Source organism: Erinaceus europaeus, chromosome 3 (assembly GCF_950295315.1).
Source record: "Erinaceus europaeus chromosome 3, mEriEur2.1, whole genome shotgun sequence".
NCBI lineage: Eukaryota > Metazoa > Chordata > Mammalia > Eulipotyphla > Erinaceidae > Erinaceus > Erinaceus europaeus.
In genome coordinates, this window is record NC_080164.1 from 48,237,070 (window position 1) to 48,301,418 (window position 64,349).

The following is a 64,349-nucleotide window of genomic DNA, read 5'->3' on the forward strand; positions in this document are numbered from 1 at the left end:
CACTCATGAAACTTTCCCTCTGCAAGTGGGGACCAGGGGCTTGAACCTGGATTCTTGTGAACTGTAATGTGAGCAGTTAACCAGGTACGCCACTGCCTGGCCTCTAAGTTAACTTTATGCAACCCCAGCATTTTGTAAGTTGTAAGATGCATGATGTGTGTGTAACATCCAGTTTTTCAAAATGTTTTATGAACTACTGTGGTGGAGCAGCAAACTAAAGATTGTTAAATTCTGGGAGTCAGGTGGTAGCACAATGGGTTAAGCACAGGTGGTGCAAAGCGCAAAGACTGGCATAAGGATCCCAGTTCGAGCCCCCAGCTCCCCACCTGCAGGGGAGTCGCTTCATAGGCAGTGAAGCAAGTCTGTAGGTGTCTGTCTTCCCCTCCTCTCTCCATTTCTCTCTGTCCTATCCAACAACAATGACATCAATAACTACAACAACAATGAAAAACAAGGGCAACAAAAGGGAAAATAATATAAAAAATTTTTTTAAAGATTGTTGAGTTCTGGCTGCACACGTTTATTTATTTATTTTTTTTCATGAGAGATAAAAGACCAAAAACACTGCTCAGCTGTGGCTTACAGTGGTACAGGGGAATTGAGCTGGGGACTTTTGGAATCCCAGACATGAAAGTTTTTTTTTTTTCCTCCAGGGTTTTTGCTGGGGCTCGGTGGAGGCATATGAATCCACTGCTCTTGGAGGCCATTTTTTCCCACTTTATTGGATAGGACATAGAGAAATTGAGAGAGGAGGGGGAGAGAAAGACACCTGCAGACCTGCTTCACCACTTGTGAAGCAACCCCCCTGCAGGTGGGAAGCCAGAGGCTTGAACCGGGATCCTCGTATGCGTCCTTGAGCTTCGTGCTATGTGCACTTAACCTGGTGCACTGGAGGCCACCACATCCGTCTTTGAAGCTCTTAATATAATTATTATGCTATCTCCCTGCCCCACATTATATATACTGTTACTGACTCAGTAATAACATTACACATGCTATCCCAACCTTAAATTAGGCTCTGGGAAAATGAAGATTCACTTTTGTCATTTCTTCTATTGGGTTGTTGGAAAAGGCATGATGTATTTTCCTAACCTGTAATACAGCTTTTCCATTTACCGTCACCGGTGTAGGTTGTTGGGGAAGGGGGAGGGGATGAAGCAGTTATGAAACCAGGATAGAAGCGTATAATTACATACAATTCCCTCCCAGGTAATATGCGCTTAACTAGCCCCCTTATCCATGTTTGTGTATCTCTAGACCCTTCCTTCATCGTTCCCATTCCAACAATTAGTTGTTTCCTTTTTTTTAAATCTGAGGGCTGTTTGGACTGGGAAGGCAATGAAGATCTAGCTATAAAAGGATCTGTAGGAAAGTTTTTTTTTTTTTAATATTTATCTATTTTCCCTTTTGTTGCCCTTGTAGTGATTATTGTTGTTACTGATGTCATTGTTGGATAGGACAGAGAAATGGAGGGGAAGACGGAGAGAGACACCTGCAGACCTGCTTACCACCTGTGAAGCGACTCTCCTGCAGGTGGGGAGCCGGGGGCTGGAACCACCCGTCCTTGTGCTTTGCGCCACGTGTGCTTAATCTGCTGCGCTACTTGCCCAACTCCCGAGTTTCCACTTAACATCAGTCTTCCAAATTCCAGTGCACAGCTACATGCTTGACCCAAGACCTAAACATTTGCTAAAAGTTCCACATTCTAAATTCTGTAAGCTGCCAGAATAATATATTTTCTCTCATTTTTACTGTGGATCTAGCTACGTAAGAAATGTTCCTCTGCAGCCAGTTAAGGTGAAGGTGCTTTGTTCCCCATGGGCCTGGTGTGCAATGGCTGCAAACAGCAGCCTCCACCTTGGCCAGGTCATCATGTTCATATGCAGTAAGCTGCAGAACAAGGAGCATATGATTGAGGCCCTGCACAGGGCCAAGTTGAAGTTCCTTATACACCAGAAGATCCACATCTCCAAGAAGTGGGGCTTCTATTGCACCAAAAGTAAAAGACTCTGGGGTGGGTGGGAGGGAGAATAGTTCTTAGAAAAGGATGACAGAGGACCTAGTGAGGGTTGTACTGTTATATGGAAAACTGAGAAATGGTATGCATGTACAGACTATTGTGTTCACTGTCAAATGTAAAACACTTATCCCCCAATAAAGGGAAAAAAATAATTAAAAAAAAAAAAGCTAACCTTGAGTAAGAAAAGAGGAAAAAAAAAAAGTGGGGCTTCACCAAGTTTAAAACATGAATTTGAAGACATGATGGCTGTGGAGTCAAATACATCCCCAGCCAAGGTCCTCTGGACAAGTGGCGGGCCCTTCATTTATGAGATCCTCAGAGATGTCCCTTAATCAGCCATAATAAATCAATACCTGGGAGTCGGGAGGTAGTGCAGCGGGTTAAGCGCAGGTGGCGCTAAGCACAAGGACCAGCGGAAGGATCCTGGTTCGAGCCCTCAGCTCCCCACCTGCAGGGGAGTCACTTCACAGGCGGTGAAGCAGGTCTGCAGGTGTCTCTCTCCGTCTTCCCCTCCTCTCTCCATTTCTCTCTGTCCTATCCAACAACAACAACATCAATAATAACTACAACAAGGGCAACAAAAGGAATAAATAAAAACAAATAAATATATTTTTAAAAATACTAAAAAAAAATAAATCAATACCTTGCCTTCTACTCCCCCCCAAAATGTAAGAAATGTTCAGAGGCTGAGGAGACAGTAAAATGCTTCTATAAAAAGACTTTCAGGCCTAAAACTTTAAGGCTCTACATTCAGTCCTCAGCACCACCTAATGGTGCTGAGCATGCTCTGGGCTCTCTCTGTAACTCTCTCACTAAAACAAATGTTTTGCGGCTGGATGGTAGCGCTCTGGGTTAAGCGCACATAGTAGAAAGTGCCAAGGACCTACACAAGGGTCCAAGTTCAAGCCCCCAGCTCCCCACCTGCAGGGGGATTCCTACTACTTACTGTGTGTGCACTTTTGCCCTGTAGGGGGAAGGCTTCATGAGTGGTGAAGTAGAGCTGCAGGTGTCTCTATCTCTCCCTCCCCTCTCAATTTATCCCTATCTTTATCCAATAATAAAATTAAAATTTTAAAAAATATGCAAAATATATATATATAATAGTTAACTTGAGAGCTTGGGACAACCACTACAGTTTCTAATGAAATGAATGGGGACACAGAACTCTGGTGGTGGGAACGGTGTGGAATTATACCCTTGCTGTTTTGTAATTTTGTAAATCACTAATAAAAAAAAGAGGGAAAAAAAAAGCTCTTTGCATAAATATCAATCTAACAAATTTATGGTTATTTAACATTGGCTCATGTTAGTCCAAGTGCTTGGACACCCTGAAAACTGAACACATACCCTAGAAAAGTATACTCCAAGTATATGGATCAACCTGCCAACAACCATGATCAGCAGAGAAGCAATTATAGAAGTCAGAACTCTGACCTTCACTCCAAAACTTTTGGTCTATACTCCCAGAGGGGTAAACGACAGAGGAAGTAAACCAGAGGGCTCTGTAGCCCCATTCCACCAAGACCAGAAGTATTTGTCACCAGGAATCTTGTTTTTACACCACCAATAAAAGGGAAATGAATCTAGAAAACACCAAAAGAAGCCAGGAACTATTTCTCTTATCTGAGAGAGAAGAGGAAAAAAGAAAGACACCCAGCAATAGTAATAGGTGCTAGGATAACTTAGAAAGTAGTCAAAGGGGAGTCAGGCGGTAGCGCAGTGGGTTAAGCACACGTGGCGCCAAGCTCAAGGACCAGCTTAAGGATTCCGGTCGGAGACTCTGGCTCCCCACCTGCACGGGTGGGTAGTTTCCAGTGACGGGGTAGGACTGCAGTTTCCAGTGACGGGGTAGGGACACAGAACTCTGGTCATGGGAATCATATGGAATTATACCCCTATTCTCATACAATTTTGTAAATCACTATTAAATCACTAATAAAAATACCTTAAAAAAGTATACCCCAAGTATACTTGATTTTTTTTTTCTACATTTATTGAATAGAGACAGTCAGAAATCAAGATGGAAGGGGGAGAGAGAGAAGAGAGACACCTGCAGCACTGCTTCACTACTGCAAAGCTTTCCCTTGCTGGTGGGAAACAGGGGCTCAAACCCAGGTCCTTGAGCGTGGTGTTACGTGCATTTAACCGGTGCACCACTGCCTGACCCCCTGACATAAGTCTTTAATTACAATTCAGAATTGTTTATAAATGTATATTTGTCAATTCAAACAAAACTCTGTAGAAATATACCTCCAAATAATTGTTACAAAATATGCAAATTTGCTCTATTTATAATTATCTTTGAGCTGGGGAGAGAAAATAATGGTTATACAAAAAGATATTCATTCTAGGTCGGGCGGTAGTGAAACGGGTTAAGCGCACATGGCAAGTGCAAAGACTGGTGTAAGGATCTCGGTTTGAGCCCCGTTCCCCACCTACATGGGAGTCGCTTTACAAGCAGTGAAGCAGGTCTGCAGGTGTGTTTCTCTCTCCGTCTTCCCCATCTCTCTCAATTTCTCTCTTTCTTACCCAATAACAATGACATCAATAACAACAATAATAATAACCACAACAATGATAAAACAACAAGGGCAACAAAAGGAAAAAAATAGCTTCCAGGAGCAGTGGATTCATGGTGCAGGCACCAAGTCCCAGCAATAACCCTGGAGGCAAAAAAAAAAAAAAAAAAAAAGGAAAGACGGTCATGTCTGAGGCACCAAAAGCCCTACGTTCAATCTCCAGCATCACAAGCCAGAGCTGAGCAATGCTCTCTGGTGAAGAAGAAAAAAAAAAACAAACGAAACAAACATTAAGTATAAAGTAGCCTTTAATGTGAAATTGTGATTAAATATGAAAAAAGTATACTTAATGTGCAAGTACCTTAATAATGGTACTAAAATGTTGATATTTAAATTATCCTCGAAGCTGTTGAGTGTGAACACCATCAACCCTTTCCTTTCTGTGTATTCTTCTTGCTGAGACTAAAAGAAGGGACCCAGGCTTAAAGTGACTGAAAATTCTTCTTGTGGTTTCTTGTGGCCACTTGTAAAGGGTAAGGTCTTTTGCTTTAGAGTCCAAAGTCAAAATAGAAAGTCTCTTTGTGAAATCAGAAACGATCTGCTGCTCTGCTAGCCACGGCTCGAATATTACCATAAACTTTTGATGGAGGATTTCCTGGAAAAAAAAAAGGGGGGGTGGGGTGGGGTAGGGGAAAATCAGTATATACAATATATTCACATAGAAAAGTTACATAGAAAATGGTCCACACCGACCAGTCAACGCCCATGTTCAGCGGGGAAGCAATTACAGAAGCCAGACCTTCTACCTTCTGCAACCCACAATGACCCTGAGTCCATGCTCCCAGAGGGATAGAGAATGGGAAAGCTATCAGGGGAGGGGGTGGGATATGGAGATTGGGTGGTGGTAATTGTGTGGAGTTGTGTATCCCTCCTACCCTATGGTTTTGTTAATTAATCCTTTCTTAAATAAAAAAAATTAAAAAAAAAAAAAAAAGAAAATGGTCCACAAACCTAAAAAGAGCAGGGAAATTTTCCATTAGATCTTTTCATTTGTTTCTCTGATGCCAGTGACTGGAGCCAGGACTTCCTAAATGCAAAGCACTCACCCTACCACAGAGCTACATTCTTGGCTGCATTTGAACTATCTAAAAATCAATAAAAGAACCATACAATAAAACATATTCTAAAAACTAAAAAGGAAAGAAAAAAAAAAAGTGGTCTGGGAGGTGGTGCAGTGAATAAGGCATTGGACTCTCAAGCATGAGGTCCCAAGTTCAATCCCTAGCAGCACATGTACCAGGTGGTGTCTGGTTCTTTCTCCTCCTACCCTTCTCATTAGTAAATAAATAAAATCTTAAATATGTATATATATAAACAAGATTAAGTCTCAGGAGTAAAGGATACTGAGCTGTTCGAGTATATATATATATATATATATATAATTTATTTATTTACTTTGCCTCCAGGGTTATTGCTGGGGGTTCAGTGCCTACACCATGAACCCACTGCTCCTAGAGGCCACTGTTCCAAGTATTTTTAAAAGATGCTGGTCAGTCAGAACCTGAGCACCAAAGTAGAACCTCAAGTAATTTCTGAGCAAACTACTTATCTTGAAACTTTTTCAAGGCTGTTGACTTTGCTGCAGGTTTACAAATGCAACTAACTGGATCAATTCAGTTTACTGAAGTGAATCTGCATTTCCCTTTTGCTGAACATAGAAGAACTCTGTCATTTTGGAGTGGCTTTTCTGTCACCTCATCAGGGGAAAGCAACAAAGAAACATATCCTTCTCCAGCAGACAGATGGAATCCAAGCAGAATTTTTTTCTATTTTTCTCGAGGGCCCCATCTGCAACGCCCCAAAGGTCCCTATGTGCAAATAAGAGTCTGAGTTCCTAAATTCCCTCTTCTTTTCTTTCCAGAAAAGTAACAAAACAAACTGCCATTACCCAGGATGAGGTTGCAAATGGCAGTTCTTGCCATCTTGATGTTTTGGAAAGAGCCAAGGATGTGAACTTTTCTGCAATAGACACAGAGAGACAAGTTAGCAGTAAAGAAGCATTTCCTTCTAAATTCTGTAATCAAACTCTAGAAAATCACAAATATATATAAAAAGAGAAGAACAGTAGTGATGGTTGCACAACTTTATGTATACTAAAAACCACTTTGAAAGGAGGGGTTTATCTTATGAACTATATATTAAATCCTGTTGGGCATTATGCCCTGCTCCATCCTTGATACTATGGTCTATTTACATAATCACTGTTTTGCCTGAGACCCGCCCTGCCTGCAGGGTATTGGTTTATCCCATTGGTTAGAACCTTCCAAACAGCTGCTATGGAAGCTTTCTACCTTCTTGCTCTTTTCTTTTCTCCACCCCCTCCTAGCCATTTCCTTTTCCCACTTGCCACTTCCAGTTAAAGATACATATAAAGGCATTGTCTCTGATCAATAAAGGCATTGTATTGCGTTCCCGCTCAGCCACGAGTTCCTGGTTCCTCTCCTGCATCGCTGAGTAAGCAGCAGCCCAGGTTGGCTCCAGTCGAGTTCTCTCCAACCCAGAGAGCATGTGCCCGGGAAGAAACACCCTCACACTAGCCCGGCAAAATCTGAATAAAAATTATTAGAAAAATAAAAAATTAATGGCCTAGGAGGTGGTGCAAGGGATAATCCACAATGAGAGTACAGCAATCTGAAATAATCAGAGATCAAAGTGACTTTCGATTCTCAATAGCAACAGTGAATGTGAGATGATGGAGAAATGCTTCCAGAGTTCAGCTCAGGAAGTGGCATGGCAAGCAGTGCTGTACAAGACTTTCAAATATGAGAGGTCCAGTATTCAAGCTCCAGCACTACATATACCACTGATGCTCTGGTTTTCTCTCTAGTAAGCAATTAAATACTTTTTAAATGCCTTTAGATTTCTGAATGAAAATTATTCATAACGTAGAACTGTAATGAATCTAACACAATAGAAGACATTTTTAGAAAAAGGTCTCACAGATCTTACTTCCTATGCTAAGCTAGCTCTTAGATTACTTACGATAACATCAGAAAACAAGCTGTTTTTTTTTTTTCACTAGGTTTTCATTGGGGCTTGGTGCCTGCACAACAAATCTACTGCTCCCCCCCCCCTTTTTTTAACTTTTCTTTTTTTCCTCTCTTTCACTTTGATATAAATACAAAGATAGAAATTGAGAGGGGAGGGGGGAAATGGGAGAAGAGACTTTCAGCACTACTTCACTACTTGTGAAGCTTCCCCTCTGCAGGTGGAAACTAGAGCCTTGAATCCAGGTCCTCGGGCTTGGCAAATGGGTATACCACTTCTTGGCCTCAAAAACAAATATTAAAAAAAAAAAAAAGTCTAGAAACAAGCATTCAACAGTAAAGGGGTAAAGGTGAACATTAATTATAGCAGGGAAAGCAGTTTTCTTTTTGGTATATCTAATATACCAAAACAATACACAAATGTTAGGTTTTTATTGGATTAGTTGAAAATTAAGAAAGCACTTAGACACTAAAGAATTATTTGAGAGAGAGAGAGAGAGAGAGAATGAATATGTGTGTTTTGGTCCATACTTCCAAAGGGATAAAGAATAGGGAAGTTTCCAATGGAGGGAATGAGACAGAGAACTATGGTGGTAGAAACTGCGTGGAACTGTACCCATGTTATCTTATAATCTTATTAATCACTATTAAAAAAGGGGGGGAGAGCATAATGGTTATGTAAACAACTTTCATGCTTGAGGGTCTGAGGTCCAGCACTACCAGAGCGGAACAGTGGCCTGATAATAGGGGAAAGAAGAAAATAATAATAATACACTGAGCCCTGATTTTTGTGCACTAGTAATAATGAACACTGGCCTAATAAAAACAACAATGTATGGGGAGGGGAGGGAAGGGGGAGGGAGGAGAGGGGGAAGGGAAGGGAGGGGAGGGGAGGGGAGAGTAAGTTGGTGGGCTTGTTACAAGATGAGAGTGTGGCAGATGAGCAGAAAAAAGACCAAAGAAAGTTAACAAAGTCTTTATTTTTCATGCTAGAAAGTCAACAGTGGGTCTGGAAAAAGAGCCTGGTACTATGTAAACATGGTATTTGGTAGTGTAGAAATAATTTTTAAAAATAAGATCAAAAGTTCAGTGTTTCCCCTCAGAAAGAAGTCTGGAAGTAGGCAGTAGGAAAGTATGTATATATTCAACTTTGATAAAAATAAAATTCCTTAAAAGATGAGGAAGCAAAGACAGCAAGAAAATGTGAGAATAGTTTTGCTATTTAAAAAACAAGAGCAGGAGTTGAAAGGTGGTGCACCTAGCAGAACATACATGTTACAGTTCCCAAGTGCCTGGTTTCAAGCCCCTGGCCCCCACCTACAGGGGTAAGCTTTAGGGGCGGTGAAATAGAACCGTAGGTATCTCTCCCGCTCCCTGTCTCCCCCTTCTCTCAACTTCTCTTTATCTCTATCCATAGTAAATGAATAAAAAGGACAGTAATAGTGTTATAGATGGAATGGGATAGAGGTCTCCGGTCATGTAGGCAACATTATCTCCCATCTGACATATAGAAATAGCTGAAGCAAGGGAGTCAGGCTGTAGCGCAGTGGGTTTAAGCGCAGGTGGCGCAAAGCACAAGGACCGGCATAAGGATCCCGGTTTGAACCCCGGCTCCCCAACTGCAGGGGAGTCGCTTCACAGGCAGTGAAGCAGGTCTGCAGGTGTCTATCTTTCTCTCCTCCTCTCTGTCTTCCCCATCTCTCTCCATTTCTCTCTGTCCTATCCAACAACGACAACAATAAAACAACAAGGGCAAAAAAAAAAAAAAAAAAAAAAACAAGGGCAACAAAAGGGAATAAATAAATAAAATAAATATTTAAAAAATTTAAAAAATAAAAAAAGATAGCTGAAGCAGAAGAACTGAATCTTGCAGCTTGAGAGGTTGGTGGAACATTGGGTGGAGTAAATGACTTAGAAGCATGAGATCCGAGTTCTGTGCGTGTGCCAGAGAATCCTCTGATTCGTCTTCCCTTTCTTGCTCACAGTAATCTTTTTTTTTTTTATTTTAAAATTTAGATTCTACATAAAGGTGAGTCCTTTGTTGAGAACAAAGAAAAAATGACTTTCATATGTCACTTCTGGATTTAGTAGGAAGCAGAGCCATCATCTTCTCAGTCAACTGTTTTGTTTCCCAACTTCATGATATTTTATATAATCTCTGAGCCATCTGCCAATCATCCCAAGCTAGCAATGAAGCCATTCTGATCTCAAAGTAGGCGATCCCAGCATGACTTCCAAGCACTCTTATTTTAAGCACGTACCTTGTTTATATTCACATATAACTATTCTCGAGCTTTTCACCCAACAAGCAACATTAGCCTTTCTTTTATGAAATATATATGTATGCATCACAATGGTATTTTAAACAGCCACTACTTGCTCACCCTGATTTAATATCCCCTGAAATGCTATTTATATCTTCACCTATCATGTCATCTTTCAATTATGATGCTACACATTTTCTTCATCAGCTGAGCAAAGACTATACTATCTGAGGCTTTTCTCACTTAAACTGCTTTTAATGTAGGTTACTAATTCATCTAGAACAATCTACTGAAAATATTTAGTGACAATGATGCCAATTTATGAGTTTCTGAAACCAGCAAGAAGTCAAATATGAATTTGGACAATAATTCTCCCCAAAATCAGATAAACTTACACATCAGCCAAAACTATCCGTGTCCGTGTCACATTCTCTATGGTGAATTTCGTTTTTCCTCCTTTGCCAGCAATTCTTCCTATTGCCCTTGACAGGTGGTCTCCCTTTAGGGGTTTAACTAAAGGAGAAAAGCAAGACCTTAGAAGGCAAGTACTCATCCTATGCCGATATAAAAGTTTGATCATTAAATCTTCCTATTTAAAAAGACACAAAATTTATACTAAAAACAAAACAAAGAAACATCCCAAGAGCAAGGTCACCTAGAAGGGTGCCTGCTTTGCTTTACACTTGACCCAGGTTCGAGCTCCACCTCCAACACCATATGGAAGTGCTATGGCAACAAGAAGCTTTAGTGCAGTAGTGTCTTTCCCTCTCTCAGACTGTCTGAAAAGCTGCCCCAGAGCAGTAAACAAACAAACAAACAAAAGACTGTTCAAGCTGGGGAGGTGGCTTTAGAGCACAGGACTTGAATGCCTGAGTCCTCAGGCTTAATTTCTGGCACTGCCTAATACCAGAGCTGAAAAATGCTCTGGTGTCTCTCTTTCTATCACTCATAAAATAAACGGATCTTAAGAGCGAGGAAAAAAAGAAAGTGAATCCCAAGTAGCTTATATTTCACTGCAGACCTTCAAGTATGCAGAATATAGTACAATCTTTCTCTCCAAAACAAACAAATAATAAATGATTTAGGGTCAGAAGACAGGGAAACAGCTCAGCACTACTGTATAAGAAGGACTAGCATGTCTGAGGCTCCAAATTCAGTCTCTGGCAGAGCTGAGTAGTGTTTTGGTGTCTATCTGTCTCTCTCTCATAGATGTAAATATATGACTTTTTGAAGTCTCACTTAGGGCTAGGAATATGGCATAATGGTTATACATAAAGACTTTCATGCCTAAAACTCGGAGACCCCCAGGTTCAATCCCCAGTACCACTACCTGCCAGAGGTGAGCTGTGCTCTCGGGATAATAAGTAATAACAGTTATGATGATGATAAAAAAGACAAACAGGGAGTTGGGCGGTAGCACAGCGGGTTAAGCGCACATGGCGCAAAGTGCAAGGACCGGCATAAGGATCCCGATTCAAGCCCCCAACTCCCCACATGCAGGAGTGTCGCTTCACAAGTGGTGAAGCAGGTCTGCAGGTGTCTTTCCCCCTCCTCTCTCCATTACTCTCTGTCCTATCCAACAATGACATCAATAACAACAACAATAACTACAACAATAAAACAAGGACAACAAAAGGGAATAAATAAATAAATAAATAAATAACTTAAAAAAAAAGACAAATGATGAGAGAAGGAGGGCCAGAACATTGTTCTGCTCTGGCATAGGGTGGTTATACCAGGAACTGAACCTGTGGACATTGAGAACTCAGGCATACAACAAGCTGGAGCTTCAATAGGATGAACTATCTCCCAACCCAAACATAAATAATTTTTTAAAATAAAAAGAAATTCATACTTGAAAGATATAGTTAGAATACATTTATTCTGATGAAAAGTTAAAAAGTTTCAACCTGCTAGTAATAACCCTCAACTGAAGCTATCAGAAAGCTATTAAAATACATTAATTCAAAGTCAGCAATACAATAGTCAGTATTTCATATAAAAACCACAGTACACTCACCATCGGTAATTTCAAAAGACTCTAGGAAGAGGTCATCCAACCTAATGAGGGCAAGTGCATCCTATAATATAAAAATAAATACTGTGAAGGCATTTCCACTTAGATAACCAAGTATAATTTTAAATTAAAATTCATAAATTAAGGGGCCTGGTGGTGGTGCACCTGGTTAAGCACACACATTACAGTGTGCAAGGATCTGGGTTCAAGCCGCTTGTCCCCACCTGCAGGGGGAAAACTTCATGGGTGGTAAAGCAGGGCTATAGGTTTTTTTTTCTCTCTCTCCCTATCTCTCACTCCCCTCTCAGTTTCTGTTTCTGTCCAATAACAGAAAAATAAAATAAAGTTTTAATTTAAAAAAATCATAAATTAGAGATTAGGAAACTAAATTAAATATATATATATATATATATTTTGTCTCGAGGGTTATTGATGGGGCTCGGTGCCTACACTATGAATCTGATGCTCCTGGAGGCCATCTTTTTTTCCCTTTTGTTGCTGCTGTTGGATAGGATAGAGAGAAATTGAGAAAGGTGGGGAAGACAGAGAGGAAGAGAGAAAGATAGACACTTGCAGACCTGCTTCACTGCTTGAGAAGTGACTCCCCACAGGTGGGGAGCCAGGGGCTCGAAAAGGGATCCTTGGGTTTCACATCGTGTATGCTTAACCCAGTGGACTACTACCCGGCTCCCGAAACTAAAAATTTTTAAATAAAAATCTGAGAAACATAAAATCAAAATACCTAGAGCCACTGAACCATAGTAACATTCATATGATTTTCAACCCCCCTCAATACCCACCACCCATTTTTAAAATGTGATGAGATCACTCACCTCCACCTGAAACCCAAGAATAAAGGCTTTCACAAAATCAGCTGCTTTTGTCAGAGCACTAACATCCTTGGTTTCTTTACAAGTCTGTTAAAAAGAAAAAAAAAAAGTACAAAATACAGAGGAGGATGAAAAAAGATTAATAATCTAACAAAGCTTCCTTCACCCTTCCCCGGTATCTTCTCTATAGATTCAGTTTTTGCTAAGTACTGTGTTTAATTTGAAATGGACAGCTTTCCCAGCTGATAATGGACAGTTCCACGCACACTGCCAATGACTGACTACAAACACTGAGGTGGTGGCAGGCTTCCTCTGATACAGCCGAATGACTCATCCTCTAAGGACTCTGGCCCACAGTCCCTGGTCTATCAATCAGTGCCCAAGTAGGCCCTCACTTTTCTCTCTCAATGCAATCTCCCCAGGAGTCCTGATCTAATCTTGTGACTTGAATAATTTATACTCTGATATCTCCCAAAGCAACAACTCCAGTTCTAGCTACCAAGAATGGCTAAAGCAAGGATCTCGCCCATAAAAAGCTCTGCTGATAATCAACTAGTTGTTTGTTGATAATCAAAATAGTTGTTTCTAAGCTACTTATCAAATGCCCATCAATAAAGATGTCATGCACTACAGAGGTGCTCTATACATGACAGCTCAAGTTTTATAACAACACTGAATATTAAGTGTTATTCTTTGGTTTCTATTTGAGGAACCTCAAATACAATGAAGGCAAGATTCTAATACAGGTCTGAGTACAGCTAACATCTCCATTCTCCTATGAATGACACAATGATCCAGTTGAGAAGACCACAAATTTAAAACCATAAAAGGGCTGAAGTGATCAGATAATTATGCAAACAACTTTCATGCTGAGCCTCTGAGCTCTGGGGTTCAATCCTTCCCACTACCACAACACAGAGCTGAATAAACAAACAAACAAACAAAAAATGGTGGAAAACAAAAAAAATCATACACTCCCCCACATATACCCATACACCCAACCATACAGACCTGTTTAAAATCTGATTACAGGGGATTGAGAGGAGTCAAGAGGTTCCCACTTTTGCCCACATGAAATCCTGAGCTCAGTCCCAACACCACAGGACAGTGACAGAAAGAATTCCATAGATAATGGAATAGTAACTTAGTCTCTCTTTTTTTAAAAAATTTTTTTTATTACCTTTATTTATTGGATAGAGACAGCCAGAAATCAAGAGGAAAGGGGTTGATAGGGAGAGAGACAGAGAGACACCTGCAGCCCTGCTTCACCCCTCATGAAGCTTTCCCTCTGCAGGTGGGGACTAGGGGCTCGAACCCGGGTCCTTGCGCATTGTAATACATGCACTCAACCAGGTGCGCCACCACCCGGCCCCCTATTCTCTCGGCCCCCTATTCTCTCATTAAAAATGAAAACAAATAAATGGGGTGGGGGTACAGTGTGGATCTTCAGCTTGTGGGTCAGTGAGAAAGCACATACATCAAGTCCTAGGTTTGATCACTAGCATGACTATAGAAAGAACAGAGACAAAATGAGTAGAACCTTATGAGTGGCAGAGCAGTGTTTTGGTATCTCTCTTGGCTGGAAAGAGCTCACTGGGTAGGAAATGTGCTCTGCCATGCATATGGCTCATATTACGGCCCTGGCACATATGGGAGATGTTTTAACAGCAGAGGAAGCTCTGGCACTACAGTGTCACTCCGTCTATCTGAATGAAAAAGTGACTGAAGTGGTGAAAACTGCAAATGAATAAGGATTCTGGCTACACACACAAATATTTTATTAAAATTAAAATTAAATTTAAAAAGAGAGTTTTTTTTTCCTACTTATTCATGACAGGCAGAGGAGGAAAGTGAGATCAAAGCAAAGCATCCTTCTGGGACATACTATGCTGGGGACTGAACTCGGGACCCCATGTTTGAGAGTCCAATACCTTATCCACTGTGCCACCTCCCAGGCTATAGGGATAACAAATTCAAATGTGTCATTGTGTGGACACTGTAGATCTTAAATAGTTGCATCTATAATATAGGCCAGAGCTGAACATTCTGAGGTACTTGCTTTATGACCTTGACCAAAATACTCCCTTCGCCTCCAGGTTCCTCCCATCGACAAAATGAGGCTATGTCATCTATTTCATTGAGGTGTCCTAAAACTATAAGGCATGCAAAGCACCACTATGTTTAGCATATAGCAGAGCCAACAGATGTTCCAAACTGATGCTGCCCTAGTACAGAGGATAACACAATGAAAAGTTAAACAGTGAAGAGATGATTAAAACAGGACCCAAAGGAGAAAGAACTTGGGCTTGAAAGATAACTGGGATGGAGGTAGGAAGAGAAGAGGAGTAAACAGAGGGGTTTCAGAGAGCTAGTGTACCCATAACATGGGCATAGACATGCCCAGAGATGGAGTCTAATGTGGAAGTGAGACTGCCACTGAAGAAACCAGAATATCATAATAAAAGCACTTTAGTCTGAGAAAATTAATGTGGCACTGGCATGAAGGATGGAGTGATAAAAAAGATGTCAAGTTGTGAAAGGAGGAAAACCAATAAGGCACAATAGGTTTTGGCATAAAAACCTAAATGAAAGCAGCAGTAGGAACAAAGAGGGGTCCTACCATCAAACTTTGTATTTTCAAATTTACATAAAGAAAAGTCTCTCTGCTTCGCTCCATTATTCTAGTCCATCAATAGAAATACATACCAGTGGGGCCAGGCGGTAGTGCACCTGGCTAAGCTCACACACTACAGTGCACAAGGACCCAGGTTCAAGCTTTTGGTCTCCACCTACAGGGGGAAAGCTTCACGAGTGGTGAAGCAGGGCTACAGGTGTCTCTCTGTCTCTTTTCCTATCTCCCCCTCCCATCTCAATTTCTCTGTCTCTGTCCAATAGCAGATAAATAAAAAAGAAATACATACGAGTCCTGATGACACTGAGAATACTCAAAAAGGAGAGTTTAAGTATTGGTCATTATTTTACTTACTGATTTTTATGAGGGACATAAACCAGAGGACTGCTCCCTTCAGTATTTGATGTTCCAAGGATGGCATCTAAGACAGTCTTGCATGCAAGCCCTTTGCTCTACTGCTGAGCAACTGAGCTATCTCTCCAGTTCTAGCCAGTAATCTTGATAGAAAACTGGTATCCAAAGAAAGCTATCCAAAGTCAGTCAATCTTGACTATCTAACCCCTACACTGCTATCATGCAATGAAAGTTCATACATCTATAATCAATACTCACTTTTGGAATACATTTCGCCCCCAAAAGAATGTCACTGAAGTAGCACTTCAGCTTATTATGTGTATTCCTCTTTCTCTAAACGTATACTGTAAAGGCACTTGAGAAGTTCAAGCTTTTCTTAACTAGAAAACTGGAAGAAGGGATGGGGTGAATGTGAGATGGTTATGCAAAATACTCTCATGCCTGAGTTTCAATCCCCAGCATCACCATAAGCCAGAACTGAGCAGAGCTCAGTTATAAGCAAACGAAACAAGTAAAATACGTAGACTATTAGGTGGTGATAAGTGCAATAGAGAAAAATAAAGCAAGGAAAGGAAATAATGCCAGAAGCAAGTTTGAACGTTTAGATTTAAGAAAGAGAGAGAGGGAGTCGGGCAGTAGCACAGCGGGTTAAGTGCAAGTGGTGCAAAGCGCAAGGACGGGCATTAGGATCCCGGTTCGAGGCCCCGACTCCCCACCTGCAGGGGAGTCACTTCACAGGCGGTGAAGCAGGTCTGCAGGTATCTATCTGTCTTTCTCTCCCCCTCTCCATTTCTCTCTGTCTTATCCAACAACGACATCAATTAACAACAACAATAAAGGACAAAAAAAGGGAATTAATAAATAAAAATACTTTTTAAAAAAGAGAGAATATGAATGAATACTGTAAGAAAAACATGCAGCAAAATCCCTATATTCATGCATTTTTATCTCAAGAAACCCCAGTGCATTTGGGGAATTGACATTCTTCTTACCCTAATCTCTACATTCCTCGATTTCAAGTTAAAGCGTATCTGGAGTCCCAAATGTTCTACGATAGGAGTAAAGATCTTCAACCAGTTCTCTTTGAGGGGTGTGTATCTGTTAGCCGGGACCGGAATTTTCCTCGTTTCCTCTTTTCCACTCTAAAACAAAAGAACACGCACGCAACTCAGGTGTCTGGCGGATGCGGGAGGGGACAGGGGTGGCGTAATATAATGACAGCTGACAACCAGAGCTTCCAGGAAATAAAGGGATCGCTAAGCGCTTCATGCTAGATGATGCCCAGAGCATTCGCTTCACCCCGAGGTCAGCAGCCCGCCCGCCTCTCGCCCCTGCTCACTGCAGCCCTAGCGAGCCCGCCAGTACCAGGAACGCTTCCCCAGACATGGGTGGGAACACGGGCCTCTTCTTCGCCGGCCGGGATTCCTCGGTGTCCATGCGGCATGCGTCCCCGCCCTCTTCAGCCGAGGACAGCTGCTCGGCCTCTCGTTTCTTTGCCCTCCGGTCACCTTTGCGGGTGACCTGGGTGAAGCCATCCTCGGCCCCCGCGCCCTGAGCCTCCATCTGAGTTTCCATGTCCAACAACCCTCCAGTCCCGCAGCGCTTCCGGACCAAACACGTGTAGCTTCGGAGCTGCGCAGGCGCAGAACGGAAGACTTCCCTTTCACCAACCCGCTCCAGGGCCCCGCCCCTTGCTCAGAAGTCCCACGCTGGGGGCCTATGGCTGGATTTTGTTGGCGAAGGGGGCTATCCTAAGCATTGCCGGAATATTACCATCTTCTCGTCCCGCCGATCGTAACTAAAGCATTTAAGCTCTCTAATCTTTATATGTTAGAAAGACGGTAAGTAGAGGAGTCGAACCAATTCGTACAGTCTGCAAAGACATATCCGCGACTTTAGTAAAGCGTCAGGCTTTTCTCAGGACAGCTACATCCATCTTCCTAGCGAGGGTGGGGGGGGGAGTACGGCGAGCGGGAGGAACAAATAGTGGTTTATGTTTGGAGTCCGGTTTCCACGTTAGTCTGTTGTCAAGTGTTTTTCTGTGTTGGTGGGCGTAGGTGAAGTCGGCTAGACTATGGCGGCCTTTGAGAAGCCTCAGATCATCGCTCATATCCAGAAGAGTCTGAACTACACGGTGTTTGACTGTAAGTGGGTGCCCTGCAGCGCGAAGTTTGTGACCATGGGCAACTTCGCACGGGGCACCGGCGTCATCCAGCTGTACGAGATCCAGCACGGCGACCTGAAGCTGCTCCGGGAGGTGGGTGCAGGTGGAGAGCACCCAGTTCCCGGATCTGGGGCTGCTGCTGGGGTGGGGTGAGGGGCGACTGAGAATCCTAGCGGGAGAGTGGGATCTGCTTGCTTTTTTTTTTTTTTTTTTTCCTCTTGCTTCCCCAAAGCCATTGTCCAGGGTCGCTCACAAGCACAGCTCGATCTGCGTGGGAGTGAGTAGTGAAGCCGATCGCAGATTGAGGAGCCCTTCCGACGTGAAGTTGAACGGTTTGGGTTCCATCCCACAGCTCTGGACAAGATAGTTCATTCCTGACCTGCTTGCCCAGTCCTCCAACTCCCAACTCCTCTAGCCACCCTCCCACTGTCCTGCGAGGTATCTGGAAAGTGATGTTAAAAGACTTCGTGTCTGATTCGAGGCCGTCCTGGGCAGTGCACAGGTTGTTTGTGCACCCTTACTGGCAAAATGTTCTTACGTGCAGACCCAGAGAAGACACCCGCTGTCTGCGATGCAACTGAAGGAGACAAAACACGTTTATTCAATTCATCAAGTCTGGTATTCAAGGCATCCAAATGACAATGCCCTCAGCTCTTAAGGTTTATTTCCTAGTGGGTAGCTCTGTTGTATAATCAAAGGCACAGATATAAGCCTAGATGAATTCTCTACCGTAAAGGAACATGAAAGAGTAAAATTAGATTTGGGGTAAGCAGAAGCTAAGTAGAACAAGTAAGAGAGGTGTTAATTTCCTATTCTCTTTAAAAAGCAAGAGGAGTAAACAGGGACCAAAAATTACAAGATCTGTAGGTCATTTGAAAAAAATAGACACCCTTTTTTCTTTCTTTAAAAAATATATGTGGGAGTCGGGTAGTAGTGCAGTGGGTTAAGCGCACATGGCGCGAAGTGTAAGGATCCCAGTTCGAGCCCCCGGCTTCCCATCTGCATGGGGGTCGCTTCACAAGTGGTGAAGCAGGTCTGCAGGTGTCTGTCTTTCCTCCTCTCTGTCTTCCCCTCCTCTCTCCATTTCTCTCTGTCGTATCTAACAACGACATCAATAACAAAAACATTAGTAACTACAACAAGGACAACAAAAGGGAAGATAAATTTAAAAAACCAACGGGTAACAAAAGGGAAAATAAATAAATATTAAAAAATTAAATAAAAAAAGTTTATATATTGGGGCCGGGCGGTGTTGCACCTGGTTGAACTCTCACATTATAGTGCGCAAGGGCCTGGATTCAAGCCCCTGGTACCCACCTGCAGGGGGAAACTTCACAAGTCTTGAAGCAGGGCTACAGGTGTCTCTCTCCCTGTTATCTCTTCCTCTCAATGTCTGGATGTCTCTATTCAATAAATAAATAAAGATAATAAACATTTTTAAAAATTATTTGAGAGAAAGAGAACTAGAGTATCTCTTTGGCACATATGGTGCCATAGATTGAACTCTGGATCTCATGTTTGAGAGTCCAATAAATGAAGAATAGATCCAGGGGTGGAGAGTGGCAGTAGAGTGCTCAGTAGAGTGAGCATAGAGTGGCAGTAGAGTGCTCAGTAGAGTGAGCACTCAGTAGAGTGCTCACATAGCCATGCACAAGATGTTGGGCCAGGTTCCCACCTGCAGGGAGGAAGCTTCACTAGTGGAAAACAGTGTTGCAGGTGTCTCTCTTTCTGCTACCCCCTTCCCTCTCAATTTCTCTGTTTCTGTCAAATAATAATAATAAAGCCACTGTGAGCTGTGGATCTATTTTGTAGACATTAAGCCCCAGTGATAACCCTGGTGGCACTAAAAATAAATTAAAAAGAAGAATCAGCACAGCAGGCTTAATGTAAGTACGTAAGATCCATCCCACTTCCAAGTATACAGTTGCCTGTGCTTTTGTCTAATATTTTCTTTCTGAACCATGGTTGATTCTTTCTACTTTTCCCTAACTTACTTGCCACTCATTCTTTTTTGCTGGTCTGAGGTCCAGTTTAGATTACTTGTTTGTTACATACTTAATTTCACATCTCTCTATCTGCTTTTTCATTCAGGCAGAGAGAAGGAGAGACACTACTGCACCAAAATTTCCCCATCTTGTGCTATTCCTGTGTGGTTCCTAGGCTCACAACTGGGGGTCTCTTAGATGGCAAAGCACTTCCCCTACTTGGTAATTTTTTTTTCCTGTCCCCAGTTCAGATTATTTGAAGTTTCTGTCTGATCCTGCAAAGGAACTTTTCTTTACATTTCACTCCTATGGTATCTTAAGATGTGTGCCAGAAATATATCATTCTCTCACATTTGTCTCTACGTTGTTAGCTCCTGGAAAGTAAGGGCATTGTCTTTCTTTAATGTGGCTTGTAAGGAGCAACTTCTCAATAAAAGAATGGTTGTGACTTAGTAGTTGAAGCAGTGGATAGGGCCTTGAACTCTCAAACCTGAGGTCCTAAGTTCCTTCTTTGGCATCACATGTGACAGATTGATGTTCTGGTTCTCTTTCTCCTTCTTCCCTCTCTTTATAAATAAATAGAATTTAAAAAAATTAATAAGTGATTATAATTATTATAGTGAATGTAAAAATAATGTAAAAAGTTAAGCAATTCTGGTGAAAATAAAATAAATTTGGGGTTAGGATTTCGATAGCATAATGGTTATGCAAAGAAACTCTCATGCCTGAGGCTCCAGAGTCTCAAGTTCAGTTGCCTGCACCACCATAAGCCAGAGTTGATCAGTGCCCTGGTTAAAAAGAAGAAAGAAATAAATTTTAATATTTGTTTATTGACCATTACTTGAGTGAAGGATTTGAACTAGTGGAAAACATTTAAGGCAGTAGAAAAACTTAGAGGTGAAGTGTTAGAAATAGTTGTCCAGGGGTCCAGGTGATGGCACACCTGGTTGAATGCACGTGTTACAATGAGCAAGGACCTGGGTTCAAGCCCCTGGTCCCCACCTACTGGGGAAAAGTTTCACCAGTGGTGAAGCAGTGTTTCAGGTGTCTCTTATGTCTCTCTCCCTCTCTGTCTCCCCCTTCTTAATTTCTGACTATCTTTAGCCAATAAATAAAGATAATTTAAAAAAAAATAGCTGTCAAGTGAAGCTCAATCAGATTAGGTATCTAAAGATTTGTAAAGGCCAGGTGGCGGAGCACCTGTTCGTACAAAGTGCAAAGACACGCTCAAGGATCCTGGTTTGAGCTCCTTGTAGGGAAGCAGGTCTGCAGGTGCCCTCTCTCTATCTTCCCTACCCCTCTCAATTTCTCTCCTGTTCAATAAAATGGAAAAATAGCCACTGGGAGTATAGGATCTATAGTGCTGGCACCAAGCCCCAGAGATAACCCTGGAGGCAAAAGAAAAAGGGAAAAAAAAAAAGACCAAAACTTGTGACTTTGTTTAAAAGCTAAGAATAGTTTATTTGTGTGCATTTTAGGAATTCACTTGTTTCCTAAAGTGAAATGGTGCTATTTGTCTGTACAGATTGTGGATAAGTCTAGTAAATTAAAAAATAAATTTTCCAGGGTCTGGTTAAGTGCACATATCACCAATGCAAGGACCTGGCTTCAGGCTCCCCACTCCCCACCTGCAGGAGGAATGCTTCAAGAACCATGAAGCAGGTCTGCAGGTGTCTTTATTTCTCTCCATATTTCTATCTCCCCATCCTCTCAATTGCTCTCTGTCCTGTCTAATAAACATTATGAAGAAAGGAAAAATAAGTTTCTCTTAGAATATGTGTTCATGATGGAATATTTTTTAGAGGTTTATTTATCAATAAGAGTATTACTCTGCCACATGCAAGTTTTGGGGGTCAAGCTCAGAACCTTATGCTTAAGGATTTAACACTTTATTTACTGCATGACCTCCTGGGTTACATAATGGAATAGTTTCAGATATAGATAGCAAAAAATAATAATAATACCACCCACAAGCTTAGCCCTTAAATAAGCGCTTTTTATATTTTCAACTGTATTCTTTGAGTCTTTTACTTCTACTATCAACTGTCTACTGAGACCCTATTATTTCAAGGTGCTGTCCTAAAGAAGTACTAAAAAGAACTTTCTATTTGGCTGTGATGATGTAAAAAATATAGCTTAAATGCAGTTCTGTGTTTCTCAAGCCTTTTTTTAAATCAAGGTCACTGACATGAGTGTGTTTTTTTGCTGTAAGTTTGCTTGCTTTGAAGGTTTTTTTTTGCATGTACCTTGGTTCCACTCTAGATATTCCGATGCATTGAAACTCATCTTTCTTCTAAACTAGAGTGTTGCCTGGAATATATCTACTATGGGATTTTGTTGTGTCCCAAATTTGATTGCCATTGCACTAGATGAATTATTTATTAAAATAGTATTGTGAAATATTGTATTTTACCAGTTCTACCAATGTGGACCCACGTCAAGTCATGTATTCTGAGCTCAAGGTAAAACCTTTGAGAAGGGGAGGCCAGGCAGTGGTGCACCTGGTTAAGTGCACACATTACAGTGTGCAAGGACCTGAGTTCAAACCCTGGTCCCCACCTGTAGAGGGAAAGCCTCACTAGTGGTGAAACAGGGCTGCAGGTGACAGTGTCTTTCCCTATCTTGGTCTCCTTTCTCAATTTCTCTCTGTCTCTAGCCAATAACTACAAACAAACAGTGTGTTCTCATTTTAAAAACATACAAAACAAAAAGACCTTTGAAGAAGCAAATGAGCCTTTGTTGGTACTTTCTTAACCTTGTTACCAGAAGGATAAATAGGGAATGTACTCAGTATACTTGATCAGTTTTATTGCAACACATGTAGGACATGGGTAAGGGTTTTAAAGGAATAGACATATATACAGTTCCTTCAGTTCTTACACATTTTATCAACTTATGAAGGGTGTTTTTTCTTTTTTTTTTTTTTCTTTTTTCTTTAAGAAAGGATTAATTAACAAAACCATAGGGTAGGAGGGGTACAATTCCACACAATTCCCACCATCCAATCTCCATATCCCACCCCCTCCCCTGATAGCTTTCCCACTCTCTATCCCTCTGGGAGCATGGACCCAGGGTCATTGTGGGTTGCAGAAGGTAGAAGGTCTGGCTTCTATAATTGCTTCCCCGCTGAACATGGGCGTTGACTGGTTGGTCCATACTCCCAGTCTGCCTCTCTCTTTCCCTAGTAGGATGGGTCTCTGGGGAAGCGGAGCTCCAGGACACATTGGTGGGGTCTTCAGTCCAGGGAAGCCTGGCCGGCATCATGATGACATCTGGAACCTGGTGACTGAAAAGAGAGTTAACATAGGAAGCCAAACAAATTGTTGAGCAATCATGGACCCAAAGCTTGGAATAGTGGAGAGAAGTGTTAGGGGGGTACTCACTGCAAACTCTAGTTTACTTCTGCTTTCAGGTATATATTTTGCAGTAGTTTACGGATACGTGTGAACATATGCTCTCTCACAGACAATCTATAAAAAAAGACAATTGATAGTTAATGTTATCACATTATTTGGTAATTGGGTTAACTTTGAAAGGTCCTTTTGTTAGGGTTTGCTGTACTGTACCCAGTATCTTGTATATAGCTGTGCTATTGGTTGCTTCTGATCTACTTAGTCTAGGCTTTTGAGAGAGTGCATATCAATTACACAGCCTATATATTAAAAAGATTCAGTTTGTGTTTTGAAAAACTTCGAGACATACAATTAATTTTCCCCCTCTCATATTAATTAACGAGTGATTTATATGACTACATTTTACTAGGAGTGTACATAAACACCATTCCCACCACCAAAAGACTGTGTCCCATCCCTCCCACCCCCCACTGGCCCAGGAAGCTGCATGTCTACCCCTCACCACAGGGCTTTTACTTTGGTGCCCTACTTACAATTTGGTCAGGTCCTGCTTTTAGTTTCCCTTTCAGATCTTCTTACTCAACTTCTGTTGATGAGTGGGATCATCCCATACTCATCTTTTTCTTTCTGACTTAGCTCACTTAACATAATTCCTTCTAGCTCTGTCCAAGATGGGTCAGAGAGGGTGGGTTCATTGTTCTTGATAGCTGCATAGTGAAGGGTGTCTTTTCTAACTGCATAAAGGACCCTGAAAGATGGGATCATATTTAGAGGTATATGTACTTTGAAAATGAATACTAAATTAGGAGTTCAGCTTTTTTAGGCCCTATGCTAAGCTGAATTCACTGCTTTTGGTTGACTAAACCTTTTAATGTTAATTAAGTAGTACCAGGATGTGGAGGAGGAAATACTGACAAGCTGTACTAGACCCACCCACAGACAGAACAGAAATAGCTCTCACTGGGATTATCGATCATGACTTCTTTAATCATGTTCACTTATTGTAGCAAAGAGAACCATCACCTAGGTCAGATATGATCATCATTGATGGTCATTTGCAATATCATGTAGCAAAAGTTATTATTATACTAATTGTCTTTGTGAAATAAGTTCCACAAAATAAATAAATACATATTTAAAAAAAACAGTTTTCTACTAGGGAAAAAATTGAAGCTATTACCAAAAATTTCATTTCTAAAGTATTTCACAGGGGCATAAAGGGAGATCTCTGAACTATACAAAAAATAGTTTCACCCCCAATGTTAGAACTTTTTTTTCTTTTTCTTTTTTTTTAAGTTTTTTTTTTTTTTTAGCTCTGGCATATGGTGGTATGGGGGGATTGAACCTGAGACTTCAGAGCCTTAGGTATGAGAGTCTCTTTGCATAACCATTATGCTATCTACCCCCACCTTTGTTCTTTTTTAATACATTATTTATTTTATTTTAATGAGAGAGAGAGAGTACACAGAGAAAGACCAGAGCATGCTCAGCTCTGATTTATGGTGATAATGGGGATTGAACCTAAGACCTTGGAAAGTCTTTTGCATGAAAGTCTTTTGCATAACCATTATGCTGTTTCCTTAGCCTTTCAATGTTCTCTTTTATTTTTTAATATTTATTTATTCCCTTTTGTTGCCCTTGTTGTTTTATTGTTGTCGTTATTATTGATGATGTTGTTGTTGGATTGGACAGAAAGAAATGGAGAGAGGAGGAGAAAAAGAGGGGGAGAGAAAGACACCTGAAGACCTGCTTCACCACTTGCGAAGTGGCCCCCTGCAGATGGAGGGGGGGCTCAAACCGGGATCCTTATGTCGGTCTTTGCCAAGGCTTTGCGCCACCTGCACTTAACCCGCTGCGCTACCACCCGACTCCCTCTTTTTTTAAAAAATTTTTTTAAATATTTATTCCCTTGCCTTTGTTTTATTGTTGTAGTTATTATTGTTGTTGTAATTGATGTCATCGTTGTTGGATAGGACAGAGAAATAGAAGAGGGAAGACAGAGAGGGGAGAGAAAGACACCTGCAGACCAGACCTGCTTCACCACCTGTGAAGCGACTCCCCTGCAATCTCAAGCTGGTCCTTGCGCTTTGAGCCACGTGCGCTTAACCCTCGCTGCACTACCACCGGACTCCCCAATGTTCTCTTTTATTTATTTATTTATTTATTTTAAGCAGAGCACTGCTCTGCTCTGGCTTATGGTAGTGCGGGGGATTGAACCTTGGCCTCTGGAGCCTCAGGCATGAGAGTGTCTGCATAACCATTGTGCTATCTACCCGCCCCAATGTTCTCTTTTAATTGACTTACTGTTATGATGTCCATGATTGTCTAATAAAAGGAAAACACTCAGGCTTTTCTAAATCTACTTGCCAGCATAGCTTCTTAGTAAAATGCAGTCCTCACTAAGTTTTCTACATTTGAGGTTCTATCATTACTTTAGTTTAATTGGATTCTTGCATAATAGACTACTGATATCTCTAAGTTACTTTGTTTCTTCAGTGATCTCTGTAAGTCATACAATTTAAAAAGTGAATTATTATGTGGTTGTTTTACTAATGTGATTATAAGCAGTACACAGAGCAGTGGGCTTTTACATTGAAGAGATCTCTGAAACCCCATACTAACAGCTGTGCCTTTGGTGCACGCAGGTATTCAAGCTTCTGTGCGTTGCAAGTGTCTCAGAGAGAATAGGACATAAACATCCTCAGTTTATAGGGCTCTTCAGGGAAAATTATGAGATGTACAGACATTTGTGTTTCTGTAACCATCTGGAATGTAAAATATTTTAATTGTGTTCTCGTTTCTACGGAGGATCTTAAAGAAGAATTTCACATTAAATGCAGACATTTCCATAGTTGCAAGCCAACTGAGATGGTAGAGTTGTCAGCATTTGAATGCCTCATTAGTGAAATGAGAGAAAGGGCAAATTAAAACCCATTCTTTTTGACAATTATATACTTTTAAACTATAGGAAAACGACTCAAGGAAAAACATGATTTTTTTTTTCAACGTGATTGTTTTGTTAAGAATCATTTTAATTGCTCTTCGCCTTATTTAAATCCCATGATAAAGCCATAAATATGGCAAATTATAAATAGCTGCTTACTTAAATAATATATCTTCTCTCTCCCTTCTATCAAGATTGAAAAGGCCAAACCTATTAAATGTGGAACATTTGGTGCGACGTCTTTACAGCAGAGATACTTAGCTACTGGAGATTTTGATGGAAACCTTCATATATGGTAAGGTTAATCAGTATGAAGACATATGATAAGGGTTTTCTTTGGCAATCTTACTGCTCTTTCTCAGAAGGAGAGACTTAGAATTTTAAAATGCTTTTTCCTTGTTCAATTTTAACTATAAAAATGTAGAAGTAACCTTTCTAATGTCTAGATTTCATGTTGAAAATCCTTTAAAAAATACTGACTTTTTTTCTTAGCTATTTTGAGTGATGCTATTAATATTTATTTCCACACATACAACTAACTTGTTTTTAATACCCCATGCTTGTAATTAATGGACTACTCCTGATACACACTTATAGATACTATGTAGAGATGTATATATGGATAACAGAAAGATTAGATATTGCTTACATTTAACAAGACATTTAGAATTGCAGAATGATATGCTTAAGTGCCTTTTTTTTTTTTCTTTATTGGGGAATTAACAGCTTTCAGTTGACAGTAAAATACAATAGTTTGTACATGTAACATTTCCCAGTTTTTTGTTTGTTTTTAATGCTTTAGCCAATATCTAAATGCTCTTTCAGGGAACATAGAGAAAATCAAGACAGTCCTGTTCTGATTGAGCAAATTCATGTACCATATGTGTTGGGCTTTTTTTTTTTTTCTCTTGACTGCTCAGTGCTGGTTTTTGGTGGTGTATGGGATTGAGCATTGAACCAGGTACCTCTGAGCCTCAGGCATTAGAATCTGTTTGCATAACCACTGTTACCTCCCCCACCCCCTCTATGTGTTTTTAATTTTATTATTATACGTTTTTGGAAGTTCAGTAGCACTTTATTTAGGAAATGCTGATTTACAGAGTTGCTGCAACAATTAATTTTTTTCTAGTGTTATTTTCTCACATGTAAATTAGAGCTGAGTAATTTTAAATTTTCCTTTAATAACTTTTCAGGGATATCTCTAATTTTAATAATTTAAATACTCAGTAATGTGTTAGATAGACTGTTATTCCCTCCCTTATGCTTTCTGATGTAACCTTTCTTGATTGCCATTTAGAATCTGCCATTTTGCAGTATCGCTTTGATGTATTTATCTGTCTTAAACTCATAAAGAATGAGTTTATTTTCCCTTAAATTAACTATTTAGTAATTAAGTTAGTATTTATTCTAATGCATCAGTTTTTCTTTTATATGCTCTGTCACATACTTAAAGAGAAATTGGAGAGAAACCAGTTAGATTATATATATTTTTAAGTAACTATATTTTGGTACAAGAATATACAACAAATATAATTGCGCTTGGCTATCTCTTTTTTAAAATTTATTATCTTTATTTATTGGATAGAGAGAACCAGAAATTGAGAGGGTAGGCAAGATAGATAGGGAAAGAGAAAGAGAGACACCTGCAGCCCTGCTTCACCACTTACAAAGCTTTTCCTCTGTAGGTGGGGACTGGGGGCTTGAACCCAGGTCCTTGAGCACCGTAACATGTGCACTCAACCAGGTGTGCCACCACCTAGTCCCAGTGCTATCTTCTTAGTATAGTACAGATACTATTAGTTTATTTTCATTGTATACTTTTATTTTTACCATCAGAGATATTGCTGGGACTCCATACCTACACAATTTCTTCACTCCTGGCAGGCTGTTTTTTTTGTTTGTTTGTTTGTTTTAATTAACGTCATATCCCATCCCCTCTCCTGATAGCTTTCCTGTTCTTTAACCCTCTTGGAGTATGGACCCAAGGTCATTGTGGGATGCAGAAGGTTGAAGGTCTGGCTTCTGTAATTGCTTCCCCGCTGAACATGAGGGATCCATACTCCCAGCCTGTCTCTCTCTATTCCTAGTGGGGAAGGGCTCTAGGGAATCGGAGCTCCAGGACATATTGGTGGGGTTGTCTGTCCAGGGAAGTCTGGTCAGTTGCCCTTGTTTTTATTGTTGTAGTTGTTATTCTTGTTGTTATTGATGTCGTTATTGTTAGATAGGACAGAGAGAAATGGAGAGAGGAGGGGAAGCAAGAGGGGGGTAGAGAAAGACACTTGCAGACCTGCTTCACCGCCTGTGAAGTGACCCCCCTGGAGGTGAGGAGCCAGTCTCAAACACAGGTCCTTACGACGGATCCTTGTGCTTCGTGCCACGTGCTCTTAGTCTACTGCTCTATGGCCCTACTGCCAGACTGTTGGTTTTTTGTCTTCCAGAGCTTCCTCTTTTTTTTTTTTTTTTTTTTTTTTTATGGATTAATGGTTTGCAGTGTGTTCATTGACACAGGGGTACAGTTTCATTATGCAGCAGGAACCTCCAAGTTCTTTTTCACTCTTCCCTTCTCCACCTACCCCAGAGTCTTTTGCTTTGATGCAATCCACTTTAAACTCTTTTTTTTCTTAAATAATAGAGGGTAAGAGGCAGAGAGGGAGAGAGACACTGCAGCAGTACTCTACCACTTGTGAGGCATGTCTGTGCATGTTCCTCCCATGTGGTGCCAAAGACTCAAACCCAGGTCTTTGCACCTGATAAAGTGTGCTCTCTACCTAGTGAATTATCTCCCACCCCCATTGTTTTTTTCTTTACTAAGGGGATTAGTGGTTTATAGTCGACAGTGGGATGCAATAGTTTGTACATGTGTAACACTTCTCAGTTTTCCACATAACACTCTAGCCCCCCACCTAGGTCCTCCGCCACCATGTTCCAGGACCTGAACACTGTCGCTTTCCCAGAGTCCTTTACTTTAGTGCAATACACCAACCCATTTCCCCCCCTTCTAGATAGATCGAAACAAAGAGAGGGACAGAACCCACAGTGCTGAACTTTGTGTCAAATTAGTTGGGGAATGGAGGGCTTGAATTTGGGTCACACACATGGCAGATGAGCACACTATCCAAGTGAGTTTTGACAGCCCATACTAATTTGTTGTTGTTATTATTATTATTATTATTATTTATTTTTTAACCAGAATTCTGCTTAGCTCAGCTCTGGCAAATGGTAGAGCTGGAAACTAAACCTGGAACCACAGAGCCTCTAGCATGGAAGTTAATTATATAACCATTATGCTACCACCCCACCCCTATTCATTTTTAAATATTAGAATTTCATGTTAGAAGTGTTTTCAAGTCTGTAAAATTAGTGAGACAGTTCTTTTTTCTTTACTCTTATTAATTTATTTTATTTATGACTAATACTGATTTACAAGATTATAAAATTACAATGTATAATTAATTCTACACTGCACCCACCAGAATACTATGTCCCCACCTGTCCACTTCCCAAAGTAACAGATGACCACCATAGTTCTCACAATGTCTCAGAAACAGTTTTTTTTATAAGTTCACATGTACCAGATCTCTAGATTCCACATATGAATGAAACCATCTAGTAAGTTGTCTTTCATCTCTTATTTCGCTAAGTTTAATCCTCTAGTTTCATCCATGTTGTCCCAAAAGATACAATATCATCTTTTTTGATTGTAGAGTAGTAGTAGTCCATGGAGTACATATCCCATAACTTTTTAAAAAAAATATTTATTTTCTCTATTGTTGTTTTTCATTGTTGTTGTAGTCATTATTGTTATTGATGTTGTCGTTGTTAGATAGGACAGAGAGAAATGGAGAGAGGAGGGGAAGACAGAGAGGGGGAGAGAAAGATAGACACCTGCAGACCTACTTGACTGCCCGTGAAGCAACTCCCCTGCAGGTGGGGAACTGGGGGCTCGAACTGGGATCCTTGCTGGTCCTTGCGCTTTGCTCCACGTGTGCTTAACCCACTGCACTACCGCCAGACTCCCAACTTTTTTTATATTTTTACTTTATTCGTGACTTAATATTGGTATACAGAATTATAACAGGGCTATGATTTTGCACTGTCCCCACCAGCATAGTTCTGTATCCCCATCCCCTCCACTAGAAGTGCAGCAGTTCTCCCAACATTGCAGATACAGGTTAACTATTATCTCTACAACTATTTCTCTGTATTTGCTCCTTTTACCCCCATGATCCATCTTCTTTTCCAAGTCACACCTGTACCTATTACTACTTCCAAATGCCCTTCCTTTTTACCTCTTCTTCAGTTCCTGATGGAATTGGAGTTCAAAGCCTTCTGGCCATCTTCCCCCTATCATTTCTCTCCCACTGGGAATATGGACCAACATTCTTTTTGAGATTGGAGTTCTGGCTTCTATAATTACTTCTCCACTGCACATGGGTGTTGGCAGGTCACTGTGTATCTTTCCCTAGTGGGGTAGAGCTCTGGAGAGCTGAGGTTCCCGGATACATTGGTGACGTTGTCTGCCCAGTATGCCCTAACTTCTTTAGCCAATCATCTGTTGATGGACATTTTGGCTGCTTCCACGCTTTGACTTTTGTGAATAATGCAGCTGTGAATAGAAGGGTGTCCCTTCAAATTAATGATTGTGTATATTTTAGGGCAATACCTAAGTGGTATTGCTGGGCCATAAGGTAATTCCATTTTTATTTTCTTGGCAGACTCTTCATGCAGTCTTCCAAAGAGGCTGCACCACTTTGCATTTCCACCAGCAGCCTAGTAGAGTCCTGTTTTCTCCACAAGCTCTCCAACACCTGTCATTTCCTATTTTGTTGATGTAGAACATTCTCACAGGTGTGAGAATCTCATTGTGGTTTTAATTTGCTTTAGTGAGACAGTGAGAAGTGGCACCTCAATCCTGTTTCATTCCTTGATTCTTTCATAATGATGCGACAAAGAATAAACTCATCTCCATGTTAGGTTGAATTTTCTCAAATTTTAACCAGTGAACTCTTACTGATCTTGGAACCTTTTGTTTTTTTAATATTTATTTTCCCTTTTTGTTTACCTTGTTGTTTTTTATTGTTGTTGTAATTATTATTACTGATGTCATCATTGTTAGAAAGGACAGAGAGAAATGGAGACAGGAGGGGAAGACAGAGAGGGGGAGACAAAGATAGACACCTGCAGACCTGCTTCACCGCCTGTAAAGCGACTCCTCTGCAGGTAGGGAGCCGGGGGCTGGAACCGAGGGCTCGAACAGGAATTCTTTCGCTGGTCCTTGAGCTTTGCAACACGTGTACTTAACCCACTGCACTACTGCCTGACTCCCGATCTTGGAATCTTCTAACCCATAGTCAGATGCATTCTCCATTATGCCACCGGTCCACATCCACGACTCTTAAAACAGTAATAAAGTAAAATTACATTTTGTGAATACTTCATTTTTTTAAAGTAAGTTACTGAAAATTGATTTATTAAGAGAAATGTGGATAGACACTCCAATAGAAGAGTGGCAGAGGGGAGGTTAGGGGAAGGGATGTATTAACATATCTACTCAAACACACATAATTAGAGGTACTTTCCACTATTGCTTTCTCTTAACTAACCTAGAATTAGACAATTCACTTAGCTTGATTACTGTAATATTTAATGCGACCAAATGATGATTCACTGAAAAATATATAACTAGATGAAAATTGGTATGGACCAATGAGAACATAATATACAAGAAAGAATATGTAAACAATAAATACTACTCACTTTATCCTTCAAATAGATCTCAAGATCAAATTATCAAAGCCTATTTTGGAAACATTCTAAATCACTTTTTATTTACTCTGTATTTAAAGCAGTGATTATCAGATTCAGGTGTAGAGCCCCATCCAGAGATCTTTATTATGTCTGGAAAGGAACTCATGAACCCGCATTTATTAGCAAGTATACCTTCTCACTCATGTGCAGAGGGTCCGATATAGATGATTTTTAGGATTACAATCTAAACTCAAATTCGTAGTTGAATATGACTGCTCTCGTTGAGGGCTTCAGAAAAGCTAAAATAGCATGAATTAAAATTTCTGGGAGTCAGGCAGTAGCTCAGCGGGTTAAGCGTATGTGGCACTAAGCACAGGGACCGGCGTAAGGATCCCGGTTCCAGCCTCCCGCTCCCCACCTACAGAGGAGTGGCTGGCTTCACAGGCAGTGAAGCAGGTCTGCAGGTGTCTTTCTCTCCCCCTCTCTGTCTTCCCCTCCTCTCCCCGTTTCTCTCTATCCTATCCAACAACGACGACATGAATAACAACAATAACAATGACTGCAACAACTATGAAAAACAAGGGAAAATAAAAATTTTAAAAAACTATAAAAAATAAAAATTTCAATATAGCAAAGCCCCTTCTTTTTCTTTCTTTTATTGAAGAAATGCTGTTTTATAAGACGGTATTGTATCAGGAGTACAATTTCACATCTCTCCAAAATATGTGTTAGTATACCTTATTCTCTGCACAGATGCTAGCCCTGTCTACACTGTAGTCCATTGTTAAGCTCCCCTCAAGCAACACATACACACATGTACAAACCCCCTTACCTTCCCCCAGCCCATATGTAGCAGCCCCTAATCTGCAGGTATAAGCCAAGGATTTAGTGGTGTTTTGCTCTGTCTATTCACTCAGGAAGCCCTTATTTTTATAACAAAAACCCAACTGTGGTATACATTCTTAAATTTTTAATAGTACACTAGATGTTTGGGGACTTGTGGTGTAAGTAATAAGGTGTGTTCTATTGTTTAGGAATTTGGAAGCTCCAGAGATCCCAGTATATTCTGTAAAGGGCCACAAAGAAATTATAAATACTATAGATGGTGTGGGTGGACTAGGAATTGGAGAAGGAGCGCCGGAAATTGTGACTGGCAGTAGAGACGGTGAGTCAGTGTTCTCTGTGTTTTTATTATTACTTTTTTAAGATGAATTTCTATGTATCAGGATAACTTCTCTGTGGAATGCATCCTTGATAGTGTGATCCTCCGAAATCTAACATACTGCTTTTTTTAAATAGTTGAATTCAATTTATGTCCCTTAAGAGCTTAGACTCAAGGTTGCTTTGAGATAGAGGCATGGTACTTAGTTTTAGTTTTGAGCTGAGCTTATTCAAGTACCAATAACCATCATTTCCTGTTAACATGAAAAAATTTAAGTTTTGTTACCAGATTTTTGAGACAGCTGGCAATGTAATGTGGGAGGTAGCTTTTCATTTCTTTTCTTTTTTTTTTCCTAAGCAGGATTAGTACTTGTGAAAATTGTTATATTAGCAGCTGCTTGAGAGCTGGAGTTCTGTAATCCTTCCACTGAGCCTTGTAGAAAGCTCCAAGATCATCATCCCTGAGTCTCCACCCTGCAGTGACTAACAAGGGACGGGTCTTTTGGAATTCAGATTATGTTCTGGATGGCTGGAAAAGAGTCTAAGTTTTGTAAAAGGCGAAAGAGTTATACCATCTGAAGAGAAACCAGAGTATAAGGAGTCTAAATTTTGTTACCTCACAAAGGATACAATTAGAAATTTGAGACTGGGACTGGGTGATAGCACACCTGGTTGAACGTACATATTACCAAGCACAAGGATCCAGGTTCAAGCCCTCAGTTCCTACCTGTAAGGGCAAAGCTTCATGAGAAGTGAAACAGTGCTGCAGGTGTCTCTCCTGTCTTCTCCTCCCCTCTCAGTTTCTCTCTGTCCTATCAAATAAATAAAGAGATTAAAGAAAAATTATACTTACTTGATTTGAATGATTTCTAAATGCTTAAGACATAGAGGAAGTTGTTTTAAAAGTGTGCTATAATTCTTTTAATAATTACTAGAGTGATTATTTTAGGAATCAGTTTATTTTCCATCATAAAAGCAATATGGAATATAGATGGGAAAGTAATATTCAACCTACTGTACTAGCTCAACCATTTATGTGATTTGTTTTCTTTCCCAGTCATAGATAACTTTATTTTTTGACTTAATGTCTTATATGCAAACTGCGCTATTTCCATAACTATCATTTGAATGGCTCTATAGTATTGCATCCTATAGATGTGTCATAGTGTCCTTAAATCTATTTCCCTATGGACCAATATTTCAATGTGACTTAGGTTTTGCATTCATTATTTTGGCAGAGTGACTTTGAAATAATGAGTGAGTATCATTACCTATATAATTCATTTAAGAGAAATCTATTTAGGGGCCAGATGGTGGTACTCTCAGTAGTGTGCACAAGGGCCAGGGTTCAAACCTTTGCCCTCTACCTGCAGGAGGGAAGCTTCATGATCGGTGAAGCAGTGCTATAGGTCTGTCTGTCCATATGCTTGTTTGTCTACCCCTCGTCACTTAGCTTTTAAAGTTCATTGTTAAACTTTCCAAAGTACCTGTTTACATTGCCAGCTACAAAAAGTGAGGTGGCATTCCAGTCTTTTCTTTTTTTTCCTAACACTACAGAGAGAATATCAGAACTTGGAATACTGTAGTTACTCTAATACATGCAATACCAGGGCTTGAACACATTACCTCATGCTTGAGTATGCAATGCTTTATCTACTCCAAGGCTGCTTAAAAAAAGCCTTTTAATGACCAATTTAATTGTATCTTTGGAGATAAATATATTGGGCTGTATCCCCTTTTCCTGATCTCTCTCAGATACTTATCTTTCAGCCATTTTAATTGTACACATTACACATCATCCTGCAATCTGTATTAAAATTATGGTGTTGAAATAAAATTGAGAAGAGTTATTTGTTAATTTTGTTTAATATTTCCCTGTTCTCTGTAGCCACAGGAAAATTAAGCTTAATTATCTTTGAAATAGCATTTTAAAATCTCATATAAGAAATCGGGGATGTAAAAATTAGAGCTTATTCATCTGTATAAGAAAAATGCCAGCAATTATTTGGGCAATAAGGACAAAATTAAAATGACACTGGCATTATTTTAAATAAATAATATATTAACTTTAGACTCACAAAATCAGATAAGATATCCATTATATAACATTTGTGAAGGTTTTGCCAATCATACCTTATTGGTAGCTTAGAAATTGTTGGGGTTTTTTTGTATCTATTAGTTGGGAAATCAAATCACATAGTAGCACTAGTTACATGTTTGATGTTGCCTGCTTGTCCAATTAGAAATCAGAGAAATATGAATATTTTTCAGATGTTATAATATCTGTAATAACATATTCATTGTCTAGTGTGTTAGTAGGAGATATTGTGTATAATATAAGCAACCCTAGGGGAAGAATTAGACAATGATTCACTATTGAATTTTACAAACTCATTTCTGTTCACCACAGGGACTGTGAAGGTTTGGGATCCGAGGCAAAAAGATGATCCTGTTGCTAATATGGAGCCTGTACAAGGAGAAAACAAGAGAGACTGTTGGACAGTAGCATTTGGTAAGTTATTAAAGGACTCTTAAAGAAATCTGGTGATGGGAATCGGTTGGTAGCGTAGCAGGTTAAGCGCACAAGCGATGAAGCAGGTCTGCAGGTGTCTATCTTTCGCTCCCCCTCTCTGTCTTCCCCTCTTCTCTCCATTTCTTTCTGGCCTATCCAACAATGACAACATCAATAACAACAATAATAACTACAACAATAAAACAACAAGGGCAACAAAAGTGAATAAATAAATAAATTTAAAAAAAAACCCTGGTGGTGGCAGTTGTGTGGAATTGTACCCCTCTTATCCCCACAATCTTGTCGATCATAATTATATCACTAATAAAAAAAATACTTAAAAATAATATAGGAGTCAGGCATTGGTGCAGTGCGTTAAGCACACATAGTACAAATTGCAAGGATCCCAGTTTGAGTCCCTAGCTCCCCACTTGCAGGAAGGTCACTTCACAAACAGTGAAGCAGGTCTGTAGGTCTCTCTCTCCCCCTCTATCTTCTTCTCCTCTCAGTTTCTCTCTGTCCTATACAACAGTAGCAACAACAACAACAAATGGAAAAAAATGTCCAGTAGGAGCAGTGGATTCGTAGTGCAGGCACCAAGCCCCATCGATAACTCTGGAGGCAAAAAGAAAATAATAATAATCAGATGGTAAAAGGCACAATGCTTCAAGAAAGTTCTTACAGTCTTTTTCTGACAGTTTATTGAGGCAAATAGACATGATGGTTAATGTCAGTCTCTGGGTCTGGGTTTGAATCTTCCCTGTGCTACTTAGGGACTCTGTGATCTGGGGCCAGTAACAGGCTTCTCTGTTCTTTGTTTTGTCTTTAAATGCAACTAATAATAAACTTAATTTACTTAATATTTTAATGTTGATTCAGTTGAGTCAGTATATATCCATCACTTAGCATTGTTTTTCATTTACTTAGTGCTGTGCAGTAGATAGCATAATGGTTTTGCAAAGAGACTTTCATGCCTGAGGCTCCAAAGTCCCAGGTTCAATCCTCCACATCACCATGAGCCAGAGCTGATCAGTGCTCTGGTTTAAAAAAAGAGAATGGGAATTAACTGAGACTGATTCCATGAAAAGAATCCTTATGGGTTATAAAAACAATCAAAAGCAGAACTAGAATCCAAAACCCGGTCAGTCTCAATTAATTCCTCCAAAATGAGGGGGATTACAGCATTCCTTTGATGTGAAATCTCTATGAGGAGCCAGCAGATGGCTCACCCAGTAGAACTCAGCATGGTAGCATGTTGAAGGACCCAGTTTTTGGTTTTAAGTGCAGGACCCATGGGATCACCTGCACTGGGAGAGCTTCACAAATGGTTGAGGGTCTCTGAGTTGTCTCTTCTATCTGTATCTCTCTCTACCCCCATCAAAGAAAAACAAAAAAAAGAAAGAGAGAAAAAGATATCCACTAGGAGTGTTGGAGTCATGCAGGTACCCAACCTCATTGATAACCCTGGTGACACCAAAAGACTCAGTAAATAACTCTTTTAAGGGGGGGGAAGGTAGGGGGAACAGGAGAGTAGATAGCATAATGGCTATATAAAGAGACTGTCCTGCCTGAGGCTCCAGTCCCAGGTTCAATCCCCTGCACCACTGAAAATCAGAGCTGAACAGTGCTCTGGTGAAAAAGAGAGAAAAACAACAAAAACAGTAAGAGAGGAATCAGGTGGTGGTGGAACCCAGCAGAGTGCACGTTACCGTGCATGAAGCCCCAAGCACAACTGCTGGTCCACACTTCTGTGGGGTAGCTTCCTGAGCATTGAAGCAGTACTGCAGGTCTCTTTCGCCCCCACCTCCCCACACCCTCTATTCTCTCTGTCTCTATTAGAAAGCAAAGAAAAAAAGGAGGCTGGGGGAAAGGCCAGTGGGACCTGTGGAGTCGTTGTGTAGCCACCAAGCCCCAGTGATAACCCTGGCGGTGGAAATTAGATGCCAAATAATAATCTTGTGTCCTGTCAAAACTGGAAAAATGAGATTCTACCCAATGTGAGTGCTTTATTTGGCTTGGTACATGTTATATGTGTGGCTTTATAAGATTTTTCCTTAGCAGATCTTCAAGTCACCATTTATAAAGATCGTAAATATTGTATCTTGATTTCTAGGCAACGCTTATAACCAAGAAGAACGTGTTGTTTGTGCTGGCTATGACAATGGAGATATCAAACTGTTTGATCTCAGAAATATGTCATTGCGGTGGGAGACAAACATAAAAAACGGGGTAATGAACATTCAGATTCTTTTTAGTTTCTTTCAGCATGTTTTCATCCATCTATGTATCACTACAAAAGGGAAAACTAATAATTTATCACTGTGTAATATCTCTACCCTTTGAGGGGCTCTGGAGCCCTTTGAGGATCTAATAATAATCATGTATCCTCTCTTCACATCAGATATGGTATGACCATGCTGGTGAGTCGTCAACCCCAATGGGACACATAGTGTGATAGTAAAATGAACTTCTGTTAAATAACTATTAATTTCTGAAAGTCAGACATAGTAATATCAGGCACTTTCAGATCTTTGGTTGTATGCCTGTGGTTTTGATATTGGAGCCTTTCATGTGTGTGATTGCATGTAGACATTCCTGGGCTGACTCCCCCCATCCCATGTTGTTCTTATGTCAAGATAAGAAAATAGAGAGAAAGGGAGGGATAGAGGGTGGAGGTTGGGTGGGAGGCTTCATAGCACTGTCCCACCATCCCTGGAGTATTCCTGTGTGCTGTACTACTCTTACATGGTACAGGGGTTTGACCCTAGGTCCTCATGTCTGGTCAGGTGCACACTATTGAGTGAATCATCTATCCCCAGTCATCCGTTTTGCTTTGTTTTAAAGAGTTGTTTATTAATAAGCAAGGGAACCAGGGCATCACTCTGGAATATGTAATGCTGGGGATTGAACTCAGTAGCACCTCATGCACACTGTCTAACTTACAACCCACTTTGCCATCTCTCAGGCAGCTCCATTCTATTTTCTAAAGTCAGCTTTAACTTAAGTGAATCAAATAATTATGTAATAATGATAAAAATTTAATTATGACTTTCCAAGTACATCTACTGAACAAGGGAATTTCCAATGATTTTATTGCCTTTACTAACCAAGAAGAAATTGTTTCACAGTTGGAAGTTATTGATATATTGATTCAAAAGATGAAATGGTTATTTAAATGCTTTCATATGAGCCAGTAATTTTGTTGTGGTTGTCACTGGGGCTTCACCATTCCAGAATAATTGTTTCAAATAGATGCAGATAGGCAGAGGGAGGAAGGATAAAACATCAAAGTGCTGGGCTGTGGCCCAACTGGTTAAGCGCACATGGTGCAAAGCACAAGGACCAGCATAAGGATCCCAGTTGGAGCCCATGGCTCCCACCTGCAGGGGGTCACTTCACAATCAGTGAAGCAGGTCTGCAGGTGTCTATCTGTCTCTCCTCTGTGTCTTCCCCTCCCCTCTCAGTTTCTCTGTCCTATCTGACAGCTATAACAACAGCAATGATAACAAGGGCAACAAAAAGGGAAAAAATAGCCTCCGTGAACGGTGGATTTATAGTGTAGGCACCAAGCCCCAGTGATAATCCTGGAGGCATAGATAAATAAATAAATACCAAAAAAAAAAAAAAAATCAAAGCACCATGTTGAGACCTGTGTGGAATTGTACCCCTGTCATCTTCCAACCTTGTTAATTATTAATAAATTATTAAAAAAAACAAAACAGGAAAAATCTCCCAGCTCTTCAGTCTTCGTGTTGGTTCTCCAGAGACCTGAGTTCTGAGCATATAGCCAACTTCATCACCTCTGTAACTAACAGTGGAAACCAAATATGAACTACGACAATCCATCCAGTCTCCTACAACTGACAATCCAGAGTCTGCTGAAGGATGACAACTTGGCTATCTCTTCCCTGAAGGACATACCTGATGCACTCTTACCAAGTCTGTTTCTGAAAGCACATATTCAAGGATGTTACAAGACCCTGAAGGCCATAGTGCTGACCTGGCCCTTTGAAAGACTCCCTCTGGGATCTCTGGTTCATGACAGGGCTCCTGAGAATCCAAGTTTCAAAGCTGTGATGGATGGAATTGATGTCCTGATCAAGCAGAAAGTTTCCCCCAGCAGGTGCAGATTACAAGTGCTGGATTTACAGTTCACTGGGCAGAAGTTCTGGAACACATGGACTGGAACCCACCTCCAAGCATACTCACAAAAGAGAGAACTGATGCCTGAGGGAACTTCAAAGAAAGAGAAGGCCACACCCTACTTGGAGGTGTGTGTAGACCTCTACCTTGGTGAAGAACAAGTTGATAGGTTTTCCACCTACTTGCTGAACTGGACCAAAAAAAGAAAGGGAGTACACCTTTCCTATAAGACAGTAAGGATACATTACCTGACCAGAAAGTATTTCAGGTTTCTGTATGCCGTGTCATGCTGTGACATCATGGAGCTGGGAATCCATTGTACCTTGCCATTCTCCACCCTGCGCATGCTTGCTAACCTGCTGGGCATGCTGAGTAATCTCAAGAGACTGGTGGTCTGCATCAAGATTCCTATTGCAACCACCCCAGAAAAGGCAGAATGGAGGTTGCTATCTATCAACAATTTCACATCTGAATGCTCCCAGCTACTTCATCTTCAAGAGCTGTACCTGGAATCTCCCTCCTTCCTCAGGGATCATCTGCACTGTCTGTTCAGGTGTTTTAATACCTCCTTGGAGGTCTTCTCACTCACTAACTGCAGATTTAGAAAAAAAATATTGACTCACGTGTTCCAAAGCCCATGTATCAGTCAACTGAAGGACCTGTGTCTGAAGGGAGTCCCCTTAACCTCAGTCGGTAAGTGTCTGCGATCTCTGCTGGAGATAAATGCAGCCACCCTCCAGCACCTGGACCTGGGTCTGTGTGGCCTCCAGGACCCCTGGCTTGAGGCCCTGCTCCCTGCCCTGAGCAGCTGCTCGCAGCTCAGATCCTTCAGCCTGCATGGGAACCGCCTGTCCATGGCCACTCTGGAGAAGCTGCTGAGATGTACCTCGGGCCTCAGCAGGTTAAAACTAGAGCTCTATCCGGCCCCTCTGGAGAGTTTCAGCCCACAGGGAGTTTTGCAGCCTGCAACATTTAGGTTGCATTGTACTCAGATCATAAAGATTCTCAAGGACCTTAGACACTCCAGGTCCATTGTGGTGAGCACTGGTCAATGTTCTTCATGTGCTGAGAAGATGTTCAGGAATGGGGAGCCCATCATTCTACCCTGCAAGTCTTGTGTCAGGAAATTTAAGAAACTGTCAATAGACTGACAAGAACTGACATCTTATCAATTTTGTTTCTCACTGTGCACTCAACCCTGCTTCTTACACCAGGTCCATGTGATGGGGAAACAAACAGACCCAGCATCAGTGCCAGACTGTAGAAAATGGATTTCACTTTGGAATTTGAAACGGTCTTTAGGGAATTTTTCTTTTTTTATTTTTATTTCTTTATTGGGGAATTAATGTTTTACATTCAACAGTAAACAATAGTTTGTACATGCATAACATTCCCCAGTTTTCCATATAATAATACAACCCCCACTAGGTCCTCTATCATCCTTCATGGACCTGTATTCTCCCCACCCACTGACCCCAGAGTCTTTTACATTGGACCGATATGCCAATTCCATTTCAGGTTCTACTTGTGTTTTCTTTTCTGATCTTGTTTTCCAACTTCTGCCTGAGAGTGAGATCAGCCCATATTTATCCTTCTGTTTCTGACTTATTTCACTTAACATGAATTTTTCAAGGTCCATCCAAGATCAGCTGAAAATGGTGAAGTTACTATTTTTAATAGCTTGTAGTATTCCATTGTGTATATAGACCACAACTTGCTCAGCCACTCATCTGTTGTTGGACACCTCGGTTGCTTCCAGGTTTTGGCGATTACAAGTTGTGCTTCCAAGAACATATGTGTACACAGATCTTTTTGGATGGATGTGTTGGGTTCCTTAGGATATATCCCCTGGAGAGGAATTGCAGGGTCATAGGGTAGGTCCATTTCTAGGGGAATTTTTCTAGTCTAAACAGAATTATGAATTTTGTAAGTAACTGAATCAGAATTTGGAGCTATAGTTTGTGTTGCAGTCCTTGTGGGAGATTTTCCTTTGTGAATGTTTCCTTTTTGAAATGTTGAAATATAAAATGGATCTTAAAAAAAAAAAAAACAGCAAAATACCAAATCTTCCTGCTGTGCAGTGTGAGCTGGATTCAAACCACCTGCCATACAGTTTCTTTTTTTTTTTTTTTTAATCAGAGCACTGCTCAGCACTGGCTTACGTTAGTGTCAGGGATTGAACCTGGGATTTTGGAGCCTCAGGCATGAGAATCTCTTTGCATAATCATTATGCTATCTACCCTCACCCCCTACCATACAGTTCTCTGCTCATGAAGTTTCCCCCTTCTCGGTGGGGACACAGGGCTTGAACCTAGGGTCCTTGTGCATGATAACAAGTGCTCTCAACCAGGTGTGCTACCACTTGGCCTCTAAGCCAGTACTTTTTAAGTTGTTTGATTTAGTTTAAAAGAACCTCCTGCAGCATGGGGAAGTCTTAATTCCTAACAATAAAAAGGCCTACTGAATAAGTAATAACTAGACTGTTAATAACAATACTCTGTTTTCAGGTATGTAGTGTGGAGTTTGACAGAAAAGACATAGGAATGAATAAATTAGTAGCCACATCTCTGGAAGGAAAGTTTCATGTTTTTGACATGAGAACACAGCATCCAACCAAAGGTTTTGCCTCTATTTCTGAAAAGGTAAGTAAGAGGAAAATGTCTGTGAAGAGGAATGTTCATAACTTGCTTTAGACTAATAATTAGAATTAGTTACCCAGGTGCTTTCCAGGTCTTTATGAGGAGACCTATTTTTAATTTACTCTCGTGGGATCTTGCCAAGTTTTTTGGCACCAAGAGTGCCTTCCCAAAAGTTGTCAAGTTTAGACTTCTTTGTTATAATAGACTTTAGTTGGCTAGGAATTTTTTTGTTTGCTTGTTTTGGAGCAATCACAAAAAAACTAACTGATGCTGGGTGGGGTGGCACAGTGCTACAGGTGTCTTTCCTTCTCTCTCCCTCTGTGTCTCCTCCTCCATCCTCAATTTCTCTCTGTCCTATCAAAGAAAAGAAAAGGAAAAAGGAAAATAGGGCTACCAGGAGTGACAGGTTATTCATGATGGTAAAATAAATAAATAATTAATTAATTAAAATTAATTAGTTAATTAACATAAGGCCTCGGCAGGGGCTGAGTCACAGCTCACACATGCCGCCATGCGTGAAGATCCAGGACCAAGCCCTGGTCCCTACCAGCAGAGTATACATTCTATGAATGATGGACCTTTGATGCAGGTGTCTCTCCTTCTGTCAGTCTTTCCCTTTCTTCCTCTTTCTGTCTCACCTTAACAAAGAAAAAGGGATAAAATGACTGTCAGAAATGGTGAAGCTGTGCAGCCTTTAATCTCCAGCAGTAACCCTGGCTGCACAAAAACGTAGGGCTAGCGTGATCACGCATGTGGATAATGCGACTGTTACGTCATATACACAGTCCAGGGTCGAGCGTGCTCCACACTGTACTGAAAGCAGCTTTGGTGTCGTGTCTTTCTCTGTTTCTGTCTCTTATCTTTCTGTGTGAAAAAGTTAGCCTGGAGGGAAGCACACACAGGCACACACACACAAAACCCTATCCTGGTGCTTTATTATAACTAGATTATATAATGTTAGTACCTGCTTAACGCAAAATATGACAGCATGTATCTACACATATGTCATTCATTCATTCATAAACATGTGTGTGCATGTACAAATATACATGTACACACCCTACTTAACCTTGTTCTAAATAACTTTTGAGGTAGCTTAGCAGGAAATCTGTAGTATTATAGCATTGGAAAAATGGTTCTAGAGGGCTAGCAAAACAGCTCACTTGGATAGCATGCTGCTTTGCCATGAGCATGACTAGGGTTCGAGCTTTGGCATTTTAGTCTTTTTCACTCTCTGTCTCTGTCTAAAAAGGAAAAGGAAAGGAGATCTAAAAAGCAGGATGGCAGGAAGCGCAAGGACCGGCTTAAGGATAGGGGTTCAAACCCCCGGCTCCACACCTGCCAGGGAGGTTGCTTCACTGGCGGTAAAGCAGGTCTGCAGGTGTCTATCTTTCTCTCCCCCTCTCTGTCTTCCCCTACCCGCTCAATTTCTCTCTGTCCTATCCAACAATGATGACATCAATAACAACAACAATAAAACAAGGGCAACAAAAGGGAAAATAAATAAATTTTACAAAGCAGGATGAAAGGAAATACTGGTTATTAAAAAGGGTGAGTATAAAGTTGGAGGACTGCAGAAAGTCACCCTGAACGTCTTGTCATTTGCAAGAGGTTGTTGGAAATGTGAATCTGAGATTCCTTGAGTATTAAACTTAGATCAGGTACAGATTTGTACTTTTTATAAGATCAAAATATATACACTTCTCATAAAATAAAAATTCACTTCTTACTCTCCCTCCTCCATGGTTTCAGTAGCTCTTCTCAAACCTTTTTATTTTGTTTTACTTTATTATTGCTGTAATTGTTACTATTGTATATGAAATGCCATCATTGCCTAATAAACTAAATTCCTAACATGCTAAGCTATACTTTGTAATGTTGGTTTGCCTTTGCCATTTCAGAGTATCTTAAGTACCTATCAATGAAACAAAGAACTTCACTAAATGTTTCCATGTTATATAATTGTAATTTTCTCATCTGTTAAGATCTATTGCCAACTTCAGAAATTTTTGGCTCTATTTAATTAATCTAGTAATTGCTGAACTCAAATAAATAACTGATGTACTTGAAGAGATCATAAAAATATATGCTAAAAAAGATTTTTAAAAGATTCATTGAAATTATAGAAGTTTTTTTGTTACAGGATTTCTCCTTTAAAGTAGTCCTTATTTATCTATCTTAACATACTTAAAAACCAGTTGTATGTTTCTTGTCATCTTTAGGCTCAGAAATCTACCGTATGGCAGGTCCGACACCTTCCCCAAAACAGAGAGCTCTTCCTGACAGCTGGAGGTGCTGGAGGCCTTCACCTTTGGAAGTAGTAAGTTTCTAACAGTGACTTTTATTTTCACTAGAGCACTGTTAAGCTCTGGCTTATGGTAGTACTGAGGATTGAACCTGGGACCTTTGGTGCTTTAGGCATGAAAGTCTTTTTGCATAACCATTATTCTGTTTCCCTAGCCCTACTTTGTTCCTTTTTAAGCTACTTGTACATGAAAAATAGAATGAGAGTGGTCCGGGAGGTGGCGCAGTGATAAAGCTTTGGACTCTCAGGCATGAGGTCCCGAGTTCGATCCCTGGCAGCACATGTGCCAGAGTGATGTCTGGTTCTTTCTCTCTCTTCCTGTCTTTCTCATAAATAAATAAAATCTTAAAAAAAAAAATAGAATGAGAATGAATATTTGGTCTCTTTTCTCCTTTGATTTAATTAATTAATTTTTTTTTTTACCAGAGCACTGCTCAGCTCTGGTTTATAATGGTGTATGGGATTGAACCTGGGACTTTGGAGCCTCAGGTATGAGGGTCTGTTTGCATAACCATTATGCTATCTACCCCTGCCCTGATTTAATTTATTTTGAAGTGATTATAAATTATATTAGATAAGTGTTATTTTCTTCATTACAGTAATTATTTATACTAGTAAACATTAACCTTCTCTTAGCATACTAAATATATTTGTCATTTTGGTTATATCTTGTATATATTAGTCTCAATATAGCTATTTTCATACATTTGAAATCATGATTTTTGTTTTTAATAGGAAACACTTGATTAATGACTTTGTTGAATACTATGTTCAGGTCATCAGAGTACTTCTAGGAGACAAGGAAAGGATTCAGATTCTTAGTTTTAGAGCCTGATAATTCTTTTGTGAAGTTCATATTACATGTTTTATTTTTCATTTTTTTAGTTTTATTTATAAACAGGAAACATTGACAAAACCATAGGATAAGAAGGGTACAACTCCACACAATTCCCAACACCAGAACTCCATATCCCATCCCCTCCCTTGATAGATTTCCTATTCTTTAACCCTCTGGGAGTATGGACCCAAGGTCATTGTGGGATGCAGAAGATGGAAGGTCTGGCTTCTGTAATTGCTTCCCTGCTGAACATAGGCTTTGGCAGGTCGATCCATACTCCCAGCCTGTCTCTCTCTTTTCCTAGTGGGGTGGGGTTCTGGGGAAGCAGAGCTCCAGGACACATTGGTGAATTTGTCTGTCCAGGGAAGTCTGGTTGGCATCCTGCTAGCATCTGGAACCTGGTGGCTGAAAAGAGAGTTAACATATAAAGCCAAACAAATTGTTGACTAATCATGAACCTAAATGCTGGAATAGTGCAGATGAAAAGTTGGGGCGGGGGTCCTCCCTTTTGTAGATAGCTGGTAGGCATATTTTAGTTATATTCTAAAGAGTCTGTGGCTATACTAGTTTTTTGTTGTTGTTGCTGTTGTTTGTTTGTTTGTTTTTCCCTGAGCCTGAAATCTGATATGCAGGTGGATCCAAGTTATTGTCTGGAGAGATGTCATGGCTGGATAAAGGACCAGAAAGCTGGATCAGGGAAGAGAGTAGCTCCCAAATATGGGAAAGATGTATAAATATTGTTGATATGTTTGTGATAGAGCCAACTAGAGCCTGTGCCCCTGATTGGTCTCCGGGGAAAAACCTTTTCACTGAGTTTCTTCACGTGTGCTGTGCTCGGTCCCAACGGCCCTAACATGGTAGATACGAGGTGACCTGATAAAAATTGGGAGTTACTAGTATTTTTTTTTCTAAATATCACTCAAGAAATAAGGAACAAGTTACAACACAAGCCCATAAATGTATATTTTTTAATATTTGACTAATGGTGTAAGGAGAAAAATTCTACATTCATTGTGTATGAGACTTTCACATTTTCAGGCTACTTCTCTATTAGCTCCTTTAAGAAATTGGCAGAGATCCTGAAAAATGGACAATTGAAAGTTCCCGTTACAGTACATACTGATTAAACATTCTGATGAAAAATCAGCAAGTATTTTTTTTTGTTACCAGAACACTGCTCAGCTCTGATTGATGGTGGTGCAGGGGATTGAATTTAGGACATAGAGCCTCAGGCATGAGAGTCTTTTTGCATAACCATTATGCTGTCTACCCTCCACCCTAATCAGCAATTTGAAAAGTATTGGGATAGGGGCCCGGACAGTGGTTAAGCACACATATCACCATGCACAAGGACATGGGATTGAGACCGTGTTCCCCATTTTACGTGGGTTCACTTTGGCAGCTGCAAAGCAGACTGACAGGTGTCTCTTTCTCGCCCTGTCTTATCTCCCTGTCCTCTCTCAATTTCTCTCTGTCCTATCTAATAAAAAAATAATAAGGTAAAAAAAGTGCTGGGATAAAACCTAGTAGAGATATCATTTGGTAGTTTCCCTTTTTCCAGCTTTGTTGCTCATTATTATTCCCTAAAGCTTCCAGCCTAGTCTCCACTCAGCCAGGTGACAACGTGAAGTCCTGCCAGGTTCAATCCCTGACATCACATGTGCCAATTTCCCCCCCTTTTTTCTCTTGCTAGTAGATAAATAATTCTTGATAAAAATAAAAATTAAAGTAATAATATTTAGCTATGTTCTTGTTTTCTAGTCTTCCTTGGTAGTAATGCACATATATTAATTGAACACCTAACCAAGAATTACCAAAGGAACACCTCTAATGATTTGAAAATTTTTTTTTTTTTTTTTAATGAAAGGACTCCAGCATTACTGATTATTTCTACATATTTGTAAAACACCTATGTACTCTTTTTTAAAATTATTTTTCTAGTGCTACCAGGATTATCACTGGAGCTTGGTGTCTGCACAACACATCCACTGTTCCTGGCAACCTTCCCCCCCTTTTTAAAATTTCTTTATTGGGGAATTAATGTTTTACATTCAACAGTAAATACAATAGTTTGTACATGCATAACATTCCCCAGTTTCCCATATAACAATACAACCCCCACTATGTATGTCCTCTGTCATCCTTCATGGACCCCACCCACCCACCTCAGAGTTCTTTTACTTTGGTGCGATCCCGTTTTTCTTTTATTTGTTAGGACAGAGAGAAATTGAGAGGAGTAGAGAGAGAGAGAGATACCTATAGCACTGTTTCACCACTCACAAGGCTCCCCCTACTGCAGGGGGCAGGAACCCAGTTCCTTAAGCATGGTAACTTGTATGCCTCTACCTGCTACACTGCCAATGCTCGGCTCTGGCTTCTGGTGGTACAGGGAACTGAACCTGGGGCTTTGGAACCTCAGGCATTAGAGTCTGTTTGCATAAGCATTATGCCCTCAACCCCTACCCTTTTTTTTTTTTTGCCTCCAGGGTTATTGCTGGGCTTGGTGCCTGCACTACGATTCCACTGCTCCTGGAGGCTATTTCTCCCATTTTGTTGCCCTTGTTGTAGTTGTTATTATTATTGTTGTCATAGCTGTCATTGTTGTTGGATAGGACAGAGAGAAATCAAGAGAGGAGGGGAAGACAGAGAGGAGGAGAGAAAAATGATAGACACCTGCTGACCTGCTTCACCGCTTGAAAAGCGACCCTCCTGCAGGTGGGGAGCCGAGGGCTCCAACTGGGATCCTTACTCTGGTCCTTGTGCTTTGTGCCATGTGCGCTTAACCCACTACACTGCCGCCTAGCTCGCAACCCCTACCCTTTTAAAAAATTATTTATTTATTTGAGACAGAGAGAAATTGAGAGAGGAAGGGGAGATAGAGAGGAAGAGAGACACTTGCAGCCCTACTTCACCACTCCTGAAGCTTTCTCCCTTCAGGTGGGGACCAGGGACTTGAACCTGGGTCCTTGTGCACTGTAATGTGTGCACTTAACCAGGAGCACCACCACCTGGCCCCCTCTTATTTTTTCTTTTTAATACTAAATAAGTACAGATTTTGTCAAAAGACATATTTAAAAAGTTGTGACCTATGTTCAGAATATTTTATTCCTTTTAATCAAAAGAAATATGTCTAAGATGAAGAGAATATAGTCACTTATCTGACTGACTGTCATATATCTGGGTGCTTTGTGCCACTTAAATTCTTAGCCTTTATTAATTTTTTTTCAAATCACTTTATTGGAGAAAACAATGATGTATGAGATATTTGTTGTCACATGAAGGCAGTTTCTTATGTCCCCATGATAGCTGTTTGCCAGCCTCTATTAACTTTTATGAAATTCAGGTAGTGTCACAGTTGCTACCTAATGGGCTTTAAAAGGCCCTTTCAGGGGGTCGGGCGGTGGCGCAGCGGGTTAAGCGCATGTGGTGCAAAGCACAAGGACCAGCATAAGGATCCCGGTTCGAGCCCCCGGCTCCCCACCTGCAGGGGAGTCGCTTCACAGGTGGTGAAGCAGGTCTGCAGGTGTCTATCTTTCTCTCCCCCTCTCTGTCTTCCCCTCCTCTCTCCATTTCTCTCTGTCTTATCCAACAACGAACAACATCAACAATGGCAATAATAATAACCACAATGAGGCTACAACAACAAGGGCAACCAAAGGAGGAAAAAATGGCCTCCAGGAGCAGTGGATTCACAGTGCAGGTACTGAGCCCAGCAATAACTCTGGAGGGGAAAAAAAAAAAAAAAAAAAGGCCCTTTCTGCTGTGGTCCAGGAAGTGGCACAGTGATAAGGCTTTGGACTCTCAAGCATGAGGTCCTGAGTTTGATTCCCAGCAGCACATGTACCAGTGATGTCTGGTTCTTTCTCTCTCCGCCTATCTTCCTCATAAATAAATAAAAATCTTAAAAAAAAAAAAAAAAAATGAGGTTGTTTGTTCCCTGACATCACATGCTAGGGAAACAATCTTAAGAAAACAAACAAAAAAAGGACCTTTATGTATTTCACTAGGAACAAATCTCTACGGGGCAAAGAGAATCTTTTTCCCCTCTTAAATCTAGAACAAATGGTATTTGTGTGTTGTTAACATTCTGCTCTTCTTGCTCTATAAAAGTTAAATTTTCAACTGAAAGGAAATCAGATGTTCTTGGAATTCATTTTTCTTTTTTGAAGCAGTGGTATTTAGATCTAAAATTTTCCCCACAGAGTACTTTCCAATAAATAAGGGACACAAGAGATCCTTAGGCTTGCACAGTCTGTACAGTGGAGTTCTAGCATGGAAACCAGGGTCAGTTTTCTATTCTGAAGTATCCTGGGGAGGTTCTGCAAATGTTACTTCAGCTTTTGTTTTCATACATCCTGTTGACACATGCTGTCAATCCAGCAGTCTAGAGAAATCTAGACTCTATAGAACAGTTATAACCAGCTTTTCAAGAGCACCAAGTAAATTTTACTAGAATTCTACATCAGGGCCAGGGTAGATAGCATAGTTTATAGCATGGTTATGCAACACAGACTCTCATGCCTGAGGCTCCAGAGTCCCAGGTTCAATCCCTTGCACCACTGTAAATGAGAATTGAACAATTCTCTGGTAAAAAACAAACAAATAAATAAATAAAATAGAATTCTATATCATCTAGAGCTTGCTTTCTTTTCTTTTTTTTTTTTTTCCCTCCAGGGTTATCACTGGGGCTTGGTGCCTGCACTGCTCCTGGCAACCATTTTCCCCATTGTTGTTGCTGGATAGGACAGAGAGAAATTGAGAGAGGAGGGGAAGATAGAGAGGGGGAGAGAAAGACACCTGCAGACCTGATTTACTGTTTGTGAATCGACCCCCTGCAGGTGGGGAGCTGAGAGCTCAAACTGGGATCCTCGTGCCAGTCCTTGAGCTTTGCATTATGTGCTTTTAACCCAGGGCACTACCGCCTGCCCCCCATCTAGACTTTTCATATGAGAATAGGAAACAGAGATGTTTTGAATTTTTAATGAAGTTAACCCTTTACTGTGAGATTTTTTTTTTAATTGTATTTATTACTCTCATACATGCATTGCTGGGGATTGAACTTGGAACCTCAGGCATACAAGTCTGGTGCTCAGTTGAACCATTTCCCCAGCTGTTCTATGAGATTTTGAGGCAGGTTAGAATAGCATCTGTGTGCATACAAGTCACTGTTAGGATTTTTTTTTTAATTTATTTTCGCTTTTGTTGCCCTTATTGTTTTTTTATTGTTGTTGTAGTTATTATTGTTGTTGTTGATATTTTTTAAAATTTTTATTTATTCCCTTTTGTTGCCCTTGTTGTAGTTATTGTTGTAGTTGTTGTTGTTGTTGAATAGGACAGAGAGAAATGGAGAGGAGGGGAAGACAGAGAAGGGGAGAGAAAGGTAGACACCTGCAGACCTGTTTCACTGCCTGTGAAGGGACCCCCCCCTACAGGTGGGGAGCCAGGGGCTTGAACCCTGATCCTTATGCCGGTCCTTGCGCTTTGTGCCACGTGCGCTTAACTTGCAGTGCAACCTCCCGACTCCGTTATTGATGTTATTGATGAGAAATGTAGAGAGGAGGGGAAGACAGAGAGGGGGAAAGATAAGACACCCACAGACCTGCTTCACGGCCTGTGAAGCGACTCCCCTGCAGGTGGGGAGCCGGGGCCTCAAACTAGGATCCTTATTCTGGTCCTTGTGCTTCACGCCACGTGCTCTTAACCCGCTGCACTACCATCTGAGTCCCTAGGATTTTTTTTAATTTGTATTTATAAAACGGAAACACTGGGAGTCAGGCGGTAGCGCAGCGGGTTAAGCGCAAGGACCAGCATAAGGATCTCAGTTTTGCTCCCGGCTCCCCACCTGTAGGGGAGTAGCTTCACAGACAGTGAAGCAAGTCTACAAGTGTCTTTCTCTCCCCCTCTGTCTTCCCCTCCTCTCTCCATTTCTCTCTGTTCTATACAACAACAACAATAAAACAACAAGGGTAACAAAAGAGAATAAATAAATATTTTTTAAAAAAGGAAACACTTGACAAAATAGAATGAAGAGGGGGAGAAGGACAAAGGACATTTTTATTAGTCCTTGTAGTCAACTGAATTGTTAGAATGTGTTTATACAGATAAAAATGGTGACTGCTAAGACGTGTCTCCTCTTACTACTTTGATCTTGTTTTCAGCGAATACCCTGCTCAGCGATCAAAGAAAGATTCTGAGGGAGTAGAGATGGGAGTCGCTGGTTCTGTCAGCCTTCTGCAGAATGTGACATTGTCGACCCAACCCATCTCAAGTTTGGACTGGAGTCCAGATAAAAGGGGTCTCTGCATCTGTAGTTCATTTGATCAAATGGTCAGAGTACTCATTATTACAAAACTTCATAAAATTTGATCTGAAGACTTTGGATTTGAAACCATGCAGAGGATCGAGAATATGTTTGAGGACTCTCTGACCCTTGTTGAACAAAGTTGGGGTTGACTGATGAAGAAGGATCCCAGATGGACAGCTCCATGTGAACCTCTCTCTGGCAGTGAAAACCAAGTGCTGGGTTTGTCTACCTGTAAGATGCAGGTTCAGTTCTGCATGTGGGATGCCACTAGCTTGACACTTCTTTCCACCATTTCCAGTACACAGTTGAAGGATTGTCTTTGTTTAGACATGTTTCAATTTCGTTCTGCATCCAAAGTTCCATAGAATATCATTACACCTGTTCTGCATTTCAGTGTTTCCAATGTTGAGGTAGGAATCACTAGATGTTTAACTATAGTAGATTGCCTTGCCAAAACTTGAGAAAACCTTGATAATGAATTAATCTGCAGAAAGGCACTTTGAGAGATTTCAGTGTCAGTAGGTCTCTTCAAAATTTATAAAATACCACAAAGGGGGTTGTCATCTTAATTTGCCCATTTTCAGCAATATAACTTCGTAAAAGTGAATACCATGATGATCATTTTTTTGACCACTTTTTGACTTTTAAAGAAGAAAAAAAAAATTGAATTAGTGAGACTTTCTGTTGTTGACTGTGGTGATACAAGAGTTGGGGGGGTAGGCTTATTACTATTTTTTATCATACTTTTAAATATATTTCATGAATAAATTTCTTATTTTAAAATCTATGGAAGCTGTATGTTTATTTATTTTCCCTTTTGCCCTTGTTACTTTTTTTTTATTGTTGTCGGCATAAGGCCAGAGAGAAATGGAGAGAGGAGGGGAAGATAGAGAGGGAGAGAGAAAGACACTTGCAGACCTGCTTCACCACATGTGAAGCAACCCCCCTGCAAGTGGGGAGCCGGGGGCTAGAACCGGGATCATTATGCTAGTCCTTGGGCTTTGCGCCACGTGTGCTTAACCTGTTGCCCTACCACCTGACTCCCAGAAGCTATATTTTTTTAACCTAACATTAACAGTAAGATCCACACCATCATCAGTGCTTAATGAAAGCAGAAGCCAAAAGCAAATACATGATTTCACTGATGTTGTGGCATATAGGTTATTAAAAAATATGAGGGGGAAAAAAAGGCAGCCAAACTGTCTCAGCCTTTGTGAGAGTTTTGTTGGTTATTTGGGAGGTGGAGGGAGGTAGGGGGATGAGAAGGAAGGCACAATTTTGCAGTATGAAACTATAATGCTGAAATCTTATAATTTTGTAGACCACTATTAAACCATCAAAGAAAGAAAGAAATGAGCAAGCAACAATTGTCCAAATACATCTGCGTTTATACAGTAGCACATGAGCCATTTTCATGAAGGATTTTAAACGATTCAACTTTTTTTAAACGATTCAACTTTTTTTTACCTCTGTATTCTTTTTTAAAATATTTTTTTATAATTGGATAGAGACAGAGAGTAATTGAGGGGGGGGGAGGGGGTAGAGAGAGAAAGAGACAGGACACCTGCAGCCCAGCTTCAACACTCGTGAAGTTTTCCCTCTGCAGATGAGGACCAGGGGTTTGAATCTGCATCCTCACACACCATAATGTGTGTTAGCCAGGTGCAACACCGCCTGGCCCCAACGACTGAACTTTTCTTATGGTGTCCGGATGCAGGTGTCCTTTAGCCATATTAAAACTAGGTCACCCAGTAGCCCAAGACTTGGTACAGCATAAGGTTTTGAGATTCAGTACCTGGCATTGCATGTCCCAGAGTGATACGCTGGTTCTCTTCTACTTGTGAAGATCTCCCCCTGGAGGTGGGGACTGGGGGCTCGAATCTGGGTCTTTGCACATTGTAACATGTGCGCTCAACCCTAGATCACTCTTATTTCTTAGTAATACTTTGATTCAGGCAGGGTAGAAAGCATAATGGTTATGCAAAGTGATTCATGACTTTCATGATGGCTCCAAAGTCTCAGGTTCAGTCTCCTGCACCACCACAAGCCAGAGCTGAATAATGCTCTAGTTTAAAATAATAATAATAAAATAAAAATAATATTTTGTTCAAATTGTAAGCACTGTTTCCACTCAGGAGCAGTCTTAAGAACACATGCAGTAAAACCTAAATGAAGTACTTTTTTTAAGTCATGAATTTCTGAAAATCCATGAAATCCAAATTAAAACCACACCTCACACCTGTGAGAATGAGCTCTATAAATAAAACAGGACAAAGTAAGTGCTGGAGAGGATGTGGAGAGAGAGGAACTCTTAACTACTACATTGCTAGTGGGAGTGCAAATTAGTGCAGCCATTATGGAGAATCTTTAAATACAAATGCAATGCCATAAGACCCAGCAATCCGACTACTAGGCATATACCCAAACGATGTAACAACACTGATTTGAAGGGCTATATAACCCCCCCCCATGTTTATAGTGGCTTTATTCACAATAGCAAAAACTTAGAAAAAACTAAAATGCCCTTCGACAGATGAGTGGATAAAAACATTATAGGACTTTATATTATATACTCAACAGAGTATTATGCGGCAATAAAAGGGATGATATTGTGTCCTCTGGGATAAAGTGGATGGAATTGGAGAAGATTATGCACAGTGAAGCAAGTGAAGTGAAGGACAACTGCAGAATGGTTTCACTCATATGTGGGTTATAGGTAATTGAATATACAAATGTGAAAAAAATGGGGCCTGGTGGTGGTGCACCTGGTTGAATGCAGGTATTACAATGCACAAGGACCCAAGTTCGAGCCCCCGGTCCCTACCTGCAGGGGGAAAACTTTATGAGTGGTGAAGCAGGGATGCAGGTGTCTCTCTGTCTCTCTCCCTCTGTATCGCCCCCCTCCCTCTTGATTTCTGGCTGTCTCTATCCAATAAATAAAAATAATTTAAAAAATTTTTTAAAAATGTGAAAAAAAGTCAACCTATTTTCAAGACTGTGGGAGAACTATAGTTGTTATCTATGGGGTGGGGATGGGGACACAGACCTTTGGTGACAGAAGTGGTGAAAAAAAATGAAAGTATGCATAAAAAAATTCTACAAATCCACAAAAGAAACCTGAAATGGAAACAACACATCTGTGATTCAATATGCCTTGGCCTGTCCAAAAGGTCACTTTTTTTTCTTTTTTATTTAAGAAAGGATTAATTAACAAAACCATAGGGTAGGAGGGGTACAACTCCACACAATTCCCACCACCCAATCTCCATTTCCCACCCCCTCCCCTGATAGCTTTCCCATTCTCTATCCCTCTGGGAGCATGGACCCAGGGTCATTGTGGGTTGCAGAAGGTAGAAGGTCTGGCTTCTGTAATTGCTTCCCCGCTGAACATGGGCGTTGACTGGTCGGTCCATACTCCTAGTCTGCCTCTCTCTTTCCCTAGTAGGGTGGGTCTCTGGGGAAGCGGAGCTCCAGGATTGATGTGTGGACTCTCTCAAAAGCCTAGACCAAGTAGATCAGAAGCAACCAATAGCACAGCTATATACAAGACACTGGGTACTGTACAGCGAACCATAACAAAAGGACTTTTCAAAGTTAACCCAATTACCAAATAATGTGATGATAACATTAACTATTGATTGTCTTTTTGGACCTTAAGACAGCAGGAACCTCACATCTCCACTATAGAGCCTCTACTTCCCCCAGTCCTGGAACCCTTGGATAGGGCCCACTTTCCCGTATGCCTCTCCCAATCCATATCAAATAATATTGCATCTGCTGATCACAACCTAATCAACGCAACGATTGCCACCTCAACATGCTTCACTTCAGACTGTGTCCAGAGACTTCTCGTGTAGAATGACAACCCTTCAGCTTCATTACTCGGGTGAGACCTTTCCTTTCATAGTATACTCTAATTCCATCTCAGGTGGTTCACTTTCTAACAAAGTCCCAAAACCTAGATATACACCAGTTTCTGTGAGAGAGAGCATATGTTCACACATATCCATAAACTGCTGCAAAATATATACCTGAAAGCAGAAGTACACTAGAGTTTGCAGTGAGTACCCCCCTAACACTTCCTCTCCACTATTCCAACCTTTGGGTCCATGATTACTCAACAATTTATTTGGCTTCGTATGTTAACTTTCTTTTCAGTCACCAGGTTCCAGATGTCATCAGGATGCTGGCAAGGCTTCCCTGGACTGAAGACCCCACCAAAAGGTCACTTTTGTTGGTAATGCAGGCAGATATTGTAATTTATATTGGAGAGAAAAGGGGAAGACGGGGAGAGAAAGACACCCACAGACCTTCTTCACCCATTGCAAGGCAACCCCCCTACAGATGAGAACTGAGGCTGGAACCGGGATCTTTGCAGGGGTCCTTGCGCCTTGAACTATGTGCGCTTAACCCAGTTTGCTACCACCATGCCCTAAGGAAAAACAATTTCTTTGTATTAATGGCCAAATGATCCACCACAAACTGATTTTTAAGATTTCTCTGCATCCAAACAGGTGGATAGTCTCTGGAACATATTTTGTGTTTTCAATTACACCAAGGCACTATCAGATCTGCCTCTTAGCTTTTAGTAAATTGTCTTCCCCAGGAAAGGAGGTTCTCTCTCTCCTAGGGCTGTGCATTTCCAATCCCAGGCCTTTGTTGAACTAACCAGTCTGTGATGTGCTTCCCCCTTGTGGGAATAAGTGGACATTACAGACAGCTAGTCCCAGAAGAAAATATACTTCAAATGCAGTGTTTGGTTCTCAGTAAGGAAAAAAAAAGTCAAGTTGAAAAAGACCTAAAAGAAATTATTGTCTTGTATAAATTTATTCTCCCCATACTAGTGTGCTTTCAGGAAGAAGCCCTGTATAGGATAACACTGCATAGCAGAACTGTTCTTGTTTTAAACAATAGGTTTATTATTCAGAAGATGTATGATTAATGTTATTACAGATTCAACATTATGTTTAGTGACCCATGAGAGGTAGCTTCCATGAGGAAATATTTGGCATTTGTACAGGAATTATTTTGTAAAGTAAAGTAAATAATAGCAGATTCCACCTTCCACCATCAATTTATAAGTTCTGATTGAAAAATCAGATGATTTCAAGTATTTCTCAAAGTAAAGACAGCCATCAAGTAGCCTCCTAAACAAAATTCTAGAAGCCCCCTCACCCCCACCCCTTTACTTGCCATGGCCTTGCACAAGCATTTCGTGACAAGCTAAAATTTCTGCCCAACAAACTCATGAGCAACAACAGCCTTTCATCTGAGCGCGCTTTCTGCCTGCAGGTGAATTGAGTCCCATTCAACCACACAGGTGAATGGTGTTGCTTGACTTAGCTGTATGGGTCAACAGAGCCCAAACTGGTCCCATACAGTCCCACTCACACTTTTCAAATTTTCTTCTTATCCCTCAGTACTCATATTGGATCTTTGTTGGCAAATCTTGTTTCCTCTGAATATTCTTTCTAGAAGAGGTCTGGAGACTATTGGGCCCCATTCTCCACAGGCTGGGTGTTGCTGTATCTCTGACCCTTGGTCCAGCTTGCTTTCTGCAGGGCCACAGGGGGCTGTGCCACCCTATCTGCCTATTGAAAGGCCAGGGCACCTCTCCTATACCCAGCCAGAAACTGAGAACAGGTGCGCAAACAACACCACCAGCAGAGGCGATAAGGGTAAGCAAATGAATCCTGGGGAGCAACAGTAGCAGAACTTTGGCTCCCAGCACCCTGCAGATAAACAAGTGTTTGATCTGGGCTGAGCACAGCATTTATCTGGTGAAAGATAACATTCACACTCAGAGGGAGTCTATGCTTGCAGTCAACACTGTATTTGAAACCCTGATGAGTGCTGGCCTGGCTTCACTCCCACTGAACTGGGGCTCAGGAACAATAGACCAGAGCAAGTTACTAACCCCTTCAACTTCCCACAAAGGGTTCTCTCAACTCCTGGGAGGTTACAGAGCCTAACAGAAAACAAGCCCAGAGGGGAGTGTGTGACTTCCCTCAGACCCTGACGACTGTCTTACTCCTGTCCCACGGTGGCAGGAAGCAGGTTGCTCCCTTCTGGCCAGTCTTTTCTCTTTCTCCAATAATCAGCCCAGTTTTCCTTATAATAAGAGGTCCATTTACCCACTTCCTGTTCAGTAAGATTTGGCCACCACGAGCTGTGAGGATGGGCCATGCCCAGGGATGGCATCACCCAGGGTGTGGGGGCCTGGTGACTAATAATATAGCAGCTTCTAGGCCTCCTAGGCTGTTTACCTTGACTGCTCCTTCATGACAGGCAGGCAGATGACTTGCTCCTTGTTTAAGCTTTGGGACTATCCCTTATTTCTGTGGATACCTAACCCTAACTGCTGCCATTTTTTTTTTTTTTTTAACATAAAGACAACAGACTCAGAAAGAGCAAGTGAATGTATCCTAAGTCATACTGATACTTGACAGGTAGATAGGTGTGGCTCTGTCTGACTCCAGAGCTTTGTCCTTGTAGCACAGTCTCTACCAGCAGAAATAAAAGAAATGTGTGTGCATTTAGTGTTTTCTAGATGGAAATACTTCCATGTGCTTTATGCTGGTTTTTTTTTTTTTTGCCTCCAGGGTTATTGTTGGGGCTTGATGACAGCACCATGAATCCACTGCTCTTGGAGGCTATTTTTCCCCCTTTTGTTGCCCTTGTTGTTTTATCTGTTTTATTGTTGTTATGGTTGTTATCACTGTTGCTATTGATGTTGTTGTTGGATAGGACAGAGAAATAGAGAAAGGAGGGAAAGACAGGATGGAGGGGAGAGAAAGATAGACATCTGCAGACCTGCTTCACCATTTGTGAGGTAACCGACCCCCCTGCAGGTCCTTGCACCGTGCGCCATGTGCGCTTAACCCGCTGCACTACCGCCCCACCCCTATGCTGTGTATTTTGGTGTGGGGCTCTCTGGCTGCAAGCAAAGCAATGGGCTGTGGAAGACTTCTATGAGAGAAGAGTCTCTGAAGAGATCTGAGGTGGTGCACCAGTTAGTCTTCAACCAGAGCAGCAAAGCCACGAGAGAAATGAACTCCCTACAGGCTTATTACAGGTGTTTGCCCTCATGCAGTTGTGGGAACTGGTTACATGGCCATGTTCTATCTAATGCTATAGCTGGAGCCACAGGGTAGGCCACTGGGAAGAGAGGTGTAAATTGGGCAAGATCAAGCTGGGATCTACTAGTCCTAGTTGGGGGGGGGGGGGCAGAGGAGTGGGCTTAAGCTGACACATTGATCTTGATGGCATAAACTACTGTGTGATGAAACACTCTTGATCCAAAGCTGAGGAAGCTGAAGGAGCACCCTGGGAAAAACGGGGCATCACTGGAAAGACTGGTCATTTTGGGAAGGGAAGGGAAGGGCATCCTGGGAAGGACAAGGTATCCTGGGAAAGGCAATATAGTTGCAGGCCTGACCACTGCTTCATGCTAACAAGGCGAGTTGGCAGAAAAATGCCAGCAAGTGTGAGCTACAAAAATGGCTGTTTTACCTCACTTTCCAGATCTCACCCTGGACTCTCTCATGGCCCATGCCTAGAAACATGCCTAGAAACACTAGGAAAGGAAATTCTGGGCAGTGGGGCACAGTCCAGTCAGGTTGGCATATTATAAAACTGCTTTCAGGTTTTCCTCATGGGACCAAGGAAAGAGCTAAAGAATCTGTAGCCAGGAAGGCAGGCAGCGCTGGTGGTCCACCTAGCAGAAGGACATTTTATTTTATTTTTTTTACAATAGAAAGGCAGAGAGAGTTGTTCAGGGTGTGGCACAGTGGATAAAGCATTGTATTCTCAAGCATGAGGTCCCCAGCACCACATGAATCAGAGTGATGCCTGGCTCTTTCTCTCCTCTCCTTCTGTCTTTCTCATTAATAAATAAAAAAAAAGTTTAAAAAAGGAAAGAAAGGAAGGAAGAAAGAAAAGGAAGGAAGACAGGAAAGAAGAAAAATAGAGAGAGAGAGAGAGACCATGTGAGATCACAACATCAAAACTTCCTTCAATGGAGTGGGGACCAGGCTCAAAACTGAGTTGCTCACATAGTAAAGCAGGTGCACAGGCCAAGTGAGACATTTTGTTAGCCCAAGACCCTAAGTCTAAATCACCAACTGTCTCAAACCCAAGCAATCATTTGTTTCAGTAACAAAATGAATTAATTTAGAAACAGAGAACAGACTGACTGTGTGTTCATAGTGAGGCCTAATTTCCAGAATCCAAGGTGAGAAAATCCTATTGTGGGAGCACCTGGGTTTAAGTACCAACACCACTTGGAGGATCATACACAGGGAAAGCTCTACTGATGGTGGAGCAATGCTGGGGCATCTCTCCCTCTCTCTCTCTCTGAAATAAAGAGAATGAAAAAGAATGAATTAGGAGTAGAATTGCATATGCTTGAGGTTTCTGTGCTGTAAGTGTGATAATGTCAGTGACCCCAGAATCATGGGACTCTGAGGTGCTACCTTTTAAATTTATTTTTTATTATTTATATATTCCCTTTTGTTGCCCTTATTGTTTTTATTGTTGTTGATGTGTTGGGCCATAAAGCCAGCCCCCCCCCCCCCTCCATGCTCCATTGCTGACACTATGGTCTATTTACTTAATCATTGTTTTGCCTGAAAGATCCCCACCACATTATCCCCTCAGGGTATTGCTAATTCAGTTAAAACCATTGCAAAACTTGCTAAGGATGCATCCACCTTCCCAGTATGCCTTTTGCCTCTCTCCACCCCCTTTCCTAGCCAATCCCGTTCCCAACTTGTCACTTCTGTTTCTACCCTAAAAAGCCTGCTGCTGTTCCTAGTTTCGTTGTCGTTCTCTTTCATGTCCTGACCTGGAGAAGGGCTGGTATGTGTAGCGGGAGGTGGCTATTTTGCCAGCTCCACGTGACCTAAACTGGTTGTGCACCTAAACTGGGGCACCTGCATCAATAAAGAATTGTATTACCTCGCCAGCCACGAGTTCCTCGTCTCTCTCTCTCAGGCAAAGCTAGCCCAGCATTGATGTTGTCATTGTTGGATAGGACAGAAAGAAATGGAGAGAGGAGGGGAAGACAGAGATGGGGAGAGAAAGATAGACACCTGCAGACCTGCTTCATTGCCTGTGAAACAATTCCCCTGCAGGTGGGGAGGCAGGGGCTCAAACTGGAATCCTTAGGTCGGTCCTTGTGCTTTGCGCCACTTATGCTTAACCCGCTGTGTTACCACCTGATTCCTGGTGCTACCTTTTTACTCTCTCTCTCTCTCTCTCTCTCAATATTTTCTAGGAGGTACAAAAGCCTCATAATCCTCAGAGAAGAATGTGACTCCCCAAGAGATTAACAGTAACCACTTTAGGTCTGATTAAACTACAATACTCTAAGCCCCAGAGATTGCTGTTTATCAGGGGTTCAGCCATGTGTTGATGAGACCTGTGGGCTCTGGAACTCAAGGAGAAAATCTTAACTCAGCCACTTCTGCAAATTCCTTAACCATCCTGAGCCTTGCTTTCTTTAAATCTTTTATTTAATTAATTTATTTTAATGAGAGAGATAAAGAGAGAAAAAGAGAGGTAAAGGGAGAGGAAGAGAGAGACTAGAGCATTGCTCATCCCTGGTTTATGATGATGTTGGGGATTGAGCTTGGGACCTCAGAGCCTCAGGCATGTTAGTTTTTTGTAGAACCATAACACTGTCATCCCAGGCCCTTGATTTCCTTATCTGTACAATGTGGGTAATGATACTGCTATCTCTGGGGCTAGGCAGTGGTGCATCTGGTTAAGCAAGCATTCACATTACAGTGTGTAAGGACCCAAGTTCAAGCCCCTGGTGAAAGCTTCACAAGCAGTGAAGCAGGTTTGCCAGTATCTCTCTGTCTCCTCCTCCCCTCTCAATTTCTCTGTTTCTATCCAATAATAAATAAATAAAAACATTAAAAAATATAGTGTTATCCGTGATGTCTGTTATAAGGGTTTGATGACTCCTTGCCTTTGAAGGGTTTTTGACTATACCTGCCATATTGTATGTGCTCACACAGATTCAGCTGTGTTTTCTCCACACTGCTTCAGGATTGGTGGAATGTCAAGTTCAGACATAATCCCTGAACTTGAAGAACTTAAAATTTAAAAAGATAAGACCAACATGGAAACAAGAACCAGAGAGACCTTGGCAATTTTAAGTTCTGTGGTGTCCGCTTGGGTAAGAATTAAGAAGCAGGGTGGTTTAATCAAAGCAACTGATGTTAAGGAGAGAAATATTGAGCTTGAAAGTGTGTGACTAGGTCAGGGGAGGTTGCCTGGAGTGAGGAGGTTGATGTGTCATGTTAGAAAGAGAGATTGATCAGGCCTAGGAAGTGGCATGCTGAGAGCATGAGATCCTGAGCTAAATCCTGGCATCCCGTGAGCCAGGTTGTTGCACTGGTCCTTTCTCTCTGTCTTGCATTACTAAATAAAGAAAAATCTTTACTTTTTATGTATGTATGTATTATTGGATAGAGACAGAGAGAAACAGAGGGGGTGGGGTAGATAGAGAGGGAAAGAGACAGAGAGACACCTGCAGTCCTGCTTCACCACTCATGAAGCTTCCTTCCCTGCAGGTGGGGACCAAGGGCTTGAACCTGGGTCCTTGCACACTGTAATGTGAGCACTTAGCCAGGTGCACCACTGCCTGGCCCCAAGATAAATCTTTAAAAGGGTGAGAGATGATACTGCAGAATGGGTAAGACACTGACCACAGAATAGAATGTTATATTGTATTAGCTATGCCTTGTGGGGTTTAAGATGAAGGAACTCAACTGGTATCAGGTTGATAAAAAGGAGAAGGAGGCTGGGGGGTAGATATCATAATGGTTATGCAAAGAGACTCTCATGTCTGAGGTTCCGAAGTCCCAGGTTCAGTTCCTCATACCACCATAAGCCAGAGCTGAGCAGTGCTCTGGTGAAAAAAAAAAAAAAACCCAAATATTTAAAAAATTATCTTCTGAGAAGACTAAAACCAAGGAGACAAAGCTCCCACATGTTCAGGATGGGGAGAGGGACGTCAGTCTGCCTGTCTGTCTCTCTCTTTCCCTCCCACTCTCTCTCTCCCTGTCTTGGCTCTTATTCTTCTTTATGGCCATATTCCCAAGTAGGCTAAAGTGATCAGGTGGGGGCATTTCACCTCAGCTGAGAAACCCCAGTGGACACAGGAATCCCCACTGCCGCTCCAGCAGAAGTTTTGGGAGTGAGGCATTTGGCCTGGCTGGTCACATGTCCTGCTGAGTTAGTCATAATGGAAACAGCGTGGAGAAGACTGAGTGTTTCCCGAAATGATGTCAGGCACCATCATCCTGAGAAGCAAGGGAGGGGAAGTTGCTTGGGCCAAAGCCACAGGGGCTCTTTGGAAGTCTCATTCCCAAACTGCTTCTCATGAGTCAGTTACCCTATGAAAAAGGCCCATAAAAGAGATCAAGGATTGTGGGAGACTTCTGGGAACTTAGAATCATCCCCCCACCCCCCAATTCTAAAGTCCTATTGTTCAGAGAAGACCAGCTTGGTCAGATAAGAGAAAAGACTCCCGGAGCAACAGTATGGAAAACAGGGTCACTAGGATGGGAGAGGACAGAAGCTGACAAAGAGACAGAAAAGACGGTAAATGGCCCAGGATGTCTGTGAGCTGGATACTAGGGCACACCTTACCAGAGGATAATAACTTGCAAACCAGTCAACGAAGTAACAACTGTCAGGTCTTGTCCACAGAGACTCTCATTAGTAATCCACAGGGGAGCCGGTCTGGGGCTGTAGTTTTGGGCCTCGGGGCCTCCTTCTCTTCAGGTTTCTGTCAGAGCCAACCTGGGAAAGTAAGGGCCTACTAATTAGTCAGGTTCATGTCTAGCTGCCTCTCTGCCGTGGGGAAAGAGCACCTTGAGAAGGACTGGTCCCTTGGGCTGTGCTGTTATTCACCAGGCCCAGTGAGGACTGAGGCAGGAGCTCCCAGGTGATCCTAGCTGTGTCCCTCTCGGAGGGGCCACCTCTAAAGTCAAGATGGAAAGTGCCCAGTGGTGACTCCAATATCTGGCCTGCACATGTCAGGCAAGAAGCTATTCCAAGTGAAGCCCATTTAAATCTGTATGGCACTGCTGCTCCCCATCCAGGATGACCACTGCCTAGGGGTGCTGCTGGAATATTAGTGTTAAACTGGCAAACGCTAGAAGAAGAAATGTTAAACTCAGAAAAGTCCCAGGCAGGATGGGAGGAGTTGGTCCCCCAGCTTCACCTTTAAGGGTATGAGCTGTTCTTGTTCTGGTAAAATAAAATAAAATAATTAACTAATAATAATAAAAATTAAAAATAACAAAAAATATAAAAGTAACCAAACTAAAGGCACACAGGAACTTCCATGGATGGTGCCATGTGAAACTATTCCCCTGTAATCTTATAATTATGTAAAACATTATCAAAGGTCTTTGCTGAGGGTTACATTGAGCTGTGAGGCATGTCAAGACTGTTTTTAGTCAGTACCATGGCAGGAGATATCAAGACAAAATCAAGAACTACTGGACTGCTCCTTTTAACAACAAAAACTAAATGGGATGATGTCTCCTT

The 64,349-nt window shown here is 41.2% G+C and overlaps 2 protein-coding genes and 1 pseudogene across 2 annotated transcripts; 2 read left to right on the plus strand and 1 right to left on the minus strand.

The window, feature by feature from the left end:
• The first annotated feature begins 1,782 nt into the window (after positions 1-1,782).
• Positions 1,783-1,888, plus strand: LOC132537926 (small nucleolar RNA SNORA70; annotated as a pseudogene).
• Positions 1,889-4,829: 2,941 nt separating this feature from the next.
• PNO1 (partner of NOB1 homolog) lies at positions 4,830-17,321 on the minus strand. The gene is made up of 7 exons (XM_060187175.1): positions 17,049-17,321; positions 16,676-16,825; positions 12,701-12,784; positions 11,871-11,931; positions 10,246-10,363; positions 6,488-6,558; positions 4,830-5,194 (listed from the first exon to the last, which is right to left on the minus strand). Exons 1-7 carry the CDS (start codon positions 17,256-17,258, stop codon positions 5,127-5,129), a joined length of 762 nt encoding a protein of 253 aa, XP_060043158.1. The 5' UTR covers positions 17,259-17,321; the 3' UTR covers positions 4,830-5,126.
• Positions 17,322-17,656: 335 nt separating this feature from the next.
• On the plus strand, positions 17,657-52,566 carry DNAAF10 (dynein axonemal assembly factor 10). Its single transcript, XM_007521268.3, has 8 exons — positions 17,657-17,940; positions 26,324-26,424; positions 32,912-33,042; positions 35,449-35,550; positions 37,664-37,779; positions 42,201-42,335; positions 44,555-44,652; positions 51,634-52,566. The coding sequence occupies exons 1-8, from the start codon at positions 17,758-17,760 to the stop codon at positions 51,839-51,841; spliced, it is 1,074 nt and encodes a 357-aa protein (XP_007521330.3). The 5' UTR covers positions 17,657-17,757; the 3' UTR covers positions 51,842-52,566.
• The last annotated feature ends 11,783 nt before the right edge of the window (positions 52,567-64,349 follow it).

Bases quoted from the DNA above. Each gene is read 5' to 3' on its own strand.
- PNO1 (XM_060187175.1), bottom strand. From the start codon at position 17,258: ATGGAAACTCAGATGGAGGCTCAGGGCGCGGGGGCCGAGGATGGCTTC. The intron at 16,826-17,048 runs GTACTGGCGGGC...CTTTTGTTTTAG, and splicing joins TGTCTGGGGAAGCGTTCCTG to AGTGGAAAAGAGGAAACGAG. The intron at 5,195-6,487 runs GTAATGGCAGTT...TTTTTTTTCCAG, and splicing joins CATTTGCAACCTCATCCTGG to GAAATCCTCCATCAAAAGTT.
- DNAAF10 (XM_007521268.3), top strand. From the start codon at position 17,758: ATGGCGGCCTTTGAGAAGCCTCAGATCATCGCTCATATCCAGAAGAGT. The intron at 17,941-26,323 runs GTGGGTGCAGGT...CCTTCTATCAAG, and splicing joins ACCTGAAGCTGCTCCGGGAG to ATTGAAAAGGCCAAACCTAT. The intron at 26,425-32,911 runs GTAAGGTTAATC...TCTATTGTTTAG, and splicing joins GATGGAAACCTTCATATATG to GAATTTGGAAGCTCCAGAGA.